Genomic DNA, 72,089 nt, shown 5'->3' on the forward strand with positions numbered 1-72,089 from the left:
TTAGATGTCACGTTAATCTAAACAGGGACACAATTGCTGGGTGCCAATGGCTTAGCATGGTAGCCTGGAGCCTTGTGAAAGCTCCCAGGACTATCATGCATGGATGTCTGTTAGGCTCAGCCTGTGACAGAGCTTAATAGGCAACAGTGAAAATTACTATATACTGTAATAATGATGTATTGCAGTATGTAGTGCAAGGAATTAAATGGGTTTTCCAGGCAGCGCTTGGGAGCTGCACTTGTAGTTGCAGGCTGGGGTCCCATTGTTTTCAATGAGAGCTGCTTAAAAGAAACCACCTTTAGCCCTTAAAACACTTTTGACTTTTCTAGGAAACATTTTGACTAGATTTTCCCAAATCGTTGGCTCTATTTGCTTCCGTGAGGCTTGTAATATACTTTATAAGCTTCCTTGCGAGGTTAAACAGTGTTTCCTTGGTTGAGTTCTCCTCTAGAGATGAGCGAACGCGTTCGTCCGAGCTTGATATTCGTGCGAATATTAGGGTGTTCGGGATGTTCGTTATTCGTAACGAACACCATGCGGTGTTCTGGTTACTTTCACTTCCTTCCCTGAGACGTTAGCGCGCTTTTCTGGCCAATTGAAAGACAGGGAAGGCATTACAACTTCCCCCTGCAACGTTTAAGCCCTATACCACCCCCCTGCTGTGAGTGGCTGGCGAGATCAGGTGTTCGCCTAATATAAAAGTCGGCCCCTCCCGCGGCTCGCCTCAGATGCCTGGTGAGTTAGATGAGGGACAGTGCTGTTTATACTGGAGCTGCTGTAGGGAAAGAATTGGTAGTTAGTGTAGGCTTCAAGACCCCCCAAAGGTCCTTATTAGGGCCACTGATAGCTGTGTGTTGGCTGCTGTTAGCAGTGGCATTTTTTTTTCCTCAAAATCGGCTCTGCAGAGCGTTGCACCTGGCATTAGGGACAGAAGTGCTGCATAGGCAGGGAGAGTGTTAGGAGTGAGTGTAGCCTTCAAGAACCTCAACGGTCCTTTCTAGGCCATATTTATCCGTGTGCAGTACTGTCCAGGCTGCTGTTAGCTGTGCTGCATTTTTTTTGGGCTTCTCAAAATCGCCTCTGCAGAGCATTCCACCCTCCATTGATACTGCAGGGAAAGAATTGTATAGGCAGGGCCACAACACAGTTATTATTCATAGAATATACGCAGTGCTGCCTTTTGGTGGAAAAACAAGTGAAAACAAATCTATTTGTCCAGCCTCTGTCCGTCCTTACGGGCGGTGGACACGTGTGAGCTGCGTGAAAAACATTGCTAAATCATACGCACCCAGCTACGCTTTACTGCTGGCTTCGCCATTTGCTTTCCTTAATTGGGAAAAAAAATACCTGCTCTGCCAGAGTTATAATAACTCTGCTACCCTCACGTTCTGTGACACATTAGCAGGGACACAGCACAGTTATTAAACTTCTCATGTTCATTGAATATACGCAGTGCTGCCTTTTGGTGGAAAAACAAGTGAAAACAAATCTATTTGTCCAGCCTCTGTCCGTCCTTACGGGCGGTGGACACGTGTGAGCTGCGTGAAAAACATTGCTAAATCATACGCACCCAGCTACGCTTTACTGCTGGCTTCGCCATTTGCTTTCCTTAATTGGGAAAAAAAATACCTGCTCTGCCAGAGTTATAATAACTCTGCTACCCTCACGTTCTGTGACACATTAGCAGGGACACAGCACAGTTATTAAACTTCTCATGTTCATTGAATATACGCAGTGCTGCCTTTTGGTGGAAAAACAAGTGAAAACAAATCTATTTGTCCAGCCTCTGTCCGTCCTTACGGGCGGTGGACACGTGTGAGCTGCGTGAAAAACATTGCTAAATCATACGCACCCAGCTACGCTTTACTGCTGGCTTCGCCATTTGCTTTCCTTAATTGGGAAAAAAAATACCTGCTCTGCCAGAGTTATAATAACTCTGCTACCCTCACGTTCTGTGACACATTAGCAGGGACACAGCACAGTTATTAAACTTAGATTATTCATTCACTAGAGGCAGTGGGGCCTTTCGTTTTCCAAAAAGGGAAAAAATTATATTTGGCCTGCAGTCTTGCGCCAATTTATTTCCTGCCTGTGAAATCAAATCACTGGTAATACAGCATGCTGAGGGGTAGGGGTAGGCCTAGAGGACGTGGACGCGGCCGAGGACGCGGAGGGCCAAGTCAGGGTGTGGGCACAGGCCGAGCTCCTGATCCCGGTGTGTCGCAGCCGACTGCTGCGCGATTAGGAGAGAGGCACGTTTCTGGCATCCCCACATTCATCGCCCAATTAATGGGTCCACGCGGGAGACGGTTATTAGAAAATGAGCAGTGTGAGCAGGTCCTGTCCTGGATGGCAGAAAGTGCTTCGAGCAACCTATCGTCAACACGCAGTTCTGCGCCGTCCACTGCTGCAAATCTGAATCCTCTGTCTGCTGCTCCTCCTTCCTCCCAGCCTCCTCACTCCACTACAATGACACCTGCTCAGGAGCGGGAACACTCCCAGGAACTGTTCTCGGGCCCCTGCTTAGATTGGGCAGCAGCGGTTCCTCTCCCACCAGAGGAGTTTATCGTCACTGATGCCCAACCATTCGAAAGTTCCCGGGGTCCGAGGGAAGAGGCTGGGGACTTCCGCCAACTGTCTCAACAACTTTCTGTGGGTGAGGAGGACGATGACGATCAGACACAGTTGTCTTGCAGTGAGGTAGTAGTAAGGGCAGTAAGTCCAAGGGAGCAGCGCACAGAGGATTCGGAGGAAGAGCAGCAGGACGATGAGGTGACTGACCCCACCTGGTGTGCAACGCTTACTCAGGAGGACAGGTCTTCAGAGGGGGAGTCAAGGGCATCAGCAGGGCAGGTTGCAAGAGGCAGTGCGGTGGCCAGGGCCAGGGGTAGAGGCAGGGCCAGACCGAATAATCCACCAAGTGTTTCCCAAAGCGCCCCCTCGCGCCATGCCACCCTGCAGAGGCCGAGGTGCTCTAAGGTCTGGCAGTTTTTCACAGAGACGCCTGACGACCGACGAACAGTGGTGTGCAACCTTTGTTGCGCAAAGCTCAGCCGGGGAGCCAACACCAACAGCCTCAGCACCACCACCATGCGCAGACATATGATGGCCAAGCACCCCACAAGGTGGGACGAAGGCCGTTCACCGCCTCCGGTTTGCACCCCTGCCTCTCCCCCTGTGCCCCAACCTGCCACTGAGATGCAACCGCCCTCTCAGGACACAGGCACTACCGCCTCATGGCCTGCACCCACACCCTCATCTCCGCTGTCCTCAGCCCCATCCAGCAGTGTAGTTCAGCACACCGTTCAGCCGTCGCTTGCGCAAGTCTTCGAGCGCAAGCGCAAGTACGCCGCCACGCACCCGTACGCTCAAACGTTAACCGTCCGCATAGCAAAATTCATCAGCCTTGAGATGCTGCCGTATAGGGTTGCGGAAACTGAGTCCTTCAAAAGTATCATGGAGGCGGCGGCCCCGCGCTACTCAGTTCCCAGTCGCCACTACTTTTCCCGATGTGCTGTCCCAGCCCTGCACGACCACGTCTCCCGCAACATTGTGCGCGCGCTCACCAACGCGGTTACTGCCACGGTCCACTTAACTATGGACACGTGGACAAGCACAGGCGGGCAGGGCCACTACATCTCCCTGACGGCACATTGGGTGAATTTAGTGGAGGCTGGGACAGAGTCAGAGCCTGGGACCGCTCACGTCCTACCCACCCCCAGAATTGCGGGCCCCAGCTCGGTGCTGGTATCTGCGGAGGTGTATGCTTCCTCCACTAAAGCACCCTCCTCCTCCTCCTCCTCCTCCTCTGTCTCGCAATCAAGATGTGTTAGCAGCAGCATGTCGCCAGCAGTCGGTGTCGCGCGGTGTGGCAGCACAGCGGTGGGCAAGCGTCAGCAGGCCGTGCTGAAACTACTCAGCTTAGGCGATAAGAGGCACACGGCCCACGAACTGCTGCAGGGTCTGACAGAGCAGACCGACCGCTGGCTTGCGCCGCTGAGCCTCCAACCGGGCATGGTCGTGTGTGACAACGGGCGTAACCTGGTGGCGGCTCTGCAGCTTGGCAGCCTCACGCACGTGCCATGCCTGGCCCACGTCTTTAATTTGGTGGTTCAGCGCTTTCTGAAAAGCTACCCACGCTTGTCAGACCTGCTCGTAAAGGCGCGCCGGCTCTGCGCACATTTCCGCAAGTCCCACACGGACGCTGCCACCCTGCGCACCCTGCAACATCACTTTAAGCTGCCAGTGCACCGACTGCTGTGCGACGTGCCCACACGGTGGAACTCTACGCTCCACATGTTGGCCAGGCTCTATGAACAACGTAGAGCTATAGTCGAATACCAACTCCAACATGGGCGGCGCAGTGGGAGTCAGCCTCCTCAATTCCTTTCAGAAGAGTGGGCCTGGTTGGCAGACATCTGCCATGTCCTTGGTAATTTTGAGGAGTCTACCCAGGTGGTGAGCGGCGATGCTACAATCATTAGCGTCACCATTCCTCTGCTATGCATCTTGAGAAATTCCCTGCAAACCATAAAGGCAGCTGCTTTGCGCTCGGAAACGGGGGCGGGGGAAGACAGTATGCCGCTGGATAGTCAGGGCACCCTCCTGTCTATTTCTCAGCACGTACAGGAGGAGGAGGAGGAGCATGAGGAGGATGAGGAGGAGGGGGAAGAGACAGCTTGGGCCGCTGCTGACGGTACACCGGCTGATTGCCTGTCATCCTTTCAGCGTGTATGGCCTGAGGAGGAGGAGGAGGAGGAGGATCCTGAAAGTGATCTTCCTAGTGAAGACAGCCATGTGTTGCGTACAGGTACCCTGGCACACATGGCTGACTTCATGTTAAGATGCCTTTCTCGTGACCCTCGCGTTGCACGCATTCTGGCCACTACGGATTACTGGGTGTACACACTGCTCGATCCACGGTATAAGGAGAACCTGCCCACTCTGATTCCCGAAGAGGAAAGGGGTTCGAGAGTGTTGCTATACCACAGGACCCTTGCGGACAAGCTGATGGTAAAATTCCCAGCCGACAGCGCTAGTGGCAGAAGGCGCAGTACCGAGGGCAAGGTAGCAGGGGATGTGCGTAGATCGAGCAGCATGTACATCCCAGGCAGTGCAACAGTCTTTAAGGGCCTGGCCAGCTTTATGGCTCCCCACCAAGACTGTGTCACCGCTCCCCAGTCACGGCTGAGTCGGCGGGAGCACTGTAAAAGGATGGTGAGGGAGTACGTAGCGGATCGCACGACCATCCTTGGTGACGTGTCTGCCCCCTACAACTACTGGGTGTCGAAGCTGGACATGTGGCCTGAACTAGCGCTGTATGCCCTGAAGGTGCTTGCTTGTCCTGCGGCTAGCGTGTTGTCGGAGAGGGTGTTTAGTGCGGCTGGGGGAATCATCACAGATAAGCGTAGCCGCTTGTCAACTGACAGTGCCGACAGGCTAACACTCATCAAGATGAACAAAGGCTGGATTTCCCCAGACTTCTGTTCTCCACCAGCGGACAGCAGCGATACGTAAGCAATACGTAGGCTGCACCCGCGGATGGAAGCTACGTTCTCTCTCACCATCCAAAACGGGGACATTTCTGCTTCATCAATCTGTGTCTAATATTCCTCCTCCTCCTCCTCCTGCTCCTCCTCCTGAAACCTCACGTAATCACGCTGAACGGGCAATTTTTCTTAGGGCCACAAGGCTCACTCAAATAATTTTTCAGAACAATTTTTATAAGTTTCAATGCGCTTAAAAGCATTGGAACTTTAACTTGAACCAATTTTTCGTTACACTGGGCTGCCTCCAGGCCTAGTTACCACTTAAGCCACATTAACCAAAGCGATTAATGGGTTTCACCTGCCCTCTTGGCTGGCCATGGCCAATTTTTGGGATGTACATTAGTACTGTTGATACAGCAATTTTTGTGGGCCCTCGCCTACAGTGTAATCAAATTAATTTTTAGCCCACCTGCATTACAGCTGACGTTACCTCAGCTGTGTTGGGCAATGCAATGGGATATTTTTATGTACCGCCGGTGGGTTCCAGGGAGCCACCCATGCTGTAGGTGCACACTGAGTTTTTAATACATCTGTACACTTCTAAAGAACCCGTCTGACTGGGGCATGCAGTGTGGGCCGAAGCCCACCTGTATTACGCACGACATTACTACCTCAGCTGTGTTGGGCAATGCAATGGGATATTTCTATGTACCGCCGGTGGCTTCCTGGCACCCACCCAGGCAGTGGGTCCACAGGGAGTTTAACCTACATGTGTCCACTTGTAAAGAACCCCAGTCTGACTGGGGCATGCAGTGTGGGCCGAAGCCCACCTGCATTAAGCACGACATTACTACCTCAGCTGTGTTGGGCAATGCAATGGGATATTTTTGTGTACCGCCGGTGGGTTCCAGGGAGCCACCCATGCTGTAGGTGCACACTGAGTTTTTAATACATCTGTACACTTCTAAAGAACCCGTCTGACTGGGGCATGCAGTGTGGGCCGAAGCCCACCTGTATTACGCACGACATTACTACCTCAGCTGTGTTGGGCAATGCAATGGGATATTTTTGTGTACCGCCGGTGGGTTCCAGGGAGCCACCCATGCTGTAGGTGCACACTGAGTTTTTAATACATCTGTACACTTCTAAAGAACCCGTCTGACTGGGGCATGCAGTGTGGGCCGAAGCCCACCTGTATTACGCACGACATTACTACCTCAGCTGTGTTGGGCAATGCAATGGGATATTTCTATGTACCGCCGGTGGCTTCCTGGCACCCACCCAGGCAGTGGGTCCACAGGGAGTTTAACCTACATGTGTCCACTTGTAAAGAACCCCAGTCTGACTGGGGCATGCAGTGTGGGCCGAAACCCACCTGCATTAACCCTTTCCAGTCCACTGTGTGACCTGTGAAGACATTAGGGTTTAAGGCTGTACAGCTCCGTTGTTGGTAGACGTCCGTCGGGGTTCTCTTACTGTATATTGCCAGCCTCTCTGCTGTCGGAGCCTATCCTACGTGTCAGCTCATGCAGTACTGGCTTTAGCCAGCATATAGCGCCGTTGTATAACAGCAGAAAAAGAGTAAGCCCCCTAGGAAAACCATATACAAATTGGATTGGAAAGGGTTAAGCACAACATTACTACCTCAGCTGTGTTGGGCAATGCAATGGGATATTTCTATGTACCGCCGGTGGCTTCCTGGCACCCACCCATGCTGTAGGTGCACACGGAGTTTTTACTACATCTGTACACTTATAAAGAACCCCAGTCAGACTGGGGCATGCAGTGTGGGCCGAAGCCCACCTGCATTAAGCACGACATTACTACCTCAGCTGTGTTGGGCAATGCAATGGGATATTTCTGTGTACCGCCGGTGGGTTCCAGGGAGCCACCCATGCTGTGGGTCGACAGGGACTTCACAATAGGGAGTTGTACCTGCCTGTGTCTATGAATTAAAAAGCCCGGTCTGACTGGGGCATGCAGACACCTTGACAGAATGAATAGTGTGTGGCACATAGGTTCCCCATTGCTATGCCCACGTGTGCAGCTCCTGATGGCGGTGGCACAGGATTCTATTTCTCATTGCTTCTGTACAGCATTGTGGGCTATCGCTCCGCCACTTTTAAAGAGGGTCGCTGCCTAGCCGTGCCAACCTCTGCAGTGTGTGCCTGCGGTCCCTCGTCATGGCAGACGCAATTCTAAATAGACATGAGCGTGGTGTGGCATGAGGGCAGCTGAAGGCTGCCCAGGGACACTTTGGTGTGCGCTGTGGGGGGGGGAGGGGGGGCGGTTGGGCAGCATGTAACCCAGGAGAAGTGTCAGTGGAGTGTCATGCAGGCAGTGATTGTGCTTTGTTGGAGGTAGTGTGGTGCTTAGCAAAGGTATGCCATGCTAATGAGGGCTTTTCAGAAGTAAAAGTTGTTGGGAGGGGGGGGGGGGGGGGGGGCACTCTTGCCGGTATTGTGGCTTAATAGTGGGACCTGTGAACTTGAGATGCAGCCCAACACGTAGCCCCTCGCCTGCCCTATCCGTCACTGTGTCATTCCCATCACTTTCCTGAATTGCCCAGATTTTCACACATGAAAACTAGAGATGAGCGAACACGTTCGGCTCCGCCCCTTTTTCGCCTGAACACCGAACTTTGCGAACACTTCAGTGTTCGGGCGAAAAAGTTCGGGGGCCGCCGTGGCAGCGCGGGGGGTTTGCGGCGGGGAGTGGGGGGGAGAGGGAGAGAGAGAGGGCTCCCCCCTGTTCCCCGCTACTGCCGCCCGCGCCGCCGCGCATCTCCCCGCCCCCTGCGGCACCCGGACACTTACGCGCGAACACTGCAGTGTTCGGCAAAGTCGGTGTCCGGGTGCGGATGTGTCCGTAACGGACACGTTCGCTCATCCCTAATGAAAACCTTAGCGAGCATCGGCGAAATACAAAAATTTTCTGGTCGCCCATTGACTTCAATGGGGTTCGTTGTTCGAAACGAACCCTCGAGCATCACGGGAAGTTCGTTCCGAATAACGAACACCCGAACATTTTGGTGTTCGCTCATCTCTATTCTCCTCCCATAAGTTTGCATCGGGTTTAGATCAGGCAATTGTGGTCACCATTCCATTATCTTGAGGGTACCCTCTTGTTTTATCACCAGTTAGTATTTGCAAAGCAAGTGTGCTGTAGATTTGCTTCTTTGCTGGTTCATAATGAAACATGTAGAGCCATGGGTGCAAGTCCATATCCATTTACTCTGTTGTTTTGACCAAATTTCTCTTTATCCTAAAAAGTGGTTATCCTACTACAAGACCAAAAGCAGTTCATGATATCTACCTCATACTTCCTACATTTACTAAATTCCTGTTTATATTTCCTCACATATGGTTTTAGGAGAAGATTAAAAGCACAGTAAACTCAATTAAGTAGAAATAGAATTTCTTTCCACTTCTCAGTATGAATAGCATATATGGTATATTTCTTTTAACCCTTTCCAATCCAATTTGTATTCTGCTTTCCTATGGGGCTTACTCTTTTTCTGCCGTTATACAACGGCGCTATATGCTGGCTAAAGCCAGTACTGCATGAGGTGACACGTTGGATAGGCTCCGACACCAGAGAAGCTGGCAATATACAATAAGAGAACCCCGACGGACGTCTTCCAACATCGGAGCTGTACAGCCTTAAATCATAATGTCTTCAGACGTCAGACAGTGGATTGAAAAGGGTTAAACCCTTCAATAATCTTTCCACTACTCTAACCTTAGGAAGGGCTGATTCCAAGTCAATCCTCCACTTATTCATATGACTTTCTAAGTGTACAAAATCAAATTAGTAAGCATTTTATATATGTGGGTTATTTGGGTGTAGGTCTCCTAAACTGACCCTCTTATGACTCTTAAACAGAGTTGCACATCAGTTTTAGGGGTTTTGGTGAACCTCTGGTTCAAACTAGTTCAGACCGAACTGGCCGAACCAAACTTTTCAAACGTTTGCTCATCACTACTTGTTAGACAAGTTGAATTGTAACATTTAATATCTGGTAAAGCCAGACGCCCTCCTGTCCCCCTCTCTGCAATTTCACCAAAGAAATTCTTCATCATTTAAAAGATTTGAAAAGATCTGTTAATCTCTCTAATATCTTCCAAGCCTTTTAAGAATGGGAGTAATTGGATCAAATTAAACAGTCTAGGAAGACTTATCAACTTAAGTAAATAGCTTCTCCTTGGGATCAAAACAGGAAGATCCCCCAGGTGGCCAATTACAGATATATCTTTTTATAACTGTCTCACAATTCAGTTAATATATAATTGTCCATTTTTTTTCAAACTAAATTCCTAAATTCAGAAAATGGTCCAACCCCAACAATCAAACCTAAATTCCATTTTTTAGAATCATTTTTAATCCTTCTTATTCTTATTTGATGGATTGAGAAAGAATATATTGCAGTTTTAAGTATTCAGATAATTTCTAAGAATGATCCAAACTCTTTTCAAATATTCATGACCACAGTTACTTATTTCTCTATAGTAGGTAGATAATGTATAATACAAAATCATTTGCAAACTATTTATTTTTTTATAGCCACATTACCTATGTGTATTGCCTTTATATTCTCAGCTTTCATAATACTGTAAATCTGGTCAGTGACTCTTCTGCCAGGTCAAACAAGAGTGGCAATAAGGGACACTCCAGACTTTTTGTCAGCCCAAAAACCCTGAGAAGCCACGGCCAGGCCACATTATTGAAGACTTTATTGCTTTGTGCTTACGTTTAATTTATATTTAACATATATAATTATCCAGATTCAAATGGCCCTCATCCATTAAGGAATCATCATTTTACCCTTTAAGGATGCGGCCCTTTCTTTTTTCCATTTCATTTTCTTAAATCTGCCTTTTAAAAAAATTGTAACTCCTTTTTTATCCAGAAATGTCGCTGCATGAGGGCTTGTTTTTTTTCCGGGACGAGTTGTATTTTTCAATGGTGCTATTTAATGTACCATGTAAAGTACTGAAAAACTTTTTCTAAGTGGAGTAAAATGAAAAAAAAACCAAAACACCGAAATTCCGCCATCTTTCAGTGCATCTTGTTTCTACGGACTGCAACAAAAATGACATGATAACTTTATTCTATGGATCAGTACGATTACTACGATACCAAACTTATGTTTTTTTTTTGCTGTACTACTTTTATTTTTTTTCAAAAACATTTCATTTTTTTAAATTATTTTCTACCACCATCTTCTGCACACAATAATTTCTTGATCGACATAATTGTAAGAGGGCTCATTTTTTTGCGAGACATCCTGTAGTTTGTGTTGGTACCATTTTAAAATATATATGACTTTTTATTGCATTTTTCCTGCGACAGGGTGACCAAAAAAGTGCATTTCTGGCATTCTTAATTTTTTTTTTCAGATGACGTTCACCATGCAGGGTAAATAATGTGTTACTTTGATAGATCAGACGTTTACGGACATGGCAATATCAAATATGTACTTTTGTTTTATGATTTAGATTCTTTTAATATAGATATGGCAAAAGGGGGGGTGATTTAAACGTTTATTACTTTTTTTTTTTTTACAATTAGTAAAACTTTATTCATTTTATTTTTAGTTTTTTTATGTCCCCCTAGAGAACCACAACTAGCGATGCTTCGATCGCTTCTGCAGTATGATGTAATGCAATAGCATTACATCATACTGCGATCAGGCAGACAGTCTATCAAGTCATCCTACAGGTATGGCTTGATAGGCAGTCTGCTAAGGCAACTCTGGGGCCTTTCAGAAAGCCCTGGCTGCCATGATACCTGCACGGCTCCCTGCAATCTCATCATGAGGGGGGCCGCACAGGACCCCCGAACATCATTTGGGTGATTTAAAGGGTTAATAGTGCTAATCAGCCACGTGGTTGATTGCAGGCTATTGCCCACGGGTGTCAACTGTAATAAACAGCTGCCATCCACTCTGTATGAAGAGAGGTCGCCCCGCGATCCCTCTTAATACATACCCGAACCCCGCAGGACGTAACTGTACCTCCTGGAGCGGAAAAGGTTAATAGTAAATAAGTTAGAGCCAATTTGTTTTTCATCACATTAGGTACAATAGTTAAATTGCCTTTGAACAATTTGTTAAATTGAGTGAAGACAGGCAAAACTGCTTGTAGAAACAAGAAATAACACTTTCCACTTAGTTTCGTCAGTTTGCTAGTGAATTTCTTTCCATGGACATGAAGTGGGTGCGATCATCACTTGACTGAAAGTAGGTTGATGCTTTACACCAACAGCACCAGGCTGATTTAATATATGGGGCTATGAACTGCAGAAGGCTTTACCATCTAGTGGAATACAAGTGCAAATTTTTCAAATTGGCAGCCTCAATAAATTCTTGAAACTTAGGATATACATTAATTGTAATTATTTGCTCCACAGACTTTGGAATTGCCTTACAACCAACTGCTGTATATAAAGTAGCTATATGATAAGTGCAGTGGGTATGAAATATAGATGGTTGTTCCATTTTAAACCTAGTAAGAACAGAGTTACTTCTTCCCTTTGATGTTTTTCCTTTATTAACATGGACGGTTTCGTAATTCCGCAAGAAAAATCCATGGCGCTCTTAGAATCAGGAAACCAGTCAGACACATAATTAGATAGATCATCCATCAAGCTTAGTGGGAAATTTGGGCTTGCTATATTTAGGTTTTGCAACTTTTTTTCCAATGGGACACAATAGTTAGATCTGGTGACCATGATTTACTTCTACTCTAATTCCAGAGAAAGATTTTTGTGCAACGACTATATATATTCTTGGCAGCATGGCTGTGCGGGTCTCGCACTCAGCCAAATGATACACTGAACACTTTCTTACACCATATATATTTTGTATTATGTTGTGATTTGTAACCATAGTAATTCAGTCTTTAAACTGAGGATGTTTTAGCCATACTTGAAAATGAACAAATCATTTTTTCGGATTGTTCAGAAGTGGGACCTGCTCTTCATTTGCATTCATATTACCCATGGCAGGCACAAGGCACAGTGATAATTTTCGTGTAAAATGGAGATTGCTACAATTAAAAAGTATTTACCGAGGGGAATTTATTGAAGGCTATTCTTGAAAACATACTGTCTGTAGCCTTCAGAGACTGTGATATTGGAAAATAGCTTCAGATCAGTAATGATACTTTGTAAGGAAAAAATGAGTGTCAATTTTTGTTAATAAATATCCAATAAGCAAGATTAGTCACTAGAGATGAGCGAGTATACTCGGTAAAGGCAATTGCTCGAGCGAGCATTGCCTTTAACGAGTACCTGCTTGCTCGAGATGAAAGGTTCGGGTGCCGGTGAGGGAAGCGGTGAGTAGCGGCTGTCAGCAGGAGGGAGCGGGGGGGGGGGGGGAGAGAGGGAGAAAAAGATCTCCCCTCCGTTCTGCCCCGCTCTCCCCTGCAGCTCCCTGCCTACCGTTGGCACCCGAACCTTTCGTCTCGAGCAGGCAGGTACTCGCTAAAGGCAATGCTCGCTCGAGCAATTGACTTTAGCGAGTATACTCGCTCATCTCTATTAGTCACATTTCTGAAGGCTATAGACCTCAGGAAATTGTTTATTTTTTTTGGATTCACCACTTTGAAGAATCATAAATATCACGAATACCATTACAAAAAAATTGATCATTGTGTATTTCATCCTTGCTCAGGTATTGTCCAGCATTGGTAATGTGTAATAGTAAAATGGATCTCATGGATCACAACCATTATAAGGAGAAGGTAACAAGGCTTTAATTTATCCAGATCGGACTTAAACATGAAAGCCGTTATGTAATCCTTAGTGTTATGGAAGTATGGAAATATACTAACCCAGAAAAGTGATCCACAACCAGCTGATTCTGAACCATGAAGAACCTTAAAAGGGTGTTGCCATCTTGGTTTTTCATGGCTAAGATGGGTAAAGCTGTCCCTCTGTTTGTGACCATCTGTCAAAGACAGCCAACCACTTTGGTGCACAACTGTTTTTGTAGTTACCGGTCGGTTGGCCGCTAACTATAGCAGCAGATTCCCATCTCGGCTATGAAATGCTGAGATGGACCTTTAATCCCTACGTCAAAGGAAAGTTGGAGTTTTGCTTTTTTTTTTTTTAACAATGTGGGATCTCTGCTTATGGTATAACATGGATCATAAGTGTCTGTAGATAACACTTGGGTGCGCCACAGGTATGTTCTATCACATGATGTGTCGATGAGCCAAAGCCTTGCATAATGATAAGGGGACATTTTGAATTCATAAGAAAAGGTGCACATTCTTAGAGCACAGAGACCGCATCTGAGTCTCTTTCTCTCCCTCTAAAAAGAAGCAGTTTGTTATTATATAATAGGAAGAACAATGTTCTTGTCATCTGCCCCTAGACCTATTTTAATGAACCCCATAATCATGTTTGCCTCGGCAGCAGCTGCCTAATACTGGTTGCTCCAGTTAAGTTTAAAGTTAACTACAATTTCCAAGTCCTTTTCTATGTCAATTTTGCCCATTGGTTTCCCGTTTAGCATTAAATGGTGACTTGCATTTTCTCTGCCCATAGGCATAACCTTACATTAATCAATGTTAAACCTCATTTGCTACTTATCTTCCCAAGCCTCCTGCTTATCCAGATCATTTGCAACCGCATTCTCTCCTCTCTTGTGTTAATTATTACTTTACATAGTTTTGTATTATCTGTAAATATTACTATTTTACTGTACAATCCTTCTACCAGGTCATCAATACGTATATTAAAATTGGAACATGGAAAGTAAGGTTGCTACAGATTTTGCATTGGGGCTCAGGAATTTCACGTTATGCCTATATATGAGTGTATTTCACAATATAAGTCTGCCTGTGTATTGTAACTAGCATCAGAGTTGCAATTCCGTAATAAGTAGAATGTGCCAAAACATTAAAATTGGTAGGGATCCTACCTTTGGGAACTCCTCTTATTCTGAGAGAAAAGAGATAGAAGAACATTCAACTTTTTCCACCCATTGTGCAGGGAACTAGAACCCAACTCCATTCAAGCTGAGCCTGTGCTAAGTGATTGAGTATGTGCTACAGTTTCCTGCACAGCAGGTGTGCCGATGGCCAAGAAAAACTTTGGAGAAACCATAGCTGAGCTACATCCAAAACTACAGAAACGTCATCACTTGTAATATTGGGTAGAGCACTTTTAAGCCCGGATGATGAAGCTGACATTGCACACACAAACTTGAAATAGAAACAAACGGCACTCACCAAATGGATAAGTAAATCTTTGACCACATTTTCCTGTGACGAGAAACAGCGGTCGCCTTTCTGTGTGAGCCAGGTCTTCATTTTTACTCCTGCACTTTTTTATGGAATAAAGTACTGCTACTGAATTTGATATTGAGTGCCGCCTGTTCGTTCTACTTTGTGGATTTTGGACATTGCACACTCATGAACTACAAGTTTCCTCTATATATACTTTAACACAGAGGTTTTCAATATATTCCCCCAGTCTGCAGGAGAACACCCCACCACCATCACCACCAATAGCAGAACTTCACACAGGGCTTCCCTTTCATTAATTTGCTTGTACAGATGTAACAAAGTTTAACTTGAGTGTGATAACCTTCTATGACAAGTTATCTTATGCTTTTGAAAGGCTGTTATTATCTTAACACAACTGAAAATCTATTGAAATGGTAAAGAAATGGTGGCACAGAAAGTCATCTTAACATGTTACGCCTGAAGTTATACTTTGCTAGAGCCCTGTGGATCTTCCAGTCTATTATGGGGTTGACAAAAACTGGGCCCATGACTTTAACCCCATCTGAAGCTGATCAGGTTGCTTGCTTCTCGAGTGTAAAGGCATATGATGGATATTGCCCAAAACAAGCCCTGCCAACTATATTTTTCAACAGTCATAGTTACATAGTTAATAACATTGAAAAAAACACAGGTCCAACCTTTAATCCTGCCATGTTGCTCCAGTGGGACGTAAAACCCCTAGTTCTCAAAACCTGATATCATTCCTGTCAAATGTTATCCAAGGCACTACTAAACATGTTCAATGAATCAGCCATCATAACATGTCGTGGCACAGACTTGCTGCTCTTACAGCAAAGAATCCCTATCTATGATGATGGTGACATTTTCTTTACTCTATACGTAGAGGATGCCTCCTCGTCATGGTAACAGGCCTAGGTGTTAAAAAATCATTTGGAAGATCTCTGTCCTGTCCACCCATATATTTGTACATTGTACTTAGACTGCACCTAAGTCACCTCCTTTCAAAACTAAATAACCTAGGCTTGCTAATCTGTCTTGGTGGTGCAGTACACTCCGTACCATAATTACCTTAAGGCCCTTTTACACGGGACAAGCTGTCGGGCAAACAATGTCCAAAACTAGTCCCAGTGATGCTCGCTCCTGTGCTGTTACACAGGAGTGAGTATCACCTAAATCGCTCACAGCACTACCCTGCCCTGCCAGAATGGAGGTGGATCGGGCCGGGGAACGGTCTCGTCCCACCTGCCTCCTTTCACAGTAAGCAGACAGTTGTTCAAAAGTGCAACAGCTGCATGCATTCACATGAGACAATTACCATTCAAAGTCCCGTGGGAATCTGAATGATAATCATCCTGTGTGAAAGGGTCATTAGTGGCTGTTCTTTGCACTTTCTCTATTTATCATTCTTGTTAGTGAGGCTCTTTGCAATAGTACATATAGTTTACTTTGTGTTTAACTTTTTCTCTTATCCTTAGGAAACGTTGGTGTACTTCTTGTCACCTTCACTAGTCCCCAATGCGTTCTTTGAGTCTCCTACCAGTAAATAGCCCAGCAGCAATGGGGAAATTTACTAAGACCAGTATTTCCGATACCAGTCTTAGTATAATTTTGCCTATATTAGGTGCATGTTGGCACCTAAAGGATCTGAAAATGTTTAGCTTACAAAAAAGAAGGCTGGGAGGAGACTTAATGACTGTCTACAAATATCTGAAGGGCTGTCACAGTGCAAAGGGATCAGCCCTATTCTCATTTGCACAAGGAAAGACTAGAAGCAATGGGATGAAACTGAAAGGGAGGAGACACAGATTAGATATTAGACAGTAAGCGTGATCAATGAGTGGAACAGGTTACCACAGGAGGTGGCAAGTTCTCTTTCAATGGAAGTCTTCAAACAGAGGCTGGGCAAACATCTGTCTGGGATAATTTAGTGATCCTGCATTGAGCAGGGGGTTGGACCCGATGACCCTGGAGGTCCCTTCCCAACACTACCATTCTAGGATTCTACCTCTGTGTGCCTACATGCAAATGTATGCCAGGCCCGATCTGGTGTATATTTCTGGCATAATTTATGCCAGTTTCTGGTTTAAATTATATATAAATTTGACAGTCCAGGGCAACATTGCCCACTCAACGAGTCCCTGAACACTTTTTGGAAAAGTGGCGAGGCCAACACAGAAAGGCTCAACAGTTTAACTTTTAGCACAAGTGGGACTTCCGCGAAATTTTGCAACTTTTTAACGTCAGAATTCTGGTGTAAAAACGTTCATAAATGTCCACCAACAGGCAAGCATATCGGCAGTAACAATTAAGAATGTTCCTTCTTCCATGCTTCGGTTGTCCTATCTGTCATGCTGCCCTTTGCCCGCTGTTGATCCTTTTATCTGTTAGAACTGTAGGTGGGATGCTCTGGCTCTGGACTCTGTCTCAGACTGTAAATGGAGAGGACTGTTTACAATAAGGCAGCGCCAGATAGCCCTTTAATAATTGTCCTCGCCACCTGGAATGCAACAGAACATTCAAATCACCAGGGTGACCTTTTGCCTCCATAAATCCATCCTCAAATAGCCACAAAACGTCAGCATGTTCAGATCAAAACTTTATTTCATCCCAAACACATACAGAGTAGTGATGTTTAGGTTCCTGAAAAAACTTTTTCAAGCTGTACACTCTGGTCACTGCAACCTTCTTTACATATATATATATATATATATATATATATATATATATATATATATATATATATATATATATATATATCCATTAGCTAAATTAATTACAATACCTTTATCAACCAATCACATTCTTAAAAGCATGTAACAAAATCAGATGTTTCCTAATAACTTCTTGTTTACTTTTAGATGAATATTGCAGAACTGATGGCGATCAGATCCACGCCATCTCGGTGTTCTTAACCGTGGACATGCACGAAACATCTTCAGATTCAAACATCTATAGCAGCAGTAAGTAACCAAAGTGCACAGTGCACACATGCAGCATTATCCAATCCTCCTCCAGTACTCGCATAGTTTATTCAATACATCAGCACAACAAGCATCATGTTGCCATGACAACCCAATCGCTGATCATTGGCACAGCATCCATTTTGTCAGCAACCATAGGGTATCCACCATGCTTATGCTTTGGCTCTCAATTTTCCAACTGGGACATCGGACAAAACGTCTTCCATTACTTAATTCATATTTACTGTATCTTACATAATAAAGCCTGCAGGATTTTTGTGCACCACACTTTGACCCCTTTGCATGACCCTTAGTAGATGATTTTGATGTCGTTAGATTTGTGACATCCTTACCACCGCTGTAAAATCATAAAATGTGAGTGTGATACATTGAGCGACCTGTCAAGCAAGGTCAAAGTTCCTATGTTAAGTCTAGCGGCACTCTTGTGCTTTAGCCAACAGCGCCACTATGAAGAGTCAAACGTTGGTAAGTGACATTCATATGAAGTGCTTACCGGTTTGACTATTGCCATGTCCCAAAAACACGGAAGACCAAGCCGTGGACATCAAACAGGTCAAGCCGAATCCTCGGTTCGACAGTTCTTAAAACATTTACAACCATTTTTCCAAACATTTTATGTTCATGTAGTGAACATCGGGTCACTCTGGTATATCATAAGTCCCAAAGCAGATGCTGATCTTAACAGTGTTGGAATCGTTTTTTCTCCTAAAATACAGAAAAAAGATAATTAACATCTTATACTTGCACAATATCATCATCAATATCTTATTCTTTATAATGGATATCTGTTGCCACTAAAAATTACTATGCCCCCTATCAAGAGCACTTTATTAAGCAACCCACAATACAGAAGAACAATACAGAAACCCACACCTCAACCTCCCATAATGTGTTACCCACGTTAAATTCTATATTCAAACCTCTTGTTTGTACCATTTGTAATGTATGAATCCACATAAACTCTTTTAGTCTCAATTATTCATCCTGATCTCCGCCTTTTCTAAGAACCTGCACGGAATCATACACTCTAAAACATAGCTAATTACCTTAGTGGTCATGTTTGACAAAATGTCTGGCTACAGGGACATCAATTAATTTTCTTCTTATTGTACTTCTATGTTTGTTTATGTGGTTTGTCCTACATAATAAAAGGACTGCATGGGCAGTGTATCAAATAAATGACATACTCAATGAGGTATATCTCTCATTGATTTTATATATCTTGCCATTATATGGGTCTGTGAAACTATCTCTCTTCAGCATATTCCCACAATTTTAGCAACTTAGGCAAGGGTAATTCCCCAGTCTTGGTGATACTAAAAGAGATTGACATAAATCTGATTGCACCAGTTTATCTTTTAAGTTTTTACATCTTGTATATGTCATCATATGTGGTACTTGAAATTCCTCTACATCCTCAACATTCTCCACTTCATCTTGAGAATCCACTAAAATTGTAAAACATGGAAACAAATGGAATTCTATTCTGTTGGCTTCACTTCCTCCCATTTTTATCAACAACCAATGTAGCATTCCAATATACTGTCTAGATCGAAGAGGATAACCTCTTCTCAAAAATGTACACATTTCATCTACTTGTTCTTAAATTTATTGATCATCAGAAACTATCCTACAGCCCTTTAGTAGCTGACTCCAGGGCAAAGCATCCAATAGATGTCTTAGATGGTTACTTGCTTAGTATAATAAGTTATTCCTATACATTGATTTTATGAATAAATCAGTTGTTATCTCCCTTTCTTTCACATACACCCACGTATCCAAGAATTGCAGGTAAGTTTGTGACATCACTTTTGTGAAATCTATATCAGGAACCCGACTGTTGAAGTATTTGTCCGAAGAACCCATCCAAATCCAGAAAACATGCTGAACCAGATGGACATTGTCTTCATTAAGCCTAAGAATCTATGTTATTATGTTACTATCATTGATGAAACGTCACCAGCCAACATATGCCTCATGAAGTCCCAACCGTACAAGGCCATCCTTGAACAAGGCCATAAGGATGTTAACATAAGTGGGGGACATAACTTCAGTAGTATAACTGAGCTGCGTGTTGTCAGTCATACTTACAGATGATGGGCGGGCATTGGCTTGTGGCAGAAAGTCAACAAGATGCATGGAAATAGTCTGACTGTTTGCATTTCACATGTCACATATTGTTACATCTGCAGTGCAGACTTAAAAAAAAAAATCATGGACAGTATTTTTTTCTGCTAGACATTATGGAAAAACTGCAAATTCTTGTGGAGTGTACGTAAATTTACAGGCAGTTGGCAACCCTGATCCTAACAAAAAAAAAATCATTCTGTATTCACCAGTTATTAGCCCATCAGAATGACAGGGAGTAGCAACAAAGCACTTGAACTCACCTCTGAAAAGCCCTTCCAGTATAAACAATTTATCTTATGTACTCAAATGGATAGAATCCTTTGTTTATAGAAAGTCTCAATGTAGTAATTAAAGTAAATTCAATGCGACTTTAATATATTAAAAGCTCATAGTCTGTGTTTACTGGAATGTTTTCAATATCGGAGTTAAAAGCACTTACATAAACCATCTTTTAGGATGAATACAATAAAAAGACAGATTATAGCGCACAGCAACGGCAATCATTTTGTCTTCATAAACCTTCATGTTTTATGACATTCTGAATTACCTCTCCTAAGAAGTAAGCAGTGTGTAGATCAGTACTTCCCAAACTTGTACCTTCATTACCCCAAACCAGCTTATCTGAAAGTCCTTTTTAGCCAATATTGGTAAAAAGCTAACTGCACAAAAAACATATACCAAGTGAAGAGAGATTGGTAAAGAGTAGGAAGCAAACAATATAGCAGATGTAATGTTTATTCCTAACATTTCTAAACATTTTAGAAAAAAGTTTGGTCCGGTGTTAGCCAGTAGAGCAAAGTGTTATAGTTCTCAATAAGCGAAACCAAGTAATTTTGTAGATATGATACCTTTTAATGGCTAACAAAAACACATGATGTTACAGCAAGCTTTCAAACTTTAAGGAACACACTTATAGAAACTCTATGTAGGCTTGAAAGCTCGCTATAACATCATGGTGTTTAAGACAGTATTTTCTAAAACGTTTTGTGGTGTAACCAGCAAACAAATGAAATAATGGAGATGAAGCTTTTCATGGTCAAGATTTGCATCAGATGGCACTTTTATCATGTATCAAACATGTTGTCTAGTTTGTAAAACCCATTAGAGCAAACTGAAATAATAGAAAGTAAATTTAAAAGAAAGGCTTCTAGGTATGAAATGCACAAAATGTGCAGGCTACCAGTTTTTTTTTATTTGGCAGATGTGCTCTTTTTAGTTAAAAGGGTATTTCACAATTACATACATACCTTATGTTATAGAGCTTTAGCAAATAATATTTGTGTCATTGGAAGTAATTACTAAAAATGCACTATTCTTCTAAAACAGTTCCCCAAAATGCCCCTTACCCTTTATTGACATTAGTTATGTCCTGTAATTCTCTGTAGTCCGGGGATCAGCATGTTCAGTATTACCCTGCTGTCTCTCTACTGATGTGCTCTGTATTGGCCAGTGCAGTCAGACAGCGTATGTGCAGAGGGTGAGTTTACGCAGTGGAAACCAAAGCGCTGTGTGTGAAAATGATGGCGCATGCAGAATAGCTCATTGCTGTTACTTTGGCTATACAAAGCAACAGAACATGCAGTTGAATAACCACATGACACAGACTTCACAGAAGTATCAGCAAAATAGTACGAACCCTGCACACAAGATGCCGGAAGGAGCTATTACAAAATGTAGTTTTGAAAAGGAAAATGGACAGGCACATGAGAGACTATGCCGGACCGCACACCTTCTTCTACAAACACTGAAGAAAGAATGTAGAAACCTTAGGCCAAAAATATTACAGTAATTATGCAGACGTCATAGTCATTGGTTAGGCAAGTAGAGTTCATAGATGTTTGGTAAAAAAGTACTATTTGTTCACTTTTCATCCCGTAAGTAGGAATCTTGGACCATTCCTTCCTGCAAATGTGTTTCAGTTCATCAGTATTTCTGGGATGCCTTACTTCACAGCCCTCTTAAGTGTTAAGGTCAGAACACTGATGTGACGATTCCAAAGCTTAAGTCACCAATCCTTACTTGATTTACTTGTGTGTTTTTGGTCACTGACTTGTTGGATCACCCAACATCTCTTCAGTTTATGGTCATATACAGCTGCCCTTATATTTTCCAGTAAAGTGTTTTGATGAACTTTAGAATTCATTGTTTGATCACAAGCTATAGAGACCCTAAGGCAGTAAAGCCGCCCTAAAGCATGTTGCTCCCTCTACAGTACTTCACAGTTGAGATGATGTTTTGCTGTTGGTGTACAGTGTTCTTTTATCTCCAAACATAGTGTTGTGCATTTACACTTTTGTCTCATCTGCCTATAGAACATTTTCCCAGAAGCATTGTGGAACATTTAGATGGTCTCAGGCAAACATGAGCCATATCCAATGTTTTTCTTGCGGACATTCGTCTTGAGTAAGCCATAGTTATGCTTGATTTTTTTTCCACTCTTCTGATTTCTATTTGTACCTTCATTCTCCTAAGTAGACTAATGTTGATATTGACCATCTGGTTTTCAGGACTACCAGGTGTAATTTGTTGCATTTACACTGTAAACTTACTTACAGGGCTCCCCCAAAATATCATTACCTCTAACTCTCCTTTGTTTCTTCCTCTTTATATTTTTCATTTGATTTTGTTCACATCTGTCATAGATTTTGTTTATTGCCTGTGGCACGAAATCCTGGACAACATAGCATAACTCCATCTAGTTCAACTTGATACCCTGGAAAGTAGATCCAGAAGGCAGCAACACAACACCCTTAAGGATAAGCCAGTTTTTTTACAGTAACCATGGACAGGTAAAGTATATGTCTTTTACAGCTCACTGAAAGAGACCAAGAGACCAAGAAAGCTAAGCTGGAGAGATCGCACCAATAGCTCAGCAGAACCCCAACACCTCGCCTAGACTTCATAATCTTGATTTGTTGTGTGATGTGAAAGGTATGACATCAGTGAGGCCTCCTCAAAATGTCTCATCAGTTGCTAATGTGTACTTTTTTAATGTGCTGCATGGTGTTCCTACAACCTAGAAAGTATGAGGAATATGAAGTAGGAACATTGGGTGACAATAGGGAAACCCTTTTTGATGCTGTAGGTCAAGGAGAGCAGTTTTTGGCAACATAGCACCTGCTTAAATGGAAAAATGGAAGTTTTCTTTGGGATCTGAGCTATGTAGATTTCCTAACGAAAGGGAGCAGTCCATAAGGATCTGACAATAGTTTACAGGGGGTCTTGGCCTCTTGCCTAAGGCCACTTTCAGACGAGCATATTTAAACCTCATATTTGGTCCATGTTTTTGGGTCTGGATTTGCATTCAATGGTATTTTATATTGGGCGAATATGGATCCGTATTTACCCTGTGAAAAATGAAGCCAATGACAGCAAATACAGAGGCAAATACTGATGACATACAGTCGCAATGTTCCCTGTAACTCATCCATATTATGGATCGAGTGGTTATCCATGTGGCTTCAATCTGCTTATCCCTAGGCAAGCATGGGGCTAGCCATTCTTGAATGCTGTTCCTGCTACTAATCTCAGACAAATTTCCCAATCCCTAAACCCCTGATGAATAGGTCTTGGTTGTTTGAAAGATATAGAGAAAAGGGGGGAAAGTTTTTGTAGTAACTTCTGCATTTATATTTGTAGATTGGATGAGATGTAAATGTACGGTGTATTTAAGTCTTGTCCAATTGCTTCCTATTACAAATGAAGTATTAGAAGCAAATATTAGTTAGAAGGCGGCTGTGGTTATGTGGGAGGAAGGATGAGCGCTTGTTTGTTTGCATGCATTAGTTCATAGACATATATACCCAGTGGGATCTATGAATATATTCTTTCTACTTGAATTATCTTAAAATATGTAAACAAACAATTCCACCCCAGCAGCCAAGGTTGCCAAGATCAGTGCTTGGAACGGAATAATAAGAGTCTATACTATGTAGTGTGAATACTATATGTGTCGGGTTAGTTTGACTGCATTTATTAAAAGGTTTGTTTCCTTGGTGAGAATACAGCGTACATTAGCCCATAATAGAAATAATTCGGAGAACCAACCCTTCGGCTATACAGGACACATTATGTCATTAGCGACAACAAAAGAGTTGTATAATTAAATGGGCTGTTTGCTTTAGACCAGAGTTGCACAATCTTTTCCATTTCGAGGACCACATTGTAATATTGAACCAATCTCAAGGGTTGCAAAAAAAACTTAAACAGGTATCACCATTTGAGATATTTATGGTATACCAAAAGTATGTGTCATAAATTTCTGATAGGTGACGGTTCCACTTGCAGGACTCCCATCTATTGAGAGAATTAGGATCCCCTTCCGTTAGGTTTGCACTTAAAGGAGAAAGAGATCATGCATGAAGGCAGCCCTCTCCATTGTAGTTTATGTGAGTTGCTAGAATGGCTAAGTTATTCATTGCTCCTATGGAACTCCCTGCTACACAGGGGTTGGGAGGCCCTTGTTCTGCTAATATATAGACATGCCAGAAATGGTCACACAGTGCACCATAAGTACATAACTGTCCCTACTCCTAGTGCGTCACTTTTCTCTAACATGGAAAATACATGTGAGCAACTAGCAGACACAGACAATTGTATTGGGGGCTGCAGAGAATGACATTGTGGGTTGCAGGTTGTGCGCCATATGGATATAGTATAAAAAATTTCCTGCTCAAGACCCCCCTTTTTCAACCAAAATAAGGAGCTGCCACAAAGGGCATCTCTCCCATTGTTTTTAATTTTATACTTAATGAAGACTGACTGGGCTATTTTCTCCAGTCATAATAGCTCTTTCTTTGAGAAATTGTTATAAAAAGGGTTGTCCAGTTGTAACCTATTGGTGGCCTATCCTCAGGACGGGTCATTAATAGTAGATTGACAAGAGTCCCTCACTCAGGATCAGCTGTTTGCCAGGCCGGTGCGCTCATGCACGGAGCTGATTTCTGCAGGAAGCAGACAGCGCCGTTCTTACAGCAGTGGTCAGACTTTGTATTGCTGGGTAGATTCCAATTGAAATGAATTAGAGATTTTCCTGCAATACCAATTCTGGCCACTCCAGTAAGAATGGAGCTGTCTGCTTCCTGCAGAAATTAGCTCAGTACACAAGTGTGCTTGCTTGGTGAACAGCTGATCGGTGGGAATCCTGGGCAACGGACCACATCTGATCTACTATTGATCTAATCTAAAGAGATAGGAGGCCACCAATAGTTTACAACTGTACAACCCCTTTAAGTATGGGAAGGTCCAAACCTTATATCCCATTAAACCAAGGGTGTAGTGAAGCCAAAGTCTGCCATACATCCCCAGCACGTTTTGGGGTTGCAAGGGTGCAGCAGGGTGCTCTGACAACTAAAGGCAACTGCAATAATGCTTGTATAGGTATTTACAAACAGTAAAGTACACCATACAGGAGGAGGAAGAAACCCCACAGTGCTACACCAGTGTGCAGCCTGGATAGAAGAGCCAATGAGAAACCGCATTACTTGCAGCCAATGGTAGGCAGCAGTTAATCGTGAGTAACTACTCGATTGGATGGTTTAAGTGACCTTCAAGAGTATGTGTCAGCAGCACAGGCAATAGTCACCAATGTCCCTATGAAAGAGGAAAACAGGACTCCAGGTACACAGACACAGTTCTTACACACACTATTGTCACTGCTGTACCTACAAACTAATGACAGCTGTCGGCCTCCCAGTGCTCTCTGATCACTCTCTAATAAGCTTCAGGCTCTGATTGTACCTGCTGATGCAAGGTCTGCTGGTTAACATGAGCCAGTGAGGAGCAGGGATCTTCAAGATAGAGTTGTGGAAAACATTGTCCCACCATTAATATTCTCCATAGGGGTCGGTAAGCAGCCTCCTGTAAGTCTGATGGCTTATTTATTTACACGGGCAAGAATCTTTTGCAAGTTTTGTGCGATGCGAGACGCAAAAAACGTGCACAAATATGAAATCCATTCTTTTCAATGGACTTATGCCCATGAGTGACACATTCTATCTTTGGGCCTTTCCACGAAATGCCTAGCCAATTGTTTTCAATGGAACCTTTAAAAACATTGCATGGCACTTACAGGTGATGGGATGTTTTTCTATTGATATCAGTGGGAAACACCTGCAATTTTTTGATGTTTGTGAAACATGCGCCTGAGGATCGCAATTTCACAGAAGTGATGGAAGGCATTTTTGAATAAAAAATGTCTTGCATCAGCGTGAAAAGCGCACATCGGCAAGTTGCGATATCGGGCCAAGTTTTGCCCCTGTGAATACAGCCTGACACTGTAGATATCATGCTGTGATTAAAATGTCATCCAAAATGCATAACCAAGCCACATTTACTCCCTGCGTGAAGGCAGGTTGACTTCTCAGATGTTCTGTAAATGATAACATTTAACACTTCCAGACCGTTCCTGCTGTTGAATTCCATCTTCATTGGAGTTTTTGTTCTGCTTGGAGTGTGCCCATTCACAGAACTTGGCCTCTTAAGTTCCTTCTATGCATGAATACCGCATGAGTGGCTCTTTTTTCTTCATTTGGTATAAACTTATATGGTCTGCAAATCATCTGTGTAGACTAGTATTTACCAGTCCATGGTCATTGTATGGTGGCATCATTTGTATAACTATCGTTTTATTTTTTTTTAAATGTATGTAGCCTCGTGTGGTGCAGAATGTTAAGGAAGCACAATTGCAATCCTAAGCTCTTGCTCATGACCTGGAGGTTGCTGGTTCAATTCCCACATGGTTCAGGTAGCCGGCTCAAGGTTCCGAGGTCGGAAAAATGAGCATCCTTCATCCTTCCAAGGTTGGTAAAATGAGCATCCTGCTTGCTGGGGAGGTAAAAGATGACTAGGGAAGGCAATGACAAACCACCCTGCACTTCTGCAAAGAAAACATTATGATGTGATGTCACCCTAGGAGTCGGTCATGACTTGGTGCTTGCACCAGGGGACTTTATTTTATAAATACATCCATAGATATATCAACCAGATATAGCCAGGTCCTCTGCTGCCTCAGATCTTGGCACTTTTCTTAACCTGAGTAAGTGCTAGACACTAGCAACAAGTTCTCAGGTTCACATGGGATTGTCTTCTGCTGGGTCCAATAGAAGATCCTACTGGTATTGAGTCTGACCATGGTTAGATGCCTCTAATGTTGTATTTTACATATGGGCTCTGCACAGAATAGATATGAATTATGAATCTACTATTACTATTGAGACCTTAGCTGAAAAATGTATAACTGGTATAGAGAATACGCTGATCAAGATTACTTGCACACAGTCGGGGTAAAATGCTTCTGTGTTCTGCTTACAGGTACAGAGATTGAACTCTGCCTCTAAGTCGATTCACTGCCGTAAAATAAGACATTGCCTTTTTTCCTAAGAAGAGCAAATATTCTCGCTTTTTTCTAGGTTCTTCCTTAAAAACTTTCTTTAGTAAAAAAAAAAATCTTTCATTGTTGAGAGAAGCTACTTATAACGAGTGGCAGGAGCTCTGAAGAAACGTTTACAGTGCAAATGACAGAGATTGAGAAAAATATAGACTTCATATTGTGGCTGAAAGCCAGCTAACAGACAGAAACTGCAAAAATCAAGGTCTTTTTGTCTATTATTTTGCTTTCCTATCATTTCCTGCAGAAAAACAGAACAGCGAAAAATCAATCCGAGTTCACAAAAGATATTACATTAATTTTCCCTTCCAAAGTAACCCAACTAGGCAGGTGTAGAAACGCAACAGGAGAGGACTGCATGGAAAATTAATGAGGCTGGGGAGTCTTTTTTTATTATTATTTTTTATTATAGCACAAAATGTGTGTGGCATGGCGCAGCCTACGGCGTAGAAGATAGCAGGATCATTTGCATAATTAAATGTGATAATACAACCCAATAACCTCTAGCAATTCTGTCAGCAAGGGAAGAAAACTCAATTAACAAAAGCATGTTTCCGTTAATAAGAACTGAGATATTTTATCAAAATCCTTATAAAGAGAAGTGAACGAATGTCAAAAGTGGCACTCGGCTGACACATCACGGTGAGTCAAACAGCTGCCGTAATTTACTCTTGCTTTGTATTTTCAGTACATCTGATATCGGTGACATAAATATAATGTGATTGGCTACTGCCGAATCAGGTTTTGGGATTTTGTTGTATGACATTTTTTTTTACAATAGTTCTTTACTTGATTAAATAGGTTAAAATAGTTTAGATTGTCCTTTGAAGAAGAGTAAGTCCACACAGTCATGAGTGTTGGCATACAGCAAGTACGCAATGACATGCATAATTGATGCGTGCCGCCAATTCCCATGCACTATCTTGGTATCTATTTGCACGTAATACACGCCAAGCATGCTGCAATTTTCTTTGCGCAAGTAATACACGCATGAAAAAAAACATTGGTGTGAGTAGGCCAATACAAATCAGTGGGCTTTTGGCATCATGTGTTGCGCTGGGGAAAATTGTCTATGCGACGCTCAATGACAATACGCCCATGTGTGAGCGGCCTAAGGCAAGTATGGAGCTCTACTGGACACTTTGTGTCATGGTGCAAAGCTTCATTGCCATACAGTATGTCTAGGGATATTTTTTTAATAGAAATGATCAGGATCAGTAGATGTGAACCCATTGTGCCACACATTGGCTTGACTTCGGGCTAAATCCAGAGGCAACACCTGAGGAACCCCGGTCTTGACCCTTTTACTCCACCAGTCATGATGTTGGCTTCAGTGGGGCATGCCCAAGCCACTACACTCAAAGTTGTTCCAATTAAGTGTCAGCTGACGCTACAACAGACCAGGGCGTGGTATCCAGAGTATGTGAACAGAAGCATAGTCAGAGAGTTTTGGGTCAGACAGGTGACGTGACTTCAGTAAGCCCTTTAAGACTGCGACTGTGTATGCGTGTGCCCTATGGGCAGCAAAGAGAGACAAACAGGAGACCAGAGCCAGACACACGCTGTGGGTATAGATAGAACGCACAGCGTGACTGCAGGTGTAGAGAGGTGAGTTAGGATGGGGCCGCAGATTATAACAGAAACATTGCTTGAAGGGGAGGAAATCTCAATATATACGGCCTCCAGAGCTGCAATAAAGGACTCATCCACCTCTATAAACGTCCTATTACAACTCTGTGCATGAGGGGGTATGTCTTTTAGGTCATAGAAATACTTGGACAAGGCTTGTGAAAAAAATAAAAAAATAGCGGGGTCCAACTTTGAAAGTCTGCCAATCAGCTGCTTGAAAGGGCTGTGGGGCTCATGTGTCACATCCTCTTCATTGTTTACCAGTTACAGCTCCATGCTTTGAGGCTTTATTCACACGAGCAGTTTTACACGGCTATTTAGGCACGTTTTCACGCCAGGCACAAAAAACGTAACCCTTGGATTCCAATGCATTCGTTCACATGGGCGATTTTGCGACGTGTGAAAACATTGCGCTGGAAAAAATAGAGCATATGCAACCAAAATCAGCGACTGCTATTATACGCTGAAAAGATAGGGCTGAATCTATCTTTTGACTGATATACGCTGGTGGCTCCCATAGGCTTCTATGGGAGCTGGAAAAAAAGGAAGGGGGGGGGGGCAGTTTAGCAGTGTCCAACACTGGGAAAAGCTTGCAGGTGCCTCTATTTAGGCTTTTCTATTCATTCTGAGGATTTATGCTGAGCGAGGGATTCCTGGGCTGCGGCTTATTTTTTCGCTAATACGTCACACCCAATCGTGTGAATGGATGAAAAAACACTATTTAAGCTCAAGACTTGATCACAGAAAGCTGTCCATTCATGCAACGTACAAACGCATACACTTGTGTGAGGGAGCCCTAGGAGTGGCTTTTTCCTTTTCAAGTGAATGGCAGTTAAAGGGGTTGTCCCACGAAAGAAAGTGGGGTTCAGCACTTCTGTATGGCCATATTAATGCACTTTGTAATGTACATCGTGCATTAATTATGAGCCATACAGAAGTTATTCACTTACCTGTTCCGTTGCTGGCGTCCCCGTCGCCATGGTGCCGTCTAATTTCAGCGTCTAATCGCCCGATTAGACGCGCTTGCGCAGTCCGGTCTTCTCCCTGGTGAATGGGGCCGCTCGTGCCGGAGAGCTGGTCCTCGTAGCTCCGCCCTGTCACGTGTGCCGATTCCAGCCAATCAGGAGGCTGGAATCGGCAATGGACCGCACAGAGCCCACGGTGCACCATGGGAGAAGATCCGCGGTGCATCGTGGGTGAAGATCCCGGCGGCCATCTTGCTAAGGTAAGAAAGAAGTCGCCGCAGAGCGGGGATTCGGGTAAGTACTAAACTGTTTTTTTTTTAACCCATCCCTTGTGTTTGTCTCGCGCCGAACGGGGGGCCTATTGAAAAAAAAAAAAACCCGTTTCGGCGCGGGACAACCCCTTTAACTGCAGTACTATGCACAGCCGTTGCTAGACATTCAGGGCTATGCTGAACAAGCAGTGTAATCAATGAAGTGATTTGACGCTCACTAAATGTATGGAGTTGTCTAATTAAATTTAATTTAAAACCATGTGAGCATTATTACATGTCAGCCTCTAATTATACAGCATTGTACAGAGATATGCACTTTTAATGGTGACTGATCATTGGCTTTTATTATGAGATGCAAGTGTCCATGTGATGCTTACCTTGTGAGATCACTTAACACCTTTTTCAATTGACCCTTGTCACATTTACTATTGATGATCTATTGGCCAGGGGATAAAGTCAGGCTGACTCTCACAGAATTGGATTTGGTCACCCCAACCAATTTTTAACAAAAATTCCTGGAAAACTGGTGTAGTAGTGTCTCTTCAATGAGTGTGGCTCAGTAGTTAGCACTGCTGCCTGGCAGTGCAGGGGTCCTAGGTTCAAATCTCATCAAGGACAACACCTGCAAGGACTATGAAAAACTCCAAAAAGAGAAGCTTGGAGAGATTTAAACTGAGAACTCCAGCACTGCAAGGCAGCAGTGCTAATAACCAAGCCACCACATTTGCTGTCTTCTCCTGAGGAGAAAGTATTTATCTTTTTGCCTGACACGAATAGCAAAATGGAGCCCCCTCCCTGCACCCCCCCCCCCCCCCGAAAAAAAGTATTACTTCATTGATGACAAAGAGAAAAAAGTATATCTGTCCCTATATAGCCCCAGAAGCAATCTCAGTACATAAATATAGGACCAGAACCAAGCTTAAGAACATAAATACAGCATCAGAACCAACATCAATGAAGGGATAAGCTGTGATGTCGAGCTAGCTCCTGCTATTTGAATTTGTACTTCCTAATACAACCTAAACAATAGTAAAGTATGAGGGGAGTTGTCAGTTCACAATGCTACTAACCATCATCACTTTACAGACCATACAGTGATTACATGACCGATCAGAGGCTGCCAGTGGCAGAATAAACAATGACATTGTGATAAATGACGTCATCTCTAATTACTATTGTTATTAATTCTCCATCCCATGCAGACCAATATGGCAACTTCTCCTGGACACAATTTGACTCTGGTTTCCACAGAAGCATTTTTGCTTCTTTGCTTTTTCATATCAGTTATAACTATTTTAAGATAAATGTTTAATAGTGCCACACATGGAGCTGAGCTGCAATACCATACACAACCCCATGGACAGCGGTGGCACTGTGTTTAGAAGGAAGCAGACATGTTTTTCCAACCCTGGACAACCCTTTTTAATGGCTATCAACCTGTATGACAATATTATTGCATTTATGTAGCTTGTGATACCATAAAGTTTGCAAATGTTGTTATGCTCATGCTACCATGTTTTACACAAGTAACCTGACTGATATTATTTTCAACTGAAGTAGCAGGAGATTCCAGAGAGAGAAGCTGTATCCTGCTGCTGTCTAATTAAATTTCCTCGCAGTATAAGGTGATAAGAGAATTGCCACTAAAACGTGCTACAATGATCTTGGCTGCTACAGTGCTCATTTTTATTAGTGTCACTGAAGATGGATTACATTACTTATCCAATGGTCTAGAAAAGGTGTATGGCCTAGTTTTAATTAATTGTTCATAGAGAATGACATAGGGAATCTAAAACGATTGCCTCAAAATTATTATTTACATAAACAGGGCAGAATAATAAAAGCCATGCTAGAACATATAAATCATGCTTAAAGGGGTTGTCCCACTGTAAACTATTGATGGACTATTGTTAGGATAGGCCATAAATAATAGATCAGCAAGATTTTGACACCCAGGAAGTGGTCTGCTGTATTTGTGCGCTGATCTGTTTTCTGCAGTAAGCAGACAGCTCCATTCTCATCGCAGAGGGCAGACTTGGTATTACAAGCAATCTTCCCACTAACGTGAATGGCCTGTAACACTAAGCTTGTCCAGCGGGAATGGAGCTATCGTTTTCTGCAGAAATTAGCTGCATGCACAAGTGCAGTGGCCCAACAAATAGCCCATGAGAGGGGTTCCTGGGCAATGGATTCCCACCAATCTTTTTTTGGTGCTTATCCTGAAGATAGAATGTTAATGGTTTGCAACTGGACAACCTCTTTTAAGGGGTTGTCTGGTTCACAAAATCAGTTTTCAAAAGCTCTTGATTAATAAATGGGGTCCCTCATTCAGGAACCTCATACATTAGCCAGAATGACTATAAGGAGCGTCTCTCCATCTGGAGAATCTGACGTGTATATATTATATGGACAGCCCTTTGATTTGAATAAGAATAGTAAAATAATTTCACCTCTGGTGTTGCTACTGGTGAAATTAACACTTACTAATGGGTTCTCTCATAGATATTACAGCTGATTGCTGTAATTGCTGCATGGGGGTTCCTGTGATCAAGGGTCCCTTGCATCAAAAAGAAATTGTCCAATGTGGACAACCACTTCAGACTAATAAGGTGACTGAACGTTAGACAAACCCTAACTTCTGTAATACAATGTGGGGGAGAGTCGTATTGATTATATTGTGGGTACTCTAGTTGCTTTTACCAAATCTTGACTCGCAGTGATTCCTTATTCTTATCTTTTTTTTATTTATTGTGTATAATATGCATTTAATTTGATATACTATTTGCACAAAGCCCATGCTTTACATAAGAGGAATTATGTACAGTAAGAACATCTCATCCTACCTTAATGGGATAATCCTATCTGAAACAATTGCTTCTCTAAGATCATTGCTGATGTTTTTCCTCCTTGGCATTGTGTTAACACACCTGAATGCTGCAGACCAGTAAACTGCCAAACGGCTGCTTTTATGGAGGTGGTAACACTTGCTGGTGATCAAATCATTGATGATTAATAAAGGGCAGTTAATTAGCAGCACCAGTCTGCTACTTAGAGATGAGCGAACGTACTCGGATAGGCACTACTCGTCCGAGTAATGTGCCTTATCCGAGTACCGCTGTACTCGTGCTCAAAGATTCGGGGCGCTCCGCTGCTGACAGGTGAGTCGGAGTGGGGAGCAGGGCAGAGCGGGCGGGAGAGAAGGAGAGAAAGATCTCCCCTCCGTTCCTCCCCGCTCTCCCCTGCAGCTCCCCGCTCCGCAGCGGGTCCCGAATCTTTGAGCACGAGCACAGCGGTACTCGGATAAGGCACATTACTCGGACGAGTAGTGCCTATCCGAGTACGTTCGCTCATCTCTACTACTTACCTCTTCATTTTTTAAGAAAGCAGTAAGGCCTATGTCAAATAAGCCTATTCTTGCACATCAGGAGATGTGTATTTGCGTGCGCTTCAGTGGTTTTTACTGTACTTTTTGCATGCACAAAAGCATGCAGCGATTCACTCAGCCATTCAAATGGCCAATTAGTATAATGAGTTCTAGATGCGCAGAAAAATAGAGCATGCTATGTTTTTTCTTTGTACACGCGCTCTGTTCTCCCCCCACCCCCGTGCAGGCTCACCTCTCGTTCCTCCCCGCTCGTTCTGTGCAATGGAAGGGGGTGGGATGGGGCGGAGCTAAGCTTCCGACCTTTCTTTGCCCCTTGTTCATAAGCATCAATGGGAGGAGGCGGGGTGGACCGGCGCTTAGCCCTGCCCCCACATGCCCCTCCCATTGCACAGAACGAGCAGGGAGGAACGAGAGGTGAGCCTGCGATGGGGAGGTAGGGGATGTGGGCGATGGCCTAGTGAGTTTGGCGCATTTGCGCCACCCTCACCAGGCCATATGAACAGGCGCACAAATGTTTGCTTTGTGTGCCCGTTTACCAGATTTTCCTCTGCCAACGTAGCGTATATCGGCCGGCTGATATCCACTCGTGTGAAAAAAGGCTAAAGCTGTGCTTAATTTTTCACACACTGCTTCTGCATTTGGCCTAGTTTTTGTTAAATAAATAATGACACGGTGTAATCTGTCATGTGGTGTTGTTCATCTGAGGTGGTATCAACCTAATTTTAAGACCTTATAAGGACCAGATTTTTTTTATGATGTTCTGATACATGAGATGATAGAATTCAAAGAGGTTGTATGTTTTTTTTCCACAGGACTTTAGCTTGCTGTGCTAAACTGCTTTTGTAGTTTCCACTGACTTCTATCAGAGTTATGAAAGTAGTACAGCGAAGCATGTTTGGCTGTTTGTATAAGTATTGACCACTCCCAGCTATGTCATTCAGCCACGCTTGGAGCGGTGGTGGCAGAACTAGAGATAGGTAAGGTCCCAAAGATGAAACTCGCATCTATCAGAAGATTGGTCAGTTTACCCACCTAAGATGTTTCTTGTCATGCTTGATATTTAAAGAATGATTAGTCATTCTCATAAGTAAGACTGGGTTCACATCTGTGCTGGAACCTCCTTCTGTCAAAGATCCGGCACAAAATACCAGAAGAAAAAGGGATGCGTGAATCACTTTTTCTTCTGGTAAAATGCCGGGTAGTTGAGTGAAAATCGAATGGAACCAATTATAGTCAGTGGGGTCCGTCCGGCAGTGTTCGGTTCCATCCTAAGACAGATCTGTTAGGCCAGAAATTCCCCTTTCCTTTCCCCCGGACTGAGCAGGAAAACAGAACCCACAACACAGATGTGAAAGCCGCCTTAGCGCTCTTTCCCATGAGTGTATATCGGCCGGCCGTTTTCACGGACGTCTGATATACGCTGTGATCTGATGCATTGGATTCCAATGCATCAGATCACATGGCTGTACTCCCACAACGTAAAAGTGCCCAGCTAGGCCAATATAGCGCCGGCGTTTTTACGTCGGGCCCAAAAGATAGTCCTGGAACTATCTTTTGGGCCAAAATACGTCAGACGCTGCATGGGCTTCTATGGGAGCCCATAGCAGCTGCCTGAGGTGGGAGGGAGTTTAGCAGCGTGACTGCTAAACTCCCTCCCTCTGCTCTCCCCCCCCCTCCCGCGCAGGCTCACCTCTGCTCTTCTCTCTGCTCATTCTTTGCAATGGGAGGGGGTGGGACAGGGGTGGAGCTAAGCACCAACCAGTCCCTCCTTTTCCCATTGCGGGCTGCAGGCAATGGGTGGGACATAGGCGGAGCTAAGCTCCCAAGCTCTCCCTGCCTTTTGTCCGCAGCCAGCAATGGGAGGAGGCAGGATGGCACGGCACTTCACACCTCCCCCATCCCGCCCGCTGCCATTGCAAAGAACGAGCAGGGAGGAGAGCAGAGGTGAGCCTGCGATGGGGAGGAAGGGGAATGGGTGACGGCATGGTGACCTTGGCGCATATGTGCCGGGGACCATGTCGTGTTAACGGGCACACAAACGTTAGATTTGTGCACCCATTCACGAGCTTCTACGCCCCAGATGATAGTGTATATCGGCCGGCCGTGAAAACGCCAGCTGATATACGCTCGTGGGAAAGAACCCTACATTATTTGAAACATAAATGAAGAAGAGGAAGTAACAGATTAAATGCTATGAAGTGGAAGGAAAAAAATCTAGATTTTTACTTTGGGAAACATTTTCCCCGGAGACCTCACTAAGGCCTTTTTTTAATACTTCAAATGGCTAATATCATTTTGTAATGACAATTTAATTGCTACTTAAGTAGATCAGCTTTAACCAATTTATAGGCCCCTACAGACCTGCACTGTGTGTTTCATCCAAAGAAGCATAGTGTGGAATGAAGCAAAGGAAAGGGCATCGAACGTGAATCTTATTAACTCTGACATTTCAGTCAGCAAACCAACGATCTAGCGACTTTTAACTATATCATTACATTATTGCTGTTTTCACATATTTTCTCAGTTTTCTTCATTCTGAGCACTGTAAAAAATGTTACATGTTTCAGTATTCTGATAATAAAGCAAGGCAGTGATAGGGAATTTAAGTTCCTTGAAATTTTCCTAATAGCAGACACAACACCTGGTATCTGCTGCTTGGTACACAGACTGCTGTAAGTGGAAACCTGTATGCTGAATAAACACAAACCCGAATATTGTCTTGAAAAGGCAGCCATTTTCTCACTAAAGGCAGCCATTTTCTCACTAAAGGCAGCCATTTTCACATTGCAGCCCATTGCGAGACCCTAGCAAAAGCAGAATTGTAGTATTGCATGATAGCCATTCAGATAAATGGCCATTTATGTGATACATAGACAGTTCGAGTTCATTAGAGTGGAAGCTGCTCTTACAATTTTGACTCAAGAGGGGAGTTCCAAACAAGGAAACCCACTATATGACTTCCAAAGCCCTATGGAGCAGAGTTTTTATAATGTGAAAATCAACATTGATACATGGGTAGTTATCTAGACTGAATAAGTGCTGTGGCATAAGCATATGTATTTACGGAAATAGAAGATATATTTCATATGTACAGTAGGCTGCTGACCATGGCTAGGAGACAGCAGACATAGAGCCACTGATTGAGTCTTTCTATTTCTTATTCTTGATCATTTTCCATGATTAAGTCTAGCAGTCATCCTCTTAACTTCTCTTTGTAAGCTCAAGCCTTTGCCAAATTCCTATGCAGTCATTGGCGTCAGGCCTTCATACATTTAAATTCAGCTTATTGCCTGCCTGCATCAGTGGAAAGATATTAATATTGTATTTTATATCTAGAGCCTTGTGGCAAGAGATATGTGAATGCTGCAGTTTAACACATTACTTGCACTCAGTTTCTGTACCTTTCAGTGTGAATTATCTTTTTATTTTATTTACAGAGGCGAGTCTCAAAGTGTTCCATAACTATCTCTTGTTAGGGCTCATGTCCACGGGGAAAATAGGATTTAGGATCCGCACCCCATAGGGATGCATTGACCACCCGCGGGTACATAAATACCCGCGGATCGTCAATAAAAGTGATTTTAAAAAAAATGGAGCATGAAAAAATCTGGACCATGCTCCATTTTCATGCGGGTCTCCCGCGGGGACGGCTCCCGCGGGCTTCTATTGAAGCCTATGGAAGCCGTCCGGATCCGCGGGAGACCTAAAATAGGAATTTAAAGCATTTACTCACCCGCAGCGGACCGCAAAGCTCTTCTCTTCCTCACGGCCGCATCTCCCTTGCTTCGGCTCGGCGGATGTGCCCGGCGCATGCGCGCGGCACGTCGATGACGTGCCGGCGACGTGCCGCCGGCGTCAGGAATTCATCCGCCGGCCGAAAATGAAGATCCGGCCGTGAGGAAGAGCAGAGCTTCGTCGCCCGCGCCGGATAGGTAAATTCTTTTAAATTGCTATTTTCGGCGCTCATGTCCGCGGGGCAGGAGGGACCCGCTGCAGATTCTCCATTGAGAATCTGCAGCGGATCTGATTTTCCCCGTGGACATGAGCCCTTATTATAGTAACTGAAATAAGGCTTAGTGATTGGCTTACCAAGGTCAAAAAACTCCCTGTTCCTTCAAAGCTTAAATGATTGCAATAGATTAAATGAAAAGACTTTGCTTTCTTCCAGAAACAGTGCCACTCTTGTTCATAGGCTGTATCTGGTATTGCAGATTAGCCCCATTTAACCAGTTAGCTGACCCTTGTTTTGTCTTGGCTATGCTCTGGAATCACTGACTCATTGCTCTACTTCATAAAAACTATACCTCCCAAACCATTGTGTATAACCCTGAGCTGCGGTCAGATGAATACCTGAAGTCTTGCCAAAGTTTTTGAAAAGTGGGTTTCTAGAGGCAAATTGTGGCAACTGATCACTGTTCTTGGTATCATAATATTCAAACTATTACAATTGGGATTCGAGTTTCCTATGTGACCCATACCTCGATATTGTCCTGGTTTGAAGTGGGACTTTCTAGTATAGTACAGCCTTTTAATATTTACTTAACCTTTTAGTGACCACCCCATAGACTTTTTACGTCCTGTTTTAGTGGGCTTTAATCCCCAGGGTTCCACATGGCTGTGGAAGTGACAGCTCCATGCTGTCAGTTACCGAAGGTAGCCGCCAACTTGGAGCTGTCATGGGGGGCCGCGGGTGGAGCCCCTCCCTCTCCCAGTCACGCAGTCCACAGGCATACCCACAGGCATGTAAAAAACCTAAAGAAAAGCTAAAGATTCAGCTCCCCTCCATCCTCCGCAATGTCTTCCGACGTTCTGGTCCTTGCTGGACAGGACGTCGGCTTCTGTGCATGCAAGCCAGACATCGAACATCGGGCAAATGCTCATAAAGGGTTCGTGCCCTGGGAAATTTAAATTAAAGTTCCTCTTCTCGCGGCTACCATGTGTAGCGGAGAGCAGAGAGATATCACCAGGGACTGAGGTATGCGGTTCCTGGTTACATGATTGCTGTTATCCAATGGATAACAGCGATCATTTAAAGGGAGAAAAAAAGGGGAAAAAAAGGTTAAGTTTCATCTCTCCTCATGGATCATATCCATGAGGGGAGATGAAATTATGTACCTAAGGCCCCCCGATTTATCTATGGACCTTATCTCGCCTTCTGTGCATGCGCCCATCGTCAAAATGGCGGACGCATGCACAAAACCACGGATTGCCTAGGTAATTTAAAATCTTCCTGTTCCTGGCTACTAAACATAGCCAAGAGCCTGGAGATCTCACGGGGGGTTGCGGTACGTGGTTTTTTAACCCCATGGTGACTAAGGGGTTAAAGAGGTTGCCTGAGTTAAATTATTTTTTTAAATATATCTTCCTCATTGGTAAGTATATTAAAGCAGCTAATACTCCCTTCTCCCAGTCCCCCTTTAGCAGCTCTGGGCGTCCATTGTTTCGTAGTGTTTACAGGCTGCAGTAGCTTGTGTATGGGAGGTCACAGATCAATCACAGAGCACTGAGCTCTGTGATTGGCTACAGCAGCCAAGTAGCAGAGATAATTCCTTAAAGCAATGATGGAATTGCTGCTTGGCCTTCCCAGAGAAAGAGTAATAAAATATACTTGGTACATTATATGTACCCCAAAATGGTGCCATCAAGTAATACAACCCAATGTACATAAAAAACATAATCCATCATATGTCAATGTTGACACTCAAAAAGGAAAATTAAAGGAAATCTTTCATATCATTTTGGTAGTGCAAGCTAACTGTAAGATGTGGGTGTTGGACAGAAATATCAACGTTGATGTGCTTCCCACACAGTATGCAAATGACAGGTGAACCATCCAATGGGCAGTTAACCACTTACTGTGATCTGGGCTCTCTTCCCCCTGCTTCCTTAATACATACTTAGTGAGTCTTGATTGGCATCTCCAGTTCATATTTCAAGAATTCTTCGATGGCACCGCTCTAAGAGCTCTGGCACATGTACAATGACTTACTCTCTTTCTTTCTGCTTACAGAAAAAACTTTACTGCACATGAGTTTAGTGCAATGTCAGGATCATCCATTAACAATGTAAATCTAGACATCCCCTTTAATGGTTTTCTTTAGGAAACATTGGCATCTGTTTGAAAACAGATCATAATAGTGGTTATGGCTCTGGTGTGAACAGACACCATGACGTTAATATTAGCAGAGTCTAAAACAATAGACTTTACCTGCTGTACTGCAGGTCACATACTGATTTGACTTATCCAAGTCAAATTCTCGTTTTTGCAGAATTCTAATAATAAGTTTTTTGAACAAAATTGGCCTACATAAATTAGGAAACGGGTGCTTCTTATCATGTAAGGGTGTCATGTGGGGAATGTTTTCTCCATGCATAATTCTTTTTTCCATCAGTTGCTGCTTCTTGTTAAAATCATGTCAAGCTCAAACCGAATACGTTGTGGCAGACATTGTATTGCCCGAACAAATTATAACATCTCCTGTGTACTGTAAAATAGGACAGGTTCAGCAGTCATCTCATTATCGTCAGAAGACAAGATTAAATGGGAACGTGTCATCAACTATAAGCACCACAAACTAAGTTATGGAGCTTCTAGTTTAGGTGATGTGGAGTCCGAGGAGCCTCATTCTATAATGACCCGGCTCTCCTCTCCGCAGTGTTCCCTGGCACACCAACTTGACTTTTCAGAAGGCTGTGTGTTCACACTCCCATACATCGCTATGGTGGGCACATGTATAGTCATTTCAAAAATAGTCAAGCTGGCCCTTTCCTGTGAATGGGGGCAGGTGGGCTAGAATGATCTTCGACCCGCTCCACCTCCATTCACTGAGCGATGATTCTCCTGTCGAAAAGCAAAGGGGCGATCATCGCTGGGATGGCTGTTGGGCACTTCGGCACCTGACCGTCGCTCCGTGTAAAAGAGGCTTTAGTTTATGGGGACAGATAAAGCAAGATGACAACATTGACAATACGTGATAATAGGTCCAATTGTCTCTTGTAAAGCAAATCTATGGAATTACTTTTCGTAGCTCATGCATGACGGCTGTCTTCACAATGTTGAGAAGAAGGTCTAATAAAAAATGTATCAGAAAAGACATGTATAAATACATGTATAAAATAGTAGATTTTAATATGTATTTTAATTAGCTTAAAGAAGTGATGTAATACCTTTAATTCTACTAACTGGTCAGACAAGTTAGAAAATAAGTAGGAAGAGCAGATCCATTCCCTCGGGAATAATTTTATAACCTCTCTATAAAAAGAGCACCAGGGTTATGATTTATAACTCTGACAGAAAGAAAAGTTTTTGTAGAGCATAGATAATTGATATGCTGGATTTGATGTCCTCTGCACATTGGGACATGTTTTACCTTTGTGTGTGATTCTATTGAGTCGAAAAGAAACATGTACTAAGATGCAGCTGATAACCTCCGAAAATGGCTCCGTCTTTCCTTGTGTTGAACTAGAGGTTGCACCAATTCTGTCACGATGTAAAAGGTAATGTACAGCAAAACTGCTGCAAGGCAAGTGATTTATGACTGTGCCAGTGCCAGGAAGGCTCAGATTTATGGCCTGTACTGGATTAATGTAAACACATTCTGTGTAAGGGTCTTGAAGCATTTCACTAAAGCAGCATGAAGCCAGAAATGAATGGTCATGTCATGGCAGTGACCTGAGATGAACCCACAGCTATACAGTCATCAGTAGTCTGTGAGCAAGGGCGATGGAGAAGATTAATTATTTAATGCTACTAGGTAGATCACATACGTATATAAAAGAGCATCTGAAAGGAACTTGAAGCTTTTACATTTCATTTATGTAGTACATGAGAAAAATGTGCGAAAGTTGAAGGAAGCATTAACTATTACAGTTTATAGAGGGAAATATATTTAGTTTCGCTCCACCGTTTTTTCCTATCCTCTCATATTTTAAAGCCACTTAGGGCTTACTCACACAGGCGTATGTGTCCCACATATTACGCATGTATTCTTCATGTAAAATATGCAGCACACAGCCATGATGCATGTAGCTGGATATTTTTCGTATATGTTAAATTCCCGTAACCTGCATAGGCGCAAATTACAAACGTAAATAGGAGACGCTGCGTTTTTTTTTTTCATGTGCGGGTGTGAGTGGTCCAATAGAAATCAATGGGTTTTTAGCACCATGTATTACGCATGTGGAAAATACACACAGAATATGCGGGCAACATATAGCTGTGTAATTGAGCTCTTAGTTATATATATGGCTGATTTTTTCACATAACTATTATTATAAAATTGAATATATATAATAAAGTAAGCTGGTAGGTAGAATGCATGCTAATACTAGGCTTCATACTATACAATATACTTCCAATTAAAGGGTTTTCCGGATGAAAATTGTGCTGTTTAATGCAAGGCAATGCCTGAACTACTTATATGGAGCTGATGTCTGCGGCATTCGGATGCACCCTTCAGCCCTTTTTTCTGCCAGGTGCAGCACCAAGATCAGTGGTGGTTGTTGTCAATGATCATCCGTGTCCCCACATCACAGCATTGGGCACACCCACTGGCGTAACTATAGGGGATACAGGGGATGCGGTTGCACCTGGGCTCAGGAGCCTTAGCGGCCCATAAGGTTTCTCTTCTCCATATAGGGAGCCCAGTACTAGGAATAAAGCATAATAGTTGGGGTCCCAGTTACAGATTTTGCATTGGGGCCCAGAAGCTTTAAGTTACGTCTCTGGGCACGTCGGTCGGCGCCTCAGAGCAACATGTGACTGAAGGAACAGGTTCTCTAATCTGTAACCCAGGAGTTATGGCAACAGTGTAACGCAATGTGCTACGCTGTTTCTGTAACCACCATTCACTTCCACTCGAGTTATGTTAACAACATAACTCCCATGTTACGGAAATGCGTAGTGCGCTGTGCTACACTGTTTCCGTAACTCCCATTCACTGCAATGGAGGTTACAGAAACAGTATAAGGCTGCTGGCAAGGCGGTCAGGAAACCAGCCGTGGTTTTCTACTTCTCTGCCATGAAACACAGAGATGGGAATACTCATTTAAGGGAGGAAAGAGTAAAACAGATAGAGGTATTAGTTATGTTTGGATACTCAGGGGTCATGCTCAGATAATAGAAGAGACAGAGGGGTTTGAGCTGCAAGTAAAGCCAGGCTCACATGAGCGTAATTTGCTGTGTGTCACCCGTGAGAGACATTAGTGGCACATAGCAAGTACAGAAGAACATTCCATACTTGCCGTATGCTGCAATCGCTATGCAGTATCTAGGTGTGTATGTGTGCGCAATACTCGCCAAGATGGTACATGCTGCAATTTGTTTAGCATTTTGTGCAACATGGGAGCATATGGCGGATTGGCACAGCATATTACACGCGCAAAATTTGTGCGTGCAATACTCTTTCACCACGGGATTGTGTGAACCAGGCCTGAGATGGAGAGGGAAGGCTGTGAGCTGTGAACATGAGGAGGGGTGCAAAGCTCCATGTACATAAAACAATTAGACATGCCCGTTCCATGTGGCTTGCTGAGGTGAATGGGAGCGCCATGGTCACTTGACTGGTGGGAAAATTAGCGGGAGAGCACTTCTGAATGCTGGGATTGTCAGGGCAACATAAATAATGCCCTCATTATTCTGCATACTATGAAAAAGAGTCTTTACCTGGAAAACCGTCTGGCACTTGCCATCCCCAAATAAGTATTATTCTTTGTGTGTTGCTATGTGTTGGTTTCACAATATTTCTCACTTCTGAGAAGCATTGCCTCTAGGGGAGAATACCTGCTTCATATGGCATATGGATCCTTATGAATTCAAGAGAAAAAACATCTTGTTATGCCACTGTATGAAACGAGATTTCTATTACTGCCTTATTACATATACTTACAACAAGAATGCTACATGTATAAGTCATGGATAGAATACCTGTGTTTTATATGCTACAGACAAACTTTAGATTGTGAGCCCTAATGCAGACAGGGACTGATGTAAGCAATGGCACACCCCGTACAGCGCTGTGGAATATATATATATATATATATATATATATATATATATATAAATGCAATGTAAATGAGTAAGGTGAACAAATTAAAGAAATGACTAATACACTTTAGTCTTAAAGTAGCCATACACAGCTTGGTCAGGGAAAGCCAGAGGTTGGTACACAGGTAGATATATCAGGTAGCACTATGGAGGAGCGGCAGGTGAAAAAGCTTGACTACTGTTTGAGAGCACAAAAATCTCACAAGAAACTGGAGGAAGGGCCAGTTGTTTATAGGATGTCCAATTGGCAAACAGGATGGAGCCAAAACAGGAACTGGACCAAGAGTAAGGAACAAGGCTAAGGGCTGGACAGGGGAGCTGTCCAGTAGGCTGCATAGCTCAGCAGAGAGAGCTGCTGCTTGGAGCACAGGAACTCCTGAGTTTGAGTCCGACTCCCTGATGGTAGGGGAAAATTATCAGGCACGTTGGATTTCAACAAGCCAGAACCTTTGTCCTTTGTCAGTTTGAGTTTGACTGTGCCTTTGGTCTTATTTGACTCTTATGGGTGTGTTAGCTGTTGGTGTACACCTGGGGGCAATTAGGATGGGTTTTTAGTTCCCTCCTGGCCTGGATTCTGTGCTGGTCAATTTCAGTGCAGTCTCTTCCTGCTGTGGATTGAGGACATCTCTAGGTCTGGTTTCCGTGGTTCTCTCAGTGGCTTTTCAAATAAGTTCAGAGATTTATTCATTTAGCTTTTGGTTTACTCTTATGGTGGGTTTTACATTGTAATTATCAGGGTTAGTGAGTGGCACAGGCACAAGAGTGGATGAGTCCTTATCAAGGAGGTCCATCCACTTTTTCCTCGTACTGCAAGAGCTTCCTGGCAGTGTGGCGTGCACTTTGCCAGAGAGAATATGTTTTGGTTTGCAGTTATTGCATGCATGAAACAGATGTGACAGGAGATAAGTCACTGCTAGAAAGTCTGGCAGTGGCTTATTCTCCTCTTCCAATTGACGTCAGATGCAGGCTGATACAGAAAGTTTGGGAGAAATAGCTGTCGGCAAAACGAGCCTCCAAATGAGCACTATGTAAGCTGTATGGCTATCTTTAGGGCCGGTAGAACTTGCAATCTAAGATCCATAATTAGTATTTACATTCTCATCTAAAACCTCAATGATAAGTCAGTATAGTGCAACTAACTCACTGTTCTGATGAGAATGATATGATTACCCACAATACGATTACTTATAGTACAGTGATCATCTACAGGTATAATATAAGAATAACAAAGAGTTAAGATGATTTCCTGTAAATAATTAATAGATGATCTGCCAGGAAGTCATAGATCCTGCACAAACTCTATTCAAGTTGGTGTTATAGCGATACACCTGACCCAGATTAGGACAGTTCCGTGTTTGCAGCCATTGTATTGCTGTAATATTGCTGCCAAGCTGAATTTATTTTTATTGTTAAATGCTAAGGAAGATTTACAGCGACCCTGCAGCTTATTACTGGGTAATAAAGAGTATAACTTGTCATTAGGACAAAGCAGTAGACAAGATGACAGTGCTGCAGGTGGTGTGGCGTGTTGCAGAGTGGTTGTGCCATGAGACAACACAAAAATAGTAATGCTATGGGGCCTTTCCAGTTTTTAGTAAATAAGATTTGTACAAGAATTAGCAAAATAAGTTGTACCAGAATTACAAGTTATCCCCTATCCACTGGACGAGGCAGTTTAGCAGCGTCCAACACTACGAAAAGCTTACAGGTGCCTCTATTTAGGCATTTAAAGTCATACCAAGGATTTGTGCCGAGCGAGGGATTTTCGGGCTGCTTCGTATTTCTTTGCCATTACTTCGTACCCAGCCGTGTGAATGGATGACAACACGCTAATTAAGCTCGGGGCTTGATCACGGAAAATCATCCATTCATACGGATTAACATCGTGTACAAGCCATGGTAAAAACGCATATGCTCATTTGAATAAAGCCTCAGTATGAGGTTTCAGGGCTACAGAGCGATCTTTGATTGTGGGGCTCATGTCACAGCCAAAGTCACTGCCAAAGTTACCATATAGCTCCAACCTTATGAGGATCAATAGTAAACAGTAATTTAATTTATCGTTCATCTTCTCTTTCACTCAGCAAATATTGCTACAGTCACCCATAATTAAGCAAACCATGACAATAACTGACAAGTGTAAATGGGCTTTTAATGGGGCATATTGAGTCTTCGTATTTAGGGTAGTATGAGATACAAATATGAATCTGGCTGCAACACAGCTGTATTCTTGGTGTTTGTTGTAACAGTTAATGTCACCAGAAGTCAGGTGATCACTGTAGCCAATGAAAGCCCGATCAAGCTCACCTGATACAACTAATGATGTCCTTGATTAGTTGCATCAGGTGTGCTTAAGACAACACCTGATTTGCAAATATGTAGACTTATGAGAGATTCTGTTTAGGGGGTTGAATAACTCTGAGGCTGCTGTAGTCATTAAAAGTTGCATTGTGTATTGGATTTGGAGAAACTACTTGTTATATTAGCTGTGTTGAGTTATTTAGGATGGGAACATATGACCATATTTTGACTACGTTTTTATGTCCATAATACAGAAGAGCATCCCAACTTAACTGTGAGCCCCCTCTTTACCTCAACTCCAAGCATCATAGGAATGTTTGATGCTTAGAGTTCGGGGCAGAAGACCGGCAGTCAGGTTGAGATGTATTTCCGTACTTCGGGCACAAAACTGCGGCTTTAAATAGTTTTTTTGCAAACAGTTGAAAGCTTAAAAAAATTGATAAATAACCTTAGTTTGCAGTGGGATTTGAATAATTTTGATTGCAACTGTACCGTGTGAGGGGAGGGGGGGGGGGGGGGGTAATGTTTGCCACCCTATTGTTCAACATTGCAAAATAATAGGCGGAATTGGATGGCTGAAGATCATTTTCAGTCTTACAAACTATGTTAGTATATTACAAAATATAGCCCCCTGACCACATGCGGTCCCCGGCCCCTAACCACATAATAGTTGTACTTATACTGTATATATTGTAGTTTGTAGCATATTGTCAATTTCTAAGTTTCCATATCATGTTCCTTCTCATTTTCATTCTGTTCATCTTTCTATGGGCCTATAGATCTAAAGCTTTGAAACCAATATGCGAATACAATATAAATCTTTTAACATTTACAAAGGAGGTTGAAATAATAGCTGGGAGCTCAGGGTTGTTAACTGGCTGAAAACACATGTGATAATTGTTAGCAATCATTACTTTTGTACTCTTTATTTATTCCCTGGAAACAACCATGATGCAAAGCTGGCTACAGTTTGTAAAATGAAAGAAGAATCTCAGTTATTACTCCTTTCATATCCATAGTAACTGTAAGGCCTTCTATCCTTTGTACACAATACACATACTTGCGTAAGCATTGGAAATACACAGATCTTATGATAAAGTTTATGAAAGGTAATGTTGATACAGTGTATCTGCAAAACTTTCCATGTGTTAAATGATGATTTATAAAGACATTAACCTGTTAAGGACTATATACTGTAAATCTGCAGCATGGGGTCTGGAACTGTAATACAACCCGATCGTTAATGTATAGTGCTGATTGAAACCTCCTGCTTCGGCGGTCTAACAGGAGCAGGTCTGGATATTAGAGATGGTCAAAGAGAAAACAGGAGCGATTTCCAACTGCTTTAATCTTCTTTAGTTCATCTGCTCGGTTCACATCTACGTCGGATGCTCTTTTAGGAGGCTTCATTACAGATTCTGTCATTTTTGATGGAAAGGTTAGTACTTCATTCAGCGTTATTTTTTTTCAGTCAATACTATGGACAACCACAGTGAAACCTGACAGATTCCATTAGAAGCAATAAAAAAGCGCTTCATAGTGCAGTAGGGCAAAGTTACTATAAAGATAAATGTGTGCACAAGGAATATTGATACTTTATATTGTTCAACAGCTCAACAGAGTCAACACCTATACAAGCCTGTTAGATAGCAGTAGTCTGCCCACCAAGGAACAGCAATGGCCTCCTTTAGATATTGAAGGAATGTAGAAAACAGTCAGGGACTACAACACACTTGGAACAGGACCAGGGGTCAGTAATGGAGGACTGAAATTTTGTTAAATCAAGGCAATGAGTTTCTGTCCCAGAGTAGAACCTTCATCTGGCCATGTAGATTTTTTCAGACTCCATTAGAAGTCAAAGGTGTCTGTAGATGTGAACAAAACATTCTGCTTTTAAAGACAGAATCCACACTAAAAAGACTGTGTTGGATTCCTCCATCTGAACATACGTGAGCGCTATGTAGTTAATAGAGGCAGTGAATTATCAGATCAGTGTCGCAGCTTGTTGGTCACGACAGTGTTGTGGCATGATGCCCTTGACGCAGGCTCAGACCTGTCACCTTGTTATGCATGACAATGGCTAATGCACATTGTGCAAATATTGCTGGTTGCTGTATCTCTATGCTACATGGGTGCATGCTGACTAGTAGTAATTCCTGGGAGAGGGTTGGGGGTGTGGTTCTCTAGTTGCTCTTCCAATGTACAGGTGTGGAGAGCTTTATATTCTTACCCCTCTCCTTACTCCCTGCTGCTTATTCAGTTCTCTAGAGGAGAAATTGGTGTTGGTGTTCCTTTAGGCTGGGTCAATTGCTCCTTAACAGATAAGTGCTGCTGCATCCTGTCAGTTGTATTTTGGTTACCTTTATTTTCTTGCTTTGTGGTTTCAGTTCATCTCTCCAGGGGTTCCTATAGGGATAGTCTGGGCCCAGAAAGAAGACAGTAGGGCTGTCCTTATCAGGACAATTACTCTGCTTTCAGGCAGGGACCCTTCAAATACCTGTGAGGTTAGGGACAGGCTTCTATCTTCCTGGAGTGGTGCTTACTGTCCAGCATAGCGTGGTGTACTAATATTACCATCAGTGTGTACGTCACTCTGTGCCCGCTTGAGAGTGGTGCTCTTGTGCCGCACGGACAAGACATACAGGCTTTCATCTTCATGGAGTGCTGCTCACTGTCCTACAGTGCATGGTGAACTACAACTGCATTAAGTGTGAATGTCCCCCTGCACCCATGCTGAGCGTGATGCTCAGGTGCCGCACGAACGTGACAATCAGTTCTCCCAGGAAGTGATATCACCACAAGGGGCTAATTTTCTCTGAAACTGGGGCTCAATAACATAGTAAGTGATGCAAAAATAAGCAACAATAAAATTCAAACAAAGCAAAACAAATCCCATATATACTGCCTGCATCAATCCAATCCTGCGCAATATCTACCACGATTAACTGTAACTATAGACATTATAAGTCAACGAAAATGGAAGCCTATTCTAGTTCTTTATTTTAGGAAGTATATCTACATTTTTCAAGAAGAATGACGTTTCAATTTTGTACAATTTACACCTGATAAAACTAAAAGAAAGAAAAAATTCCAATCAAAAAAGTATGAAAAAGCGGCTTCATAGGTCAGGAAACGATATTCTAAAATGATTTTGCTAGCTCATTAAATAAAGAAGTTAGAGCTGGTAAACAACACAGTGCAGAACATTGCTGAAAATATCTGGTCCTTTTTTAAAACAATCTCTTTTTATTAAGAAATATGTAACAAAACCTATAAATCTGACAAGCATATCAAGGCAGATTGATCGACCGTACAGGAAGTGATGTATATTTGTGATCGAGACACAATCAGTCAATGTTCAAAACATCTAGAAGTAATTTTATAGCTATTTTAGCTCTGTTAGGATTATGTCTTGTAACATTATCAAGAGATATTGCCAATGTCATTAATAGAGATGAGCGAACGTACTCGTCCGAGCTTGATGCTCGGGCGAATATTAGGGTGTTCGGGATGTTCGTTATTCGTAACGAACACCACACGATGTTCGGATGTTCGGGTTACTTTAACTTTCTTCCCTGAGAAATCTTTTCTATATGCGCTCAATGGGGCCGGCGGCAGCAGCGCCAACCCCATTGAGAACATATAGAAGACAAATCCTTCTTCTCTGCCACAGCTGTAACAGCTGTGACAGAGAAGAACGATGTTTGCCCATTGAATTCAATGGAACCGGCAATACAGCCGACTCCACTGAATGCAATGGGCTGCCGGCGATCGCGGGATGAATTGTCGGAAAGGGGTTAAATGTATAAGCCCTTTCCTGCAATTCATCCAGAAATGTGTAAAAATAAAAAATATATATATACTCACCTGGTGCCGGCAGACGGAGTTCAGCGCGGCAGGCTGCAGTTCTCCTGAACTGCTCTGAACAGCTGTGAGTAGTATTCAGCAGCCGGGGATTTAAAATCCCCGCCTGCTGAATAAGATGCCTCTGAATGGTCACAGCCTGACCAATCAGAGGCCAGCCCTCACTCACACCCATTCATGAATTCATGAATGGGTGAGTGAGGGCTGCCTCTGATTGGCTCAGGGGCAGGAGAGCTGAGCCGTCTGCCGGCACCAGGTGAGTATATATATATTTTTTATTTTTACACATTTCTGGATGAATTGCAGGAAAGGGCTTATATATTTAACCCCTTTCCGACAATTCATCCCGCGATCGCCGGCAGCCCATTGCATTCAGTGGAGTCGGCTGTATTGACGGCTCCATTGAATTCAATGGGCTAACATCGTTCTTCTCTGCCACAGCTGTTACAGCTGTGGCAGAGGAGAACTTGCTGTGTCGTTCCCATCATTTTCTTGAATTGCCAAGATTTTCACACATGAAAACCTTAGCGAGCATCGGCGAAATACAAAAATGTTCCGGTCGCCCATTGACTTCAATGGGGTTCGTTATTCGAAACGAACACCCGAACATCGCGGGAAGTTCGTTTCGAATAACGCGAACCCGAACATTTTGGTGTTCGCTCATCTTTAGTCATTAACCATGAAACAATAACTGAAAAACCAATAAGTAGGAAAGGGGAGGGAAAGTCGTCTTAGCTGCTTCTTAAGAGTTTCTGGCCCCGAGACTTGCTATTAGTTATTTATGAGATTTATTTCTGAATGACTGTGTATGAGGCCTTGAATGTAAGAGGGAAGTGTGCTTGAGGTTTAAATGGGGTGGGTTACCCAAAATTAATATTAGTATAACCGTCTGGTTATTTTTCAAATTCGATCCATTGTGCCTAGGTGTTAAGGAATTTAGTTCTTGTGCCATTCTCCCAGCTCATGAGTTCCTCAAAGTGGAATATTACATGTATTTTGTTTTCCCACTGGGTTAGAGAGGGGTTCGTTGTTTCGCCACGTTAGGGGGATGAGTACTTGGCTGCAGATAATAAAATTGTTGGCAGGGTGCCTTTCCTTGGTGTAAAGTTCTTAGATGGTTGCCACAGTAATACGTCCCCAGGTGACAAATTTAGTGAGGCCAACCAAATTTTGTTGATTTGGGAAAATATTTGTTTCCAATATGAAACTATATCTGGGCAGCTCCACCAAATGTGGAGGAGGGTGCCTCCCTAGAGGCCACATCTCCAACAACTATCAGAGGGTAGTAAGTTCAGTTTAAATAGTTGATGGGGTGTTTTGTACCATCTTGTTAGAGTTTTCTTGAATGCGAATGCATCTTGAGAAACCATGAGAATCGCTAAGGATTTTGTCTGTATTTTCTATAGACAGGATAGTGTTAAATTCTTTTCCCCATTTTCTTAAGAACCATGGTTTGTGTGGGGCTTAGTCTAGGAGCACTGCCTTGTGACATTTAGAGATTAGTTTTTTGCATGGTTTTGGGAGGGCTAGATAGGTTTCAAACCATAATTAGTTTCTTAATGTATTATAATTTAGATCATGAAATTTTATGAGTGGTTTATAATGATTTAATGCTTCCAAGAAATTGGTTTGTAGTTAGGGATAAGAGGTTCAATTTGTTTTAATTTGGTCATTTTAGGACCTTTTAGAAGGTCATATATTGTCATGGACAATATATTCCAGATGTGGGAGGGTGGCAAAGGTTTTTTGCTAATGATGAAAAGTATTAGAGAATTTGTAGTGAGAGGAGAGAGTTTGCCAGGATCAGTACCATTATTAAGAAGCTCTCATCACTTTGATTGTGGCATGGGTGGCAGGGCTGATGAACTTATTTTGTGTTTGTATTTTCTTGTTGGACCAAAGGAGGTAGTGGTCTTCTGTATTTAGAAAGTTTCTTTCCATGCGGAATGATTGTAGGGTCATGTTCAGGTCTACCAAGAAGTTCCGCCTAGCTTTATGTATTGCCTTATAGTAGTTTTGAGTGTCTGGGAGGACACATCCACCTTGTTTCTTTTGAGTAAGGTAGGCCTAAGCAAGGCACAGTTTGCAGTTGTTCCAAATGGCTGCACTGAAAATTTGGCGCAGTTTATAGAAGAATGCTTTGGGGATAGAGACAGTTTGTGGAGTGTAAAGAATAGTTGTGATAATGTAGGTTGCTTCTAGATTTTTCCTACTCATCCAGGAGATGAAAGGTATGTTCAGGTGTTTTAATTGGTCTTGGACCTTCTTAAGTAGTGGTGTAAAATTATAGGTGAGAAGTGTCTGCACATAATGTAATGCCTAGATATTTGATTCCAGAAGTGGGCCAGGCGAAGGGTGAGAGACGTTTTACTGTGTGTAAGCTTTTGGAAATAAGGAACATAGAACAAAACCTCTGCAGCACCACCTATCAGATGGCAGCATTCCTTCAAATCAATGCTTACCCTTTATACAAGTCTGTAGAGCAATGATTGGAAGTAGACAACAAAGCCTGAATCCATACACAGACAGCTGTTTTAGGGTTTTTGCCCCTCATCAGTGTACAGTAGGATCCAGACTTGGCTAGTGATAGGCCTGGGACGTCGGTCAGGAGGGGTATCATCTCTCCTTAGGGTGAGCGCCAAGAAGGTAAGTGAGGAGACTTATAAGGTCATCCATGCTTCTCTGGGTAATATGCAAATATGGAAGATGGAACACTTACATTTAGCGCTTCAGATTTGTTATAATTAATTTAAAAATTAGATAGTTTCCCAAAGGTATTAAAGATATCTAGAATTGCAGGGAAAGCTCTCTTCGGGTTAATTATCATTATTATTAGAAGATCATCTGCGAATGCTGCAGTTGTGTATGTGATATCCCCTGTTTTTAGGCCTTTTATGTCAGGTGTCTATCTGATTTTTTGGAGAAACGTCCCCATTACTAAGACAAAAACAGTTGGGGAGAGGGGGCATCCCTGTCGTGTCCTTGCTGATTATAAAAGGCTTTGAGTATGCCGTTTATTAAGATCCTTGCTGTGAGAGTGGAGTATAGTCTGAGCATAGCTATGATGATTTGTGGTGGGACGCCAAATTTGTGTAGCACCTCCTCCATGTAATTCCAACTAACCCTATCAAATGCCTTTTCGGCATCAGTGCCTAGGAGAATGAGAGGTAGTTTTTTAGTCTTAGCATAGTGGATTGCATAGATCAGGCAGGAGGTGTTGTGTTTCACTTCTCTGCCTGGTACAAATCCTAATTGGTCAGGGTATATCAGTTTGGCGAGGAGGGGAGAGATAGTTTTTGCCCATAGCTTAAGGCTTCGAAGACTTGTTTGGGCAGCTGGGCTCCCGTCATTAATGAGTTGCAAAGATTGACAAAATGTGATATGAGGAATTCTGGGAATTTTTAGTAGTAACTCGCAGGGAACCCATCCAGGCAATGGCTCTTACCATTGGGGATGGACACAAGTACTTGGGCTACTTCTTGAGTTGTGTACGGTCTTAATAATTGTGACCTATCCTCTGGGGAAGGTACAGGTAGGTGCAAGGAGTCTAGAATGAGGTTGTGGGGAAGTGTTTAAGGGAGTAGAATTTGTCTTGTCTTTTTTGGTTAACTTATATATAGTCTCATAGTATAACTTAAACACTGCTGCAATCTCGATGTTGAGGTCAGGGTATTCCCAGTTGCTGTTTTAATTTTATGAATGAATGTTTTTTCTCTTTGTTTCTTAATTAGTCTAGATATTGCTTTGGTACCCCTGTCCCCTTGTGCATAAAAATATCTTCTACTAGGCGATGGATACCAAAAAGAGACTCATTTGGTGAACATGATCCTACATTTAAATACATTTGAAGTGTGTGCTGTCAGATTTCCCACAACATACGTCAAATGGACAATGTAAATGCAGTGTGAATAGACCTCGGGTTATCTAAGGCTATGTTTACGCAGTATATATCCTTTTTTATGATCATTATGTGCGGCAGGAAAGCTCCCAGTGCATAGTGAAATATAACCATAGGACCCCATTCACCCAACAGAGGCCACCATGTGCTTTTGGCCTCCATTGGGTTGTTGTACATCGACAAATCTTTTATTTACTGTACAGGAATGCATAATAATCTGCCCTATACAGTAAATATAGATCACTTTTTTTTATATTGAGAGTTTATGAAAGACAAATGTTGCAATTTGGCATACATTGTTTTTTTTGCGTTTAGCACATACATCAGGAAATTTACCCTGCATGTGCATGGAACATAAAAGAGAAGGTGAATTGAACACATTGCATCTGTTTTGGAGATCAAACTCATCTCTACAATTAGTGCTGGTTATTTAGGTTTACGTGGATACTTCTGCTGACAATTCCCAAAGGTCATGAAATTCAGCCACCTTCAACTTCTCCAAATTAAATTCCATCTTTGACGTAAGGTAAAATGGCCTGGAGATTGCATGACTATACCAAAAGCAATCTGCACAATGCTGTTATCCAGTCCATGACACATTTGAGTCATAGTGAACCAAAAATAGGTAGGGTTATGAGGTCTAATTAGATCTTGTACGTAGCGCAGTGTACCAGTATACAGCTATGGCCATGGTTCTAAACTATTATTTTAAATTGGGTTTTACATGGGGTTAAACAACTGCTATAAAAAAAGAACTTTAAAGATATTTTACGTTTGTGATTCCTGTTCATGTGCCACTGTTCTCCAGTTCTCCTGCTGATTGTCCTTTTACACTGCAGCATGAGAGCATGTCATACATGCAGCATGTCACTCTATGAGCTCTAGTGGTGATTTGGTAATAATGGTAATGTGATGAGATTGAAGGGTCTGACTGCTGGAACCCCCACTCATCCTGAGAACAGGTAGTTCCATTTCCCCCTCCATCTCACTTTCTGGTTTCTTCTCCCACATCACTGAACCGAGGCCAGGTTGCACAAGCTCACTGCCCCTCCATTCAGTGTCAGTGTTACATCAGTTCACACAAGAACTCAGGAACTCAGACAGAATACGTAAAACTGTGAATTAGACTCCATACCTGCGGACAGACATAAAACACTGACTGACAAATGCCCAAAACACGACCAAGCATACCTACATACATAAACAGATACGATGCGAGGTATTGGTTCATATTCTGGCCAAGATACTTATGCCCGTGGGCCCACTTCAAGGGTCCTCATTGTCTTGCGGGTTCCTACTCTAACGAGACAACTTCCACCTGAAACCTGCCTGTATGCGAGGCGATCGTCCCAACAGGGATGGCCCTGTGCTGGAATCCAAAGATTTACCTAGACCTAGATGACAAACAAAACACAGCAGGACTGAAAGCAGCTCACATCAACATGCCAGGGATTTGCATACAACACCGAACACCATTCACCATTGACCCTAAACAGGACTGTCTGCACCGTATGCCCGGCACATGCACCGACACACAGTAACATAATCCTTTTCCACTGAACACACTGAACAAACAGAGGAAAGTCCAGCAGCCTCTAGCAGAGGAGCTGGTATATATGAGCAGCAGACCTGTGGGGTTGGCTGGCTGGAGAAATCCACACACAGCCAGTTCAATCAACCTCCACCTGTGGGGCTTCACTGCTGGAAACCATGTAGAACAACAGAGCATAGCAGCATACCCTAACAGTCTGTGAGACTGCTGGAGATAGTCAAGTACTATACTCGGCTATCTCCGGCAGTGCCGTTGATACTCAGTGGAGCGGCTGTGCACCTGCATGACCTACAGTCAGGTAGTTAAGGAGAATAGAGAAACTGGACCCCCTATTCTTGAGATTGGTGGGGGTTCCAGTAGTAAGACCTCCATGATCTAACAGTTTTCACCCACTTAGTGAATGCGTGAAAACTTGAAATTTAGTACACTAACTGGAATTCCCCCTGTAACTAATATAGTTGCAGAGTACTAGTGGTGCTAGAAAAATGTTTACCATTATTACCACTTTGTTCACCTTCTGCAATCACAATTTATATTTATACTTTCTGCGTAATTGTATCAACTATTCATGAGTAAATGGATGCATTGGTCCTTGGGCTCCTTGAATTACAAGACTCTTGGGCTCATGCACACGAGCATGTAACAGCCTTCAACAACCTCCGAGTTGTATGTAGTCATTATATGGCACCACAGACTCCTGTCTGACTTTGTATACCTCATATATCATTTAGTTGCTATGGAGGTTTTTTACTGTGTACTACTGTACAACCTCTCTACACAAGGTTGGAGCTACAAACAGACTTACTGTATATTACAGAGTTTTTCCAGTTTTAACTAGAGAGCTACACCTGCAGTTCAAAGGAATAATTTGAGTTGGACGCAACTTGGTGCACTCATGTGAACTGCAGTTGTCACTTAACAGTTAACACTGGAAAATCTTGTTTCAAAAAGTCTGTATGTAGCCCTGAGCTAAAATTGTGAGTTACAACACAGGAGTATGCATATAAACCTGAAACAAGTTGTGTAATAGGTTCTAGGATATGATCACTTATTGTATAAGGATATCTCAGTTGCCCCATTGTTCACTGTTCTATACAATTACAACAGGCCAAGTTGGGAAAGAACAGGCCTGGACGTGACACAGTTGGAAAAGACCAGGCCTGGACGTGACAAAGTTGGGAAAGAACAGGTCTGGATGTGTGATAAAGTAGTAGAATATACACCCCATTGTTCATACTTGATGTAGAAAATCAAATTGTGTCTAGCCTATTCAATTAGGTAAATCAAATTTTTGAGGTTAAAGTCCCTTTAACAAATAACAGACATTAAAATAATTCCATTGTTTTAAAATAAAAAGGAACTAAAGATCTATTTTAGCTTTAATTAGAACAGCTCAGTTTATGCCATGTTTACAAATGAGAATAAAAGACTTTAAAAAGAAAAATACAGCCTGGTGAAAATGTTTCATTAAAGAAGCCATAAACTGCAGAATAATATACTTTGATTATTGAATGCAGCAGTCAGCTTTTGTGTCCTGTAAATACCTTTTTTAAATGGCCACACCACTTTAAGACAACTTGTGTTAATATAGTAGCCAATGTGATAACGAACACATAAGCAAATCAATTTATTTACCTGAACTGCTGTTTTTGTGCTAGAAATCTCTCTAAAGTGCTGGCTACTAATGCTCTCCCTTCCTTACAATGTGCTGTTCACTACTTGTTGTCACGTGATGTCCATCACTTAGTAAGAGTCATTGAACACAGGAAGTGGAGATGAATATGGTCTCATGCTTCCCATAGAGGTTTATAGAGAGAAGAGAGGGGAGGATGAAGCTGCTGCTGGATCGAGAAAGACTCACACAGACCTGGCTCCTGCTAATAGTAAGTGATTTACTGGCCAGATAGGGAAATCATATCTACACTGCTCAGTGCTGCTGCAAAATCTCATCATGATGTGTGTTCTTCTGTGTGTGCTGCATAGAGTTAGAGGTCCAAAATTCTCTGCTTTCGCTATGTGCGGTGTATAAAAGACATTGTGACAGAAGTCTCCGTCCATCAGCTCAGGGAAGACTGAAAATTAGAGATACAGCTTCCTGACAGCAAAAACGGTGATAAACACAGGATACAAGCCATATTATGTCCAGAAATAGTGCTATTTCTCATATACACGCACAGCAGCGTATTCTAAAAAGTCATCTGAAAGTGTAGGTATGCTTTAACCATAAGGGTGGTTTCCAACGCAGGTTTTTGTGCTAAACTCATAAATGGATTAAAAAGATATGGGAAATATAAAGGAAGGATGTGGACTTCTCCTTCCTGCTGGATCCACTTCTTTCTTTAGCTCATAAAATTACCACAAAAATTGCCACAAAAACCCTTGTTCAAAATGTCCCCGAGATAAGGTGAACCTCTCTGTCAATCATAATGCAGTTTTCGGTCTGTACAGGTCATTTCTTCCTGGAGATATTGCAGTATTTTGTGCATTGCGGGTGCTCACAGGACCTAAAAGGTATATTCTTAGCAGCAAGCTTGCTAGACATCATGTAATTAGCTATCATAATAATCTGGGATCCCCAGAATCACCTGAATGAAGGGCTTAGGCCTCATGTCCACGTGCGGGTTGGATTCTGTGCAGGGAATCCCACATGGAGCCCAGCCATGTACGTGGCCAGTGAGCCCTATTTATGTGTATTTTCCTACCAGCGGGATCCCCAGCATCCGCACGGATCCCTCCACTTGCGGGTTCGCTGTACCCAGCATGGTCTTAACGGCTCGCCTTCGGACATGCACAGTACAGTTTTTTCTTTTTTTCAAATCTTCTGCTTTCCCACGGGATCTGCGCCACTTCTGCAATGTCAGCTGCGGAGGATCGGACAGCTTCCATTGACTTCAATGGAAGCCATCCCTGTGGGATCCGCAGAAAAATGGATCATGCTGCAATTTGTTTTCCAGAACAGAAGGTCTGCAAAACAAATCTGCATGCTCAAATTGATTTGCAGATCAGTGATCCATGATTCCCAAATCATGGATTTCAGGGGCATAACTATAGGGGATGCAGTTGCACCCAGGCCCAGGAGCCTTAGGGGGCCCATAAGGCCTCTCTTTTCAATATAGGGAGCCCAGTACAATGAAAAAAGCATTATAGTTGGGGACCCTGTTACATCTTTTGCAATTGGGCCCACAAGCTTCAAGTTAAACCACAGAATTGGAGCCAAAGATGTGTGTGTTGCAAATTCTGCAGAAACAAGTGGTGGCTGGGAGAAATTGTCATGTTGTTCTGGCCCAAAAAAGCAGAAAACCAAAGGTGAACAACATTAATCAGATAAGACGTCCCCTGTGATAACTGGAAGTAACTGCACTGTCATAACTATTACTGTAAAAAAGCTGTTATCTGACTATTGAGGTATACTAGAGCTGAGCCCCTGTATTGAAAGTTATTTTATGTTGTTTCCATCTTGGATATTGTATTATGCTGTCTCCAGTATGTGAATGTATGTGTATATATGGATTTTTTTTCTGAGGTGAGCAGAACATGTCTCGAGGCTTTTACCCTGGATCTTTTTAAGATGGACACAGCCATGAAGTGAAGTTGGGGAGCACCAGGTTCAACTTTTACATCCAGGCTGGTAGTATATAAACTTTCAATTATGCTGTTGCTATAAATATACTATTGCTCAGGAAACTCAGGTAATAACTGTAGTACTAGATGAGCACAGTTGACTAAATTAGATTGCTGAGAATAATAGAAAATATTTTTCGGTGCAACATAGTGTCCCTTCTAATCCTTTTATGTCAAGATATAGAGATCAGGACTTGTACTGACTATATTCCCCCAAACAAATGAATGCCCGCTTTGTCACAATCAAATTTTATCATTTCTTATGCCAGTGAACTCCAGCTGTTGTTAAACGACAACCCCCAGCAGGCCTTTTATCCCCTTACTTTTTCCATTCAAGCTATATGAGGAGGTTTAGGGTGTTAAATGTTTTTGATATGTAGTAAGTTGCTAAGGTTATTTCTCACACCCTTTTCTGTGTTGTGTATATTGCATTATGTGGTTTAATTGTTTAATACTTTGAAGATGTGTGATATAAAATAAAGCAACGTTAGTAGCATATTTTGTGTCAGTATTTAATTTTAAAATGATGCTAGATTAAGGCTTCTATTTCTGCTATGAACACGTTGCTAGGGGAATTTCAAAGGAATTCCATACAGTGCTTCATTGCCTGTGAGAAGTCTGTGTACACAAATCACTGAGACATTACATCAGCTAGTATCATACGACAATGAAGCTCTTCTACTTTATTCACATCATCACGGTACCTTTATACCCTAAATGATGCACCATCAGAAATACATGCCCCCTGAAATCAAACCCATGATTGGCTCTAGGTGCTAATGGTTTAACATATGTTAATGCCTTAAGGTGTGGGTTACTGCTAAACACGTGATTTCTAAGAAATGAAACTTAGAAGGGAGAATAGACTTAGGGCTTTTACCCGGTATTAGTGTATCTTGATGCCACCAGGAATTCCTGGTGAAGTCAAGATTGACAGGGGGTGATGCCCCCTGTACCTGATTGGCTGCAAAGCTGGTTGCCACATAGGTCCTGGAAGGGCACTACAAGTTGGCAGAAAATAGATGCTGTGGGACCTCATACAAACACTGAGCCAGAGCTCCCACGATGTTCCTGTCCTTGAGGAAAAAGTGTCCTGACCCCTATGTTGCTGCGCCACCGGCGGCGCTCCACAAAAGCCACCCCCAACCACAACTTCCACATACCAGTGACTGCAGTGAGCCGACAGGCCCAGGGGGAGTTACAGTGCTATAGGGCAGCTGGAAACGGCAGGAACACGCCACAGGACTCCCACCAAGTTGATGTTGCTTTGCCACTGGCAGAGCCTAACTGCACAGAGCCGCAAGTGTCAGTGTGTGGAAGCGGCAGCACGGATGTAATGATCCCAGCAGTGCCGTAGAATAAGCATTCAGGGCGCCATGTGTCAGCAGAGGAGCGGTGTCCACGGCGATGACAGTCCCGGCGGCGCAGCACACCCGATGAGCGTGGCAGCTGTGAGCGGGAGAATGGGCGACACAGAGCTGGAGGCCGGCAACTGTGAGCGGGGGACCTTAGGGGGAGGGTAATTTTTCTTCTAAGGATTACATTATTACATGTTAACGCTGCCGTTACATCGGTAACATGGCAGCATTTGCAGCTAATAATGTAAGCCTAAAAACACTTTTGCACATCACGCACACATCTATCCACAGTGTCCTAGTAGGACCTGCGAGCCTTGGCCCTATCGGGAGCTAGGGGTGTGAGAGGGGCGTTGCTCCTGTCAAACCACTAGCTTCCGGTGGCGTCAAGGTACACTAATACCCTTTTACCCACTAGCATTTTTTTAATGCTGCGATATTGTTGTGTTTTTTTCAATGGGACTTTCTAATGTTAAAATGGCAAAGCACAAAAATCGCAAGTTTTTGCTTTTGCGATTCTTGTGTGATGCGATTTTAACATTAGAAAGTCCCATTAGAAAAAACCGCACAAATTTGCAGCGTTAAAAAAAATGCTAGAGGGTAAAAGCCCTAATTCTGTATTCATTATTCTAGCATTTTCTCTCTGAAAAGTAATAATGGGTAGCGCTCCAGACAATGGAATAGATAATGAGCTGTCAAAAAATATGTATAGGGCACTATGAAAACAAGGACTCACCCGTGACGCCGGGCCCGTAGAACGGGTTCCGGTATGTCAAGGTCCAAGGTCACGTAGCAAGTCACGAGACGTGGATTGGATTTTCTTGCACTGGTCGTTAAAGACATCTCGTGGAGAGCGTCATGGTAAGTCCTGGAAGTGGAAAAAAGAACACCACTGGATAGACAAAGCAGGTAAATGAAGTACAAAAGTTACCAGCGCTCCAGTGATTGAAAAAGTATCAGACAGATAGTATATATATATATGGGGATAATATCACATCCAATTATACAGCATGTATCACTTACTTCTCAGGGGTGCTTATTGAAAAGCACCCCTGGATCCCGGAAAACAGGCAGAACTGCTCGGCCAAAACGCGTCGCACAATAAAGATTTCCTTATCCAACATTTGGATTCTGCCTGTTTTCCGGGATCCAGGGGTGCTTTTCAATAAGCACCCCTGAGAAGTAAGTGATTTTCTCTCTGAAAAGAGGGGGTCAGAACCCGCTATCTCAGGACATTCCTAAGCCAGGGAAAGAGATGTAGGAGTATGTGCCAGCATCTAATACATACCAGTGCATAACACGAATAACTTAACCATTTAGATGCTAGCTAATCAATAAGAAGAAGATATACCAATATTTATATATATATGTGTATTAGAGATGAGCGAGCACCAAAATGCTCGGGTGCTCGTTACTCGGGACGAAAATTTCGCGATGCTCGAGGGTTCGTTTCGAGTAACGAACCCCATTGAAGTCAATGGGCGACTCGAGCATTTTTGTATTTCGCCGATGCTCGCTAAGGTTTCCATTTGTGAAGATCTGGGCAATTCAAGAAAGTAATGGGAACGACACAGCAACGGATAGGGCAGGCGAGGGGCTACATGTTGGGCTGCATCTCAAGTTCCCAGGTCCCACTATTAAGCCACAATAGCGGCAAGAGTGGGCCCCCCTCCTCCCAACAATTTTTACTTCTAAAAAGCCCTCATTAGCAATGCATACCTTAGCTAAGCACCACACTACCTCCAACAAAGCACAATCACTGCCTGCATGACACTCCGCTGCCACTTCTCCTGGGTTACATGCTGCCCAACCCCCCCCTGCATGACCCAGTGTCCACAGCGCACACCAAATTGTCCCTGCGCAGCCTTCAGCTGCCCTCATGCCACACCACCCTCATGTCTATTTATAAGTGCGTTTGCCATGAGGAGGAACCGCAGGCACACACTGCAGAGGGTTGGCACGGCTAGGCAGCGACCCTCTTTAAAAGGGGCGGGGTGATAGCCCACAATGCTGTACAGAAGCAATGAGAAATCCAATCCTGTGCCACCTCCATCAGGAGCTGCACATGTGGGCATAGCAATGGGGAACCTATGTGCCACACACTATTCATTCTGTCAAGGTGTCTGCATGCCCCAGTCAGACCGCGGTTTTTTATAAATAGTCACAGGCAGGTACAACTCCGCAATGGGAATTCTGTGTGCACCCACAGCATGGGTGGCTCCCTGGAACCCACCGGCTGTACATAAATGTATCCCATTGCAGTGCCCTGGACAGCAGAGCTAACGTCAGACTAAATGCAGGTGGGTTTCGGCCCACACTGCATGCCCCAACCTGACCGGGGTTTTTAATTCATAGACACAGGCAGGTACAACTCCCTATTGTGAAGTCCCTGTGGACTGACAGCATGGGTGGGTGCCAGGAAGCCACCGGCGGTACATAAATATATCCCATTGCAGTGCCCAGCACAGCTGAGGTAATGTCATGTTTAATGCAGGTGGGCTTCGGTCCACACTGCATGCCCCAGTCAGACTTGGGTTCTTTAGAAGTGGACACATGCAGTTACAACTCCGTGTGGACCGACAGCATGGGTGGGTGCCAGGAAGCCACCGGCGGTACATAAATATATCCCATTGCATTGCCCTGCACAGCTGAGGTAACGTCAGATAAAATACAGGTGGGCTTTGGCCCACACTGCATGCCCCAGTCAGACCGGGGTTTTTAATACATAAACACAGGCAGGTACAACTCCCTAATGTAAAGTCCGTGTGGACCGATACCATGGGTGGCTCCCTGGAACCCACTGGCGGTACAAAAATATATCCCATTGCAGTGCCCTGGACAGCAGAGCTAACATCTGATTAAATACAGGTGGGCTTCGGCCCAAACTGCATGCCCCAGTCAGGCTTGAGTTTTTTTATAAGTATACACAGGCAGGTACATCTCCCTAATGGGAGGTCCATGTGGACCGACAGCATGGGTGGGTGCCAGGAAGCCACTGGCGGTACATAAATATATCCCATTGCAGTGTCCAGCACAGCTGATGTAACGTTAGCTTTAATGCAGGTGGGCAAAAAATTAATTGGATTACACTGTAGGCGAGGGCCCCAAAAAATTGGTGTACCAACAGTACTAATGTACCTCAGAAAAATTGCCCATGCCCAACCAAGAGGGCAGGTGACACCCATTAATCGCTTTGGTTAATGTGGCTTAATTTGTAACTAGGCCTGGAGGCAGCCCAGTTAAAATAAAAATTGGTTCAGGTGCAAGTTTCAACGCTTTAATGAGCATTGAAACGTATAAAAATTGTTTACAAAAATTATATGACTGAGCCTTGTGGGCCTAAGAAAAATTGCCCGTTCGGCGTGATTACGTCAGGTTTCAGGAGGAGGAGCAGGAGGAGGAGGATGAATATAATACACAGATTGATGAAGCTAAAAGGTCCCCGTTTTTTATGGTGATAGAGAACGATGCTTCCATCCGCGGGTGCAGCCTACCTATTGTTTAGGTATCGCTGCTGTCCGCTGGTGGAGAAGAAAAGTCTGGGGAAATCCAGGCTTTGTTCATCTTTATGAGTGTAAGCCTGTCGGCACTGTCGGTTGACAGGTGGGTACGCTTATCCGTGATGATTCCCCCAGCCGCACTAAACACCCTCTCTGACAAGACACTAGCCGCAGGACAAGCAAGCACCTCCAGGGCATACAGCGCGAGTTCAGGCCACGTGTCCAGCTTCGACACCCAGTAGTTGTAGGGGGCAGAGGCGTCACGGAGGACGGTCGTGCGATCGGCTACGTACTCCCTCACCATCCTTTTACAGTGCTCCCGCCGACTCAGCCTTAACTGGGGAGCGGTGACACAGTCTTGCTGGGGAGCCATAAAGTTGTCAAAGGCCTTAGAGAGTGTTCTCCTGACTGTGCTGTACATGCTGCCTGATCTCTACGCCTCCCCTGCTACCTGGCCCTCGGAACTGCGCCTTCTGCCACTAGCGCTGTTGGATGGGAATTTTACCATCAGCTTGTCCGCCAGGGTCCTGTGGTATAGCATCACTTTCGAACCCCTTTCCTCTTCCGGTGTGAGAGTGGAAAGGTTCTCCTTATACCGTGGGTCGAGCAGTGTGTACACCCAGTAATCCGTAGTGGCCAGAATGCGTGTAACGCGAGGGTCACGAGAAAGGCATCCTAACATGAAGTCAGCCATGTGTGCCAGGGTACCTGTACGCAACACATGGCTGTCCTCACTAGGAAGATCACTTTCAGCATCCTCCTCCTCCTCAGGCCATACACGCTGAAAGGATGACAGGCAAGCAGCATGGGTACCCTCAGCAGTGGGCCAAGCTGTCTCTTCCCCTCCTCCTCATGCTCCTCCACCTCCTTCTCCTCAACGCGCTGAGATATAGACAGGAGGGTGCTCTGACTATCCAGCGACATACTGTCTTCCCCCGCCTCTGTTTCCGAGCGCAAAGAGTCTGCCTTTATGCTTTGCAGGGAACTTCTCAAGAGGCATAGCAGAGGAATGGTGATGCTAATGATTGCAGCATCGCCGCTCATCATCTGGGTAGACTCCTCAAAGTTTCCAAGGACCTGGCAGATGTCTGCCAACCAGGCCCACTCTTCTGTAAAGAATTGAGGAGGCTGACTCCCACTGCGCCGCCCATGTTGGAGTTGGTATTCCACTATAGCTGTACGCTGCTCATAGAGCCTGGCCAACATGTGGAGCGTAGAGTTCCACTGTGTGGGCACGTCGCACAGCAGTCGGTGCATTGGCAGATTAAACCGATGTTGCAGGGTGCGCAGGGTGGCAGTGTCCGTGTGGGACTTGCGGAAATGTGCGCAGAGCCGGCACACCTTTCCGAGCAGGTCTGACAAGCGTGGGTAGCTTTTCAGAAAGCGCTGAACCACCAAATTAAAGATGTGGGCCAGGCATGGCACGTGCGTGAGGCTGCCGAGCTGCAGAGCCGCCACCAGGTTACGGCCGTTGTCACACGCGACCATGCCCGGTTGGAGGCTCAGCGGCGCAAGCCAGCGGTCGGTCTGCTCTGTCAGACCCTGCAGCAGTTCGTGGGCCGTGTGCCTCTTCTCTCCTAAGCTGAGTAGTTTCAGCATGGCCTGCTGACGCTTGCCCACCGCTGTGCTGCCGTGCCGCGCGACACCGACTGCTGGCGACATGCTGCTGCTGACACATCTTGATTGCGAGACAGAGGTTGCGGAGGAGGAGGGTGGTTTAGTGGGGGAGGCATACACCGCCGCAGACACCACCACCGAGCTGGGGCACGCAATTCTGGGGGTGGGTAGGACGTGAGCGGTCCCAGGCTCTGACTCTGTCCCAGCCTACACTAAATTCACCCACTGTGCCGTCAGGGAGATATAGTGGCCCTGCCCGCCTGTGCTTGTCCACGTGTCCGTTGTTAAGTGGACCTTGGCAGTAACCGCGTTGGTGAGGGCGCGTACAATGTTGCGGGAGACGTGGTCGTGCAGGGCTGGGACGGCACATCGGGAAAAGTAGTGGCGACTGGGAACCGAGTAGCGCGGGGCCGCCGCCGCCATCATGCTTTTGAAAGCCTCTGTTTCCACAAGCCTATACGGCAGCATCTCCAGGCTGATCAATTTGGCTATGTGCACGTTTAACGCTTGAGCGTGCGGGTGCGTGGCGGCGTACTTGCGCTTGCGCTCCAACATTTGCGCTAGCGACGGCTGGACGGTGCGCTGAGAGACATTGGTGGATGGGGCCAAGGACAGCGGAGGTGAGGGTGTGGGTGCAGGCTAGGAGACGGTAGTGCCTGTGTCCTGAGAGGGGGGTTGGATCTCAGTGGCAGGTTGGGGCACAGGGGGAGAGGCAGTGGTGCAAACCGGAGGCGGTGAACGTCCTTCGTACCACCTTGTGGGGTGCTTGGCCATCATATGTCTGTGCATGCTGGTGGTGGTGAGGCTGGTGGTGGTGGCTCCCTGGCGGATCTTGGCGCGTCAAAGGTTGCACACCACTGTTCGTCGGTCGTCTGCACTCTCAGTGAAAAACTGCCAGACCTTTGAGCACCTCGGCCTCTGCAGGGTGGCATGACGCGAGGGGGGGCTTTGGGAAACAGTTGGTGGATTATTCGGTCTGGCCCTGCCTCTACCCCTGGCCACCGCACTGGCTCTTCCAACCTGCCCTGCTGCTGCACTTGCCTCCCCCTCTGAAGACCTGTCCTCAGTAGGCGTAGCAAACCAGGTGGGGTCAGTCACCTCATTATCCTGCTGCTCTTCCTCCGAATCCTCTGTGCGCTCCTCCCTCGGACTTACTCCAATTACTACTACCTGAGTGATAGACAACTGTGTCTCATGGTCATCGTCCTCCTCACCCACTGAAAGCTCTTGAGACAGTTGCCGGAAGTCCCCAGCCTCATCCCCCGGACCCTGGGAACTTTCCAAAGGTTGGGCATCGGTCACGACAAACTCCTCCGGTGGGAGAGGAACCCTTGCTGCCCATTCTGGGCAGGGGCCCGAGAACAGTTCCTGGGAGTCTGCCTGCTCCTCAGAATGTGTCATTGTAATGGAGTGAGGAGGCTGGGAGGAAGGAGGAGCAGCAGCCAGAGGATTCAGAGTTGCAGCAGTGGACGGCGTAGAAGTCTGGGTGTTCGATAGATTGCGGGATGCACTTTCTGCCATCCACGACAGGACCTGCTCATTTTCTAATAAAGGTCTACCGCGTGGACCCATTAATTGTGAGATGAATGTGCGGACGCCAGAAACGTGCCTCTCTCCTAATCCCGCAGCAGTTGGCTGTGATACACCTGGATCAGGAGCTCGGCCTGTGCCCACACCCTGACTTGGGCATCCGCGTCCTCGCCCGCATCAACGTCCTCAAGGCCTATCCCTACCCCTCAGCATGGTGTATTACCAGTAGTGCAGAAACAGAACGCTGTAATTAAATGTGCCGCTTATTGGCCTGTGGTTGGAGGCTGACTTCGCTTACGGAACGCACAGCAGAGCCAGGAAATAATTTTGTACAAGCCTGCTGTAACACTTAGCTGGCTGCGTATTAATTAGGACTACTACCCCCAGCAGAGACGCAGTACACTGAGGACGGTCACAGGCAGCCCAAATAGATTTTTTTTTCCCAAATTTTTTGGAAAAAGCCCACTGCCTATATAGACAGTATATCTCTTTCACCTTTTTTACTGTCCCTGCCTCAGCACTACTGGCCCTATACTATGTAAAATTACTGCAGACTGTTTCCCTCTGGACAGGATGACAGCAGTGATGTAACGGGCAACTCAGAGCCAGGAAAGAATTTTGGGCAAGCCTGCTGTAACACTTAGCTGGCTGCGTATTAATTAGGATTACTACCCCTAGCAGAGCCGCAGTACACTGAGGACGGTCACAGGCAGCCCAAATAGATTTTTTTTCCCCAAATTTTTTGGAAAAAGCCCACTGCCTATATAGACAGTATATCTCTTTCACCTTTTTCACTGTCCCTGCCTCAGCACTACTGGCCCAATACTATGTAAAATTATTGCAGACTGTTTCCCTATGGACAGGATGACAGCGATGATGTAACGGGCAACGCAGAGCCAGGAAAGAATTTTGTGCAAGCCTGCTGTAACACTTAGCTGGCTGCGTATTAATTAGGACTACTACCCCCAGCAGAGTCGCAGTACACTGAGGATGGTCACAGGCAGCCCAAATAGATTTTTTTTCCCAAATTTTTTGGAAAAAGCCCACTGCCTATATAGACAGTATATCTCTTTCACCTTTTTCACTGTCCCTGCCTCAGCACTACTGGCCCTATACTATGTAAAATTACTGCAGACTGTTTCACTCTGGACAGGATGACAGTGGTGATGTAACAGGCAACGCAGAGCCAGGAAAGAATTTTGCGCAAGCCTGCTGTAACACTTAGCTGGCTGCGTATTAATTAGGACTACTACCCCCAGCAGAGACGCAGTACACTGGGGACGGTCACAGGCAGCCCAAATAGATTTTTTTCCCCAAATTTTTGGGAAAAAGCCCACTGCCTATATAGACAGTATATCTCTTTCACCTTTTTCACTGTCCCTGCCTCACCACTACTGGCCCTATACTATGTAAAATTTCTGCAGACTGAGGACGCAATGCTCTGCACGGCCGATATACAAAAAAAAAAAAAAAAAGTGCAACACTGCTAAAAGCAGCCTCAACAGTACTGCACACGGTCAGATGTGGCCCTAAGAAGGACCGTTGGGGTTCTTGAAGTCTAAAATCACTCCTAACACTCTCCCTATAGCAGCTCCAGCATCAGCAGCACTTTCCCTGAGCTATGTCAGAGTGCATCTGTGGCGAGCTGCGGGAGGGGCCGATTTATATACTCGGGTGACACCTGATCTCGCCAGCCACTCACTGCAGGGGGTTGGTATAGGGCTTGAACGTCGCAGGGCGAAGTTGTAATGCCTTCCCTGTCTTTCTAGTGGCCAGAAAAGCGCGCTAACGTCTCAGAGATGAAAGTGAAAGTAACTCGAACTTCGCGTGGTGCTCTTCTCTAGTAACGAGCATCTCGAACACGCTAATACTCGAATGAGTATCAAGCTCAGACGAGTACGTTCGCTCAACTCTAATGTGTATATATACATACATACATAAATACAAGTATTTGCATAGGCTTATGTGAGAAACATATGAAAAGATATATACACAATAGAATACATATATTATTACTATAACAACATGTACATTTGTGCTGATTTCTGGAGCAAGGTATAGTAAATCTGCTGGGTCAGGAAAGAACCTCTCTTCCTGCTACACCCTTCCCCTGTATGTGAAACTTTAACTCTTTTTTTCTCCACTTTTGAAGAATTGTGAAAGGTTTAATAAGTCAAAAATTTCAGTACATATATGGTGTGTGCCAAAATTTGTGACTTTTAAATCCCTCCATGTTTTTTGCACCATTTGTTTGCATGAATTTCATGCATTTTTTAAAAAGCCACGTCTAACAAAGTACTCTTATCTCCTGACAAGTGCCTTGAATTGCTGTAGAAAGCATTCAGGCATCACAGAATGGCTCCATACTCACTGTCTGCATACGGATCCTCCCTAGCTACAGTCCAGCTGAACAGCAGGGAAATAGCAGTTTAAAAGTTACACTCCAAGCTACCTGAATCTGTTAATTAAATATATTAGAAAAAGTCTTAAAATTGTTTGTTCTTTGTTGTTTGTTAGATTAAAAAAAATCTAAATGATAGTTACTAGAGATGAGCGAACGTACTCGTCCGAGCTTGATACTCGTTCAAGTATTAGCGTGTTTGAGATGCTCGTTACTCGAGACGAGTACCACGCGATGTTCGAGTTACTTTCACTGTCATCTCTGAGACGTTAGCGCGCTTTTCTGGCCAATAGAAAGACAGGGAAGGCATTACAACTTCCCCCTGCGACGTTCAAGCCCTATACCACCCCCCTGCAGTGAGTGGCTGGCGAGATCAGGTGTCACCCGAGTATAAAAATCGGCCCCTCCCGCGGCTCGGCACAGATTTATTCTGACATAGAGGAGGGAAAGTGCTGTTGGTGCCGGAGCTGCTATAGGGAGAGTGTTAGGAGTATTTTAGGCTTCAAGAACCCCAACGGTCCTTCTTAGGGCCACATCTAACCATGTGCAGTAGTGTGGAGGCTGCTTTTTGCAGTGTTGCACATTTTTTTTTTTTGTATATCGGCCGTGCAGAGCATTGCGCCCTGCAGTAATTATACATACTCCAGGGCCAGTAGTAGTGGTGAGGCAGGGACAGAAGACATATTTATTGAATATAGGCAGTGGGCCTTTCCAAAAACATTTGGGAAAAAAAATCTATTTGGGCTGCCTGTGACTGTCCTCAGTGTACTGGGTCTGTGCTGGGTGTAGTTGTCCTCCTAATTCATACGCAGCCAGCTAAGTGTTACAGCAGGCTTGCGCAAAATTATTTCCTGGCTCTGTGTTGGCTGTTACATCACCGCTGTATTCCTGTCCACAGTGCAACAGTCTGCAGTTATTTTACATACTCCAGGGCCAGTAGCGGTGAGGCAGGGACAGAAGACATATATTTATTGAATATAGGCAGTGGGCCTTTCCAAAAACATTTGGGAAAAAAAATCTATTTGAGCTGCCTGTGACTGTCCTCAGTGTACTGGGTCTGTGCTGGGTGTAGTTGTCCTCCTAATTCATACGCAGCCAGCTAAGTGTTACAGCAGGCTTGCTCAAAATTATTTCCTGGCGTTCCGTAAGCGAAGTCAGCCTCCAACCACATGCCAATGAGCGGCACATTTAATTACAGCGTTCTGTTTCTGCACTACTGGTAATACACCATGCTGAGGGGTAGGGGTAGGCCTAGAGGACGTGGACGCGGGCGAGGACACGGAGGCCCAAGCCAGGGTGTGGGCACAAGCCGAGCTCCTGATCCAGGTGTATCGCAGCCGACTGCTGCGGGATTAGGAGAGAGGCACGTTTCTAGCGTCCCCACATTCATCTCACAATTATTAGAAAATGAGCAGTGTGAGCAGGTCCTGTCGTTGATGGCAGAAAGTGCATCCAGCAATCTATCGAACACCCAGAGTTCTGCGCCGTCCACTGCTGCAACTCTGAATCCTCTGGCTGCTGCTCCTCCTTCCTCCCAGCCTCCTCACTCCATTACAATGACACATTCTGAGGAGCAGGCAGACTCCCAGGAACTGTTCCCGGGCCCCTGCCCAGAATGGGCAGCAAGGGTTCCGAATCCTCTCCCACTGGAGGAGTTTGTCGTGACCGATGCCCAACCTTTGGAAAGTTCCCGGGGTCCGGGGGATGAGGCTGGGGACTTCCGGCAACTGTCTCAAGACCTTTCAGTGGGTGAGGAGGACGATGACGATGAGACACAGTTGTCTATCAGTGAGGTAGTAGTAAGGGCAGTAAGTCCGAGGGAGGAGCGCACAGAGGATTCGGAGGAAGAGCAGCAGGACGATGAGGTGACTGACCCCACCTGGTTTGCTACGCCTACTGAGGACAGGTCTTCAGAGGGGGAGGCAAGGGCAGCAGCAGGACAGGTTGCAAGAGGCAGTGCGGTGGCCAGGGGTAGAGGCAGGGCCAGACCGAATAATCCACCAACTGTTTCCCAAAGCGTCCCCTCGCGCCATGCCACCCTGCAGAGGCCGAGGTGCTCAAAGGTCTGGCAGTTTTTCACTGAGAGTGCAGACGACTGACGAACAGTGGTGTGCAACCTTTGTCGCGCCAAGATCAGCCGGGGAGCCACCACCACCAGCCTCACCACCACCAGCATGCGCAGACATGATGGCCAAGCACCCCACAAGGTGGGACGAAGGCCGTTCATCGCCTCCGGTTTGCACTGCTGCCTCTCCCCTGTGCCCCAACCTGCCACTGAGATCCAACCCCCCTCTCAGGACACAGGCTCTACCGTCTCCTGGCCTGCAACCACACCGTCACCTCCGCTGTGCTCGGCCCCATCCACCAATGTCTCTCAGCGCACCGTCCAGCCGTCGCTAGTGCAAGTGTTGGAGCGCAAGCGCAAGTACGCCGCCACGCACCCGCGCGCTGAAGCGTTAAACGTGCACATAGCCAAATTTATCAGCCTGGAGATGCTGCCGTATAGGGTTGTGGAAACGGAGGCTTTCAAAGGTATCATGGCGGCGGCGGCCCCGCGCTACTCAGTTCCCAGTCGCCACTACTTTTCCCGATGTGCCGTCCCAGCCCTGCACGACCACGTCTCCCGCAACATTGTACGCGCCCTCACCAACGCGGTTACTGCCAAGGTCCACTTAACAACAGACACGTGGACAAGCACAGGCGGGCAGGGCCACTATATCTCCCTGACGGCACAGTGGGTGAATTTAGTGGAGGCTGGGACAGAGTCAGAGCCTGGGACCGCTCACGTCCTACCCACCCCCAGAATTGCGTGCCCCAGCTCGGTGGTGGTATCTGCGGCGGTGTATGCTTCCTCCACTAAACCACCCTCCTCCTCCTCCTCCTACGCAACCTCTGTTTTGCAATCAAGAT

Source organism: Eleutherodactylus coqui, chromosome 2, assembly GCF_035609145.1.
Source record: "Eleutherodactylus coqui strain aEleCoq1 chromosome 2, aEleCoq1.hap1, whole genome shotgun sequence".
NCBI classification, from domain to species: domain Eukaryota; kingdom Metazoa; phylum Chordata; class Amphibia; order Anura; family Eleutherodactylidae; genus Eleutherodactylus; species Eleutherodactylus coqui.